The sequence below is a fragment of the Phyllostomus hastatus genome, unplaced genomic scaffold (assembly GCF_019186645.2).
Source record: "Phyllostomus hastatus isolate PE091 unplaced genomic scaffold, TTU_PhHast_1.1 phas_contig_1, whole genome shotgun sequence".
Taxonomy (NCBI): Eukaryota; Metazoa; Chordata; class Mammalia; order Chiroptera; family Phyllostomidae; genus Phyllostomus; species Phyllostomus hastatus.
The window spans coordinates 5,377,121-5,449,209 of NW_025333498.1; the positions used below are offsets into that span (position 1 = coordinate 5,377,121).

The 72,089-nt window shown below is 36.6% G+C and overlaps 1 protein-coding gene across 1 annotated transcript; it reads right to left on the bottom strand.

Moving 5' to 3' along the window:
* Positions 1–14,676: 14,676 nt before the first annotated feature.
* On the bottom strand, positions 14,677–42,470 carry WDR75 (WD repeat domain 75). Its single transcript, XM_045824350.1, has 21 exons — positions 42,339–42,470; positions 38,939–39,068; positions 36,437–36,502; positions 35,553–35,643; positions 33,665–33,789; positions 31,648–31,718; positions 30,052–30,171; positions 28,322–28,410; positions 25,976–26,134; positions 25,100–25,159; positions 24,897–25,012; positions 23,664–23,839; positions 22,332–22,489; positions 21,675–21,855; positions 20,804–20,898; positions 19,919–20,014; positions 18,904–19,073; positions 18,501–18,560; positions 15,815–15,961; positions 15,407–15,498; positions 14,677–14,997 (listed from the first exon to the last, which is right to left on the bottom strand). Exons 1-21 carry the CDS (start codon positions 42,422–42,424, stop codon positions 14,793–14,795), a joined length of 2,493 nt encoding a protein of 830 aa, XP_045680306.1. The 5' UTR covers positions 42,425–42,470; the 3' UTR covers positions 14,677–14,792.
* Between the last annotated feature and the right edge of the window lie 29,619 nt (positions 42,471–72,089).

The window sequence follows — 72,089 nt, forward strand, 5'->3', positions numbered from 1 at the left end:
TCTATTACTCCACTCCTCTTAAAAGAATCAAATTATTTACCTATTTACTTTGCAGTTTAACTTGTTAAATGAGGTTTCCATAGTCTTGACTCCATTTCTTGACTTCACATTTTCTCCTAACATGTTCCAATCAGGCTTCTCTCCCATCACTCCAAGGAGACTGTGTTTATCACAGAACCAGTGACCACCCCTGTGCAGAATTAATAGTTGATTCTCAGTCCTCTTCTTCATCTCTCAGCACTTGGATACTTCTATTGGATACTTTGGTATCACCCATCCTTCTTTTGTAGACCAAACAAATGTTTTGAACAGCCAGAATCCCCAACATAAAAAATATTTGCGCAATACAAATAATAACTTCAGAGACATATACACATAATTCTTATAGAACTGTGCTTGGGGAAGCTCCATTTGTTCGGTGCACTGAAGTATTTTGCTAAAGTGCTGCTTTGGGTATTTTTATTCAGAAAATCTATCCCCAGTAGGGTACAGCAATTTATTGGGTGAACACAAAAGAAAGAGAGGCTTGTGGCAACCATAACGTTTTAATGCCTTTAAAGTTGTATTAAGTGTACCCTCAGAAATGCTTTAGGTCACAGAGCATTTTGGCTTTCTCCAGTCTTGTCACATTATCTGGAGAGTTGACCAGGTGTGAATTTTACAACAAAAGATTCATATTGTTCTGCTAGATTGAGGATTTGCCCATACCCATCCCAAATTTGATCGTCCTAGTCTTTTAAGAGATGCTCACCTTTTATTCTGACCCGTGGAGGGTACACGGGGTTATAGGGGCGGGGAGAGGGTGGTCGTTCTCCGTCTAGGAGGATCCTGGAGAGCTAGGTGCTGCGCGGTGCTGAGGGGTGAGGCTAACTTTCCAAAGTACAAGCCTCACTCCACCTCTATATTCTCGTGTTATGTTCTCAAAAAATTTGCTCTGGAGTTGTTGGCACCCTGGGGTGCGGGGCAGCGGCATGCAGTTGCGGAATCAGGCGTGGGTTCTGTGTCGGGGCCGGAGTGTGTCCGCGCAGAGCGGCGCGTGTCGCCTAGGGGAGCCGGGCTACAGCGCTGCCAGGGCTGCGGCAAGGTCGCCACGCCTCAGGTGCCGCCAAGTGGCCGGGAACCAGATGCCCAAGTGGCTGGAACTGCAGCCCAACTTCTGGGTACTCAGCAGAGCTCTCGGACCAAGCCAGTTCCAGTGGTGCCTCGCGCACTCCCACAAGAAGGACATTAAGAATATGGACATTAAGAATAATGGTCACCATTATCACTAGAATGTACTAACTCATTAACAATTACAAAGTATTTTGTGATCAAATACGGATAAAGTCGTGGAATAACTGAAATCCAGTCTCTGAGATTTAAGGAAAAGGAAGCCACACTTACTGTTTTAGATTTTAATATTTTTCCTCTTAGTTTGTAATTTTGAACAACTTTTAAAATCCCACACCCACAACCCTAAGTTTCTCAAGTGTGAGGAACCCTTTTTAATGAAATATTTTACAGGTCTTTATGTGATTACATTTATAGCCAGTATCTTTCTTTGGGAAAATACATTAGAAAAAAGCTGTATTGATTCATTGATACTTGTATATTTAAATAAACTTGTATTTTATTAGTCATGAGTTGCTTGTGCTGGTGAAAAGGGGATCTCTAGCATCAGATTACCTGGTTTCTAATCCCCCTCCATCACTTTCTAGGTAACCCCTAGGTATTTCAGTTTCCTAATATTTGAAATGGGGAATACTAGTACTTATTTAATAGAGTTGGTTTGATGGTTCATTGATATATGACATCATAAGCCCTTAGAAGACGACATGCATTTTTAAAATAACACACATGCTTTCACTGAACTCATTTTTCAGTTGACAGGTAATTGTCAGTGGGCTGTATAGTGTAGAGTGAGAGGACAGAGGCTGTGTTGCTGGTCTCCATCCTCAGCACAGTACCTGGCAACTAGTGGATGCCTGAGTGAATGAAATCAGGCTGATCTGGGTTCCCGTCCTAGCCTTGCCCTTTATAGTAGCTACAATGTAAAGTGAAAATAAACTGCATAGGTTTGTGGTAAGGATACAGTGAGATAATGGATGTAAAGTCCTTATCATAGTGCTGGGTGTGTACTGCATCAGAGATGTTGCTATTAGCAGGAATTCAGACTATGAAACAGAATTCGAGATGTTGTGTAATCTATATCAACTATCCATCAGTGTTCTAGCTGGAAAATCCTATCCTGAAAGCAATTTGTAACCACTATTTCCTTACTTCCTCCTCTTCTTCCTGCTAACTAAACCAGAAAAAATAAGTTTCTGAAGCTTCTTTTGATGACTACAGTATGGAAGACACTATTGGATGGCTACCCAACAGCCATTCTTTCTCGCTTGCTGTCAGAGCCCCATTTGTTTGGAATGAGGAAACGGATTGGAGTTTTGTTCCCAATTCTTCATTATCTCTCTGTGATAGAATATACATCTACACCTTTTGGCATGTGACTTTGTAGCACTTTCCACTTGAGTAGGCAGAGATATATCCTGCCCATTTTGTGTTGAACTTGGCCAGGTAATTTGTTTGGCAAATGGAATGTTATTGGACATGACGTGAACAGAAACTTTAAATTTGTTTGTGTGATTTTATCTGGCTCCTTGTACACCTACCATTTGCAATGAGAAAAGTGTGCCATGGATAGTGAGTAGTGCCAGAATAAGGAAATGTATAGGTGAGACATGAACACACACAGAACCTAGATCCAAGCCCAACTGATGTCAGCCAAATGTGGCAGAGTCATAGGTGACCTATAGGCCCATAGCTGAGGAACAAATGCTTGCTTGTTCTTATAAACCACTAAGGTTGTTGTGGCGGAGGATATTGCTTGTTATGGAACATTATCTCAGTAATAGCTGACTAGTATAGGCAGCAGTTTGCCCAGCTCCAGAGGATGATTCAAAATTGATCTAAGACAACCTATTGTTCTTTTTCGTATACTTGATTTCTAGATTCTCCTGGAGCTAGGAGTGGCCATCTATATCTCATTCACATCTTTTTTTTTCCTGAACCATATACATTACCTGTGAATTTTAAATGGTCTGTATCATACTTCACACCTAAATACAAAGGTGGGCAAAAAAATCAGTTTACAATTGTTCATATAGTAAATAATACAATAGTTAATAAATAATAATACAAGAATAAATTGTTTCACATACCACTGTAACCCTACTTTTGCCAACCCCTGTATTTCATCATGTGTTTCCCAAGAACAAGAGTATGGCTACATGACTACAACTCACCACCTTTAGGAAATTTAAAATTGATATAATCCTGTATCTAAAATTTGTATACATTTAGTTTTCCCCAGGTATCCCAAAAATGTCCGTTAGAGCTTCCCCACCCTCCCCCTACCCCGCTCTAACCCAGGATCCAACCAAGGATCATACATTGCATTCAAATGTTAAGTCTTTTAGTCTCCTTCAATCTATAATGATGTCCTAGCTTCATTTTCTCTCAAGATTGCCATTTATAGTCCAGACCAGTTGTTTTGCATAATGTCCTTCAATTTGGACTTGTCTGTGTTCTCATGATTGGACTTAGGTTAAACTTTTTTTTTTTTTGCAGTACCATTTAAGTGCTACCACAGATAATAAGCTTTACACCAGAGAGCTACAAGCCTGCTGTGATTCTGCTTTTCACCTTGCATCTGTGTTTTGTAAAGAACAAATAGGATGATTACTCAGTGACCCAGGGTGCACTGAAAGCTGATTTAAGCCTCCATTATATAAATTAATTCACTCAGAATTCTACTTCACTCTGTGCTACATACAGCTCAGGAATCAGAGGGCTGGCACCTGCTACTGATAATCAGATCTTTTCATTCTAGAGCTTATACTTTGCATTTTGTTTTGTCTTAAAGGAACTGATTCAAAAAACAGACACAATATATTTGGCAATATAAATGTTTTAACCTCAATATAGAGTTGATTCTTGCTGGATTCATCCCCAAGTGTAATGGAAATAGTTTCCCTGTTCAGGGGGGGGACACATTTTATCTAGGGTGATTAAATTTTCCAGCTACCTTAAGCTTAACAGTTATACAAAAATTTATACATCTATGAGGGGCTTTATCATACATGATTGTATTTAATGTTCATAATAACCTTTGAGGTTGTAAGATGACTGGAGCCCAGAGAGGAGATTGGTCCTTATTCCAAGTGAGACTTGCAGTCCATTGCTTGTTGAGACTGATTTGCAACCATACATATGTCACCTGCCCATCTTCCTGAGAAGAGTGGTTGTTACAGAATTGGTTAATAGAACGATTAGGTTACCAGAGTGAGCAGGCTAATTAAGATCTGCAATCCACAATAACTTTTGTAGGAAGAGCGTCAGTCTTAAAACAAAAATCTCACTTTAATTCATTTTTAAAATTGCATGTTACCTAATAAATTAGGACATTCATTTGCTCATTCAGTTCTCAAACTGTCTCTAGAGCTTACTACATACAGGATGACAAGTTGGACATGATACCTATTAGGATATATGCATATTTGTATGTCCCTATATTCAGATGTTTCTAAAAAAGATTTCAGATAGCTTACAGAAATACATATGATTTAACAAAGAACAAAAGAAAAAGAAAAAGTAAGCAATTAAGGTGAGAAAAAAAGCCAACAATGAGATTCATATACAACACAATGTGTAAGCTGTGAGATTTTATTTCAAAGGTTGAAGATTCTTGAGTGTAAGCATGTTCCTGTGCCAGTGGAATGGAGAAAATGAAAATAAAAGAGAGAAGACTGGGAGGTAAGGTGGCTGGAGTGAGGTCCCAAGCAGACTAGAAAGAACAGGGTCAAAACCATGAAAGTAGGAGTGAGAATTAGTCCCTTGTGAAACTCAAAGGATGTGCTTGTATACAAGGATAAAACAGCAATGGGTTTTAGGAGTCATTGTGGAACACAAAGAAACCAAGCCTTCCTTCCTGGAAGGAAGTGGAGAGCAGCTTCAAATATCCAGTAAAACTGTGTATTCTGAGACTAAAAATCATATGCTCAATTTTTTTTTGGCTACCCAACTGCCTAACTAAAATTCATGGACCGTGCTGCCCCCCCCCCCCCGTATTGTATAATGTGTACCTCCTCAGTGGTTTCTGAGAGTACTTGGATCCTGGGAAGTAGACTTGATTACATATGGCAAGCTTGGTCCTTCATTTTCACCTTGACTTTGAATATAAATAAAATCTGTAAACCTTACATCTCTTATTTTCTTTTCTCCTCCTTCATTTCCACAAACATGAATGCCTCTTATGTGCCATACAGCCTACCTTCTCATTCCACTTTTTACTTTTTCTTACAGTTTCTGGGGAAGTTGCTGATGAGGAGTTCTGACTCGAATCTGCTCTCCTGGGTAAAGTCTGCAGAGATTCAAGCTAAGACATCTCAAGCCCAAGAAGGTGCAAGATCTACTCTCTTATTCAGAAATGGAATCTTTTAAGCTTCTGGTTTCTTCTTCTCTCCAGAGTCAAAGGAGGCTGCAGTTAACCAGCAAAGCCACACATATTGTTTTGAATATGGCCAGTATAAATAACTCTTGGAACATTTGAGAATCACAATTTGAGTCAAGAAAGTGCTTTAGAGGACTATCTAGTGAAACACAGTTTCACTTATTTTAAGGATGGAAAAAATTAAGGCCTAAAATAAACTTAATACAAGCACACAGCTACTAAAAGGGAGAGCTGGAGCTAGTGGTCTTCTGACCCCTAGACCAGGGGTCTTTTTGGCCAGAGTCATTGCTCGCCAAAGCTGGGCTAATGCACTCAAATTTCACAACGGCAGACAGACAATTCTGAGGGAACAATAAGTTTAAATTTGTCTTCCTAAGTGAGATAGGTTATAATAGCAGTATTTCCATTTAAAGTGCTTGTTTTCAGAGCACTTATATTCATCCTTCCATTAAGGTTGGTGACCACTGAGTAACAAGGATTATCAAAACTTGACATGACAATGGGAGGAACTGGTGTGCTTTCATGTCTGATTATTTCTTTTTGTGAACTATGTGCTCTGATCTCCTAAAGAGTTTCCAAGCTAGAGGTGTGTCATGCCTAGAGATGGGGAACTAAGATAAGCTAGAACTCTGCATATATATACACTTACACATACATACATACATACATACATACACAAGGTCTGTCCAGAAAGTATCCAGTCATGTACTATGAAAAATAGACATTTACTGAAAAAGATACAAGATACAAGAAAAATTGTACATAGGACACTGATATCTCAGTCTCCTTCCAAGTAGGCCCCTTGAGACCTCACACAATTCTCCCGGCCTCTCTTCCACTGTTCAAAACACTCTGCAAAATCCTATGTGGGAATTGTCATCAGTTGACCGATTATATTTTCCTGAATCTCATCAACAGTCTGAAATCTCTTCCCTTTCAAAAGTGATTTTAGGATTTCTAGACATAATGGAGACATAGGTAGATACACTTTGCCTCCTCACACAACCAAAAGAAGGATAAAAACAAATTTAAAAGTAAAAAATAACCAGAACTGCCAGAAATTGAACTGTATGGAAGTCTGACAGCCAAGGAGTTAAAGAAGAAACATTCATCCAGACTGGTATGTGGGGCAGAGACAGGCAGCCAGGGCAGAGAGGACTCATGGCAAGGCAGCAGCTGGCACACTGGGCAGTCCCACATTTGCATGTGGATAAACCAGGAGGAACAACTGGGGAGCAAGGCAGACCATGCAACCCAGGGTCCCAGTGTAAGGAAATAAAGCCTCGAAACCTCTGACTGAGAAAATCTGTGGGGTTTGCAGCAGTGGGAGAAACTCTCAGCCTCACAGGAGAGTTCATTGGAGAGACCCACAGAACAGGAGGGTCCTAGAACATACACAAACCCACATACCCAGAAATCAGCACCAGAAGGGCTCAGTTCACTTGTGGGTAGCCAGGGAAGTGACTGAAAGCTGGCCAAGAGCTGAGCAAGCAGCATTGTTCCCTCTTGGACGCCTCCCCCACATACAGTGCCACAATGCAGCAATGCAGATTGCCCCACCCTGGCGAATACCTATGGCTCCACCCCTTACTACATAACAGGTGCACTGAACAAAAACATATGGCCCAAATGAAAGAACATACCAAAGCTCCAGAAAAAATACCACTAAGTGATGAAGAGATAGCCAACCTATCACATGCAGAGTTCAAAATACTGGTAATCAGGATGCTCACAGAAATGATTCAGTATGGTCACAAAATAGAGGAAGAAGTGAAGGCTATGAAAAGTGAAATAAGGGAAAATGTATAGGACCCAACAGTGACAGGAAGGAAACTGGGACTCATATCAATGGTTTGGAGCAGAAGGAAGAGACAAACATTCAACCAGAACAGAATGAAGAATTAAGAATTCAAAAAATTTAGGAGAGGCTTAGGAATCTCTAGGACAACTTTATATATTCCAACATCTGAATCACAGGGTACTAGAAGGAGAAGAGGAACAGCAAGACATTGGAAAGTTATTTGAAAAAATAATAAAGGAGAACTTTCCTAATCTGGCAAAGAAAATAGACTTTCAGGAAGTCTAGGAAGCTCAGAGAATCCCAAAGAAGTTGGACTCAAGGAAGCACACACCAAGACACATCAGAATTACATTACTCAAGATTAAAGGTAAGGAGAGAATCTTAAAAAACAACAAGAGAGAAGGAGACAATTACCTACAAAGGATTTCCCAAAAGACTAGCAGCTGATTTCTCAAAAGAAATCTTGTAAGCAAGAAGGGGCTGGAAAGAAGTATTTGAAGTCATAAAAGGTAAAGACCTATATCTGAGATTACCCTATCTAGCAAAGCTTTCCTTTGGAATGGAAGGGCAGATATAGTGCTTCCCAGATAAGGTCAAATTCAAGGAGTTCTTCATCACCCAGTGCTTATTATATGAAATGTCAAAGGGACTTATCTAAGAAAAAGAAGATAAAAAATATGAGTGGTAAAATGACAACAAATTCAATACTGTCAACCAAACCTAAAACAAAAACAAACTAATCGAACAACTAGAACAGGAACAGAATCACAGAAATTGAGATCACATAGAGGGTTATCAGAGGGGAGGGGGATGGGAGAAAGTGGGGGTAAAGGGAAAAGGTACAGGGAATAAGAAGCATAATTGGTAGATACAAAATAAACAGGGGGAGGTTAAGAATAGTATGGGGAAAGGAGAAGCCAAAGAACTTCTATGTATGACCCATGGACACGAACTAAGGTAGTGGAATGCTAATGGGAGGTGGGTACAGGGCGGATGGGAATAAAGGGGAGAAAAAAATGGTATAACTGTGATAGCATAATCAATAAAATATATTTTAAAAATAAAGAAAAAACAAAGGTGATTTTAGTTTTTGGGAAAAACCAGAAGTTGCAGGGCACCAAATCTGGGCTGTACGGGGGATTGAGTCACCTGGGTGATCTGATGTTTCACCAAAAATTTTTGTACAAGATGTGAAGCATGAACAGGCACAATTGTCATGATGAAGCTTCTGATTCCAGTTGCCCATAAGTGTGGCCGATTTTTGTCATATTACATCTTTCAACTGACGAAGAACATCGAGGTAGTACTCCTTATTAACTGTTTGGCCTGGAGGGGTGTACTCATGATGGACAACACCTTCCCAGTCAAACACAGTTAACATGGTCTTGATCTTGCTATGACTTTGCGGTACCTTCTTTGGGTGTGGAGAACCAGGTGACTTTCATTGGGGTGACTGGGCCTTCATTTCCAGATCATAGCCATGGACCCAGCATTCATCTCCAGTTATGATCTTCTTGAGGAAATCTGGTTCATTGGTAGCAGTTTGAATCAAGTCATTAGCAACTGCTGCACAATGTTCCTTCTGCTCTGGTAGCAGAAGCTGCAGAATGAATTTTGCCACAACGTATTTCATGCCAAGATCCTGCATCAAAATCTCAGACATAGTAGTTTTTTGAATCCCCAGATCAGCTTCTAGTTCTCGCACTGTCAGTCACCCATCTTTGTGGACTGCAGCCTGTACATGTTCAATATTCTCAGGTGTTCTGATTGTTTGCAGACCTTCCAGACCATGAATCACTTTCAACAGATTCTCAACCATCTTTGAAGTGTTTGTGCCACACTTTCATTTGCACTGCACTCGTATTGTCCTGAAAGCCTTCTGAATCATCGGAATAGTTTCTGTAGAAAAATATTCAAGCTTAATGCAAAATTCAATGCAAATTTTTTGCTCTACTCACTCAGTCATTTTGAATGCAACAGCCACAGAGTACACATGCTTGTCTACCACCCTCACTGACTAGTACAGTGAAGTTGTCATTGTTCACACATGCTCATTCCAGTCCTCTCTCATTTGACTGACAGGTTACATTGATGTTGCGTGAACCATTTTCATTATGTTAACAATGACCTGACTATTTCCGAACAGACCTCGTTGTATACAGGTACCACAAATTTAGTACTTGCAAGACCAGATTCTTGGCACATGGGGTATGGGGTGTGAGTGGGGGTCTATCATGCACCACTCTGACGTCTAACTTCATTTTGTGGTCACGGAGTGTGAGAGCTGGAAGAGATCATTTTGTCCAATCTCGCAATTTAGATGAAGCAACTATATAATTCAGAGATTAAGTGGTTTGCTCATGGGTTTAGAAAAACAAAAGCAATTTGAGCAATTTACTCATTGACTATCTCTCTCCTATTGATTCTATTTTACTCATATCCCCCTCCACGGTATCCTAGTATCAAATTCCAGTTACTTCACTTCTACTTCTCTTTCATCTCGAAGGTAAATACTCTACCTGGGATGCTACATCCTTCCTGGGTCTTATCTTTACCAGTTCATTTAGGATTTTGTGGTGTTACAGAACCTTGTCTTTGATGTAAGAGAATTTTGCCATTTTCATGGCTATCAAAAAGCTTGACAAATAATAGAGGAAAACACAGTTTTCAGAAGTAGTAGTTCAGATAAAACAGCCTCACAGAAAAATCAGTGCCATCAGTCAGGACTTTATTAATTTAAAACAAATGGTTATGTTTAGCTTAATAGGTTTTTGTTAAAGGCTTCACCATAGTTGTAGTACTAAGATCTGAAATTATTTAATACTTAAGATACATTATCCACAACATTAAAAATATTCTACAACTTTTATACTGGGTGTTCATATAAGGAAAAAAATGAAGAAGAACATTATTGTAGCACATTAACATTGAATCTATTCTAATATACAGTCATTCAATTAGCCTGGACTTTTCATTAAATTTTTGCATATAATCAAGTGAATAATTTCATACAATATCTACATTTTATATACTTTACCTATTTTTGAAACATAATAGCACAAGGCAGACAATCAAAACCACTTCGATGGGGAGCGAGCACTTCTCTTACAAATAAGGGTGCTGAAACACAGCTTGAGGGACATTAGCTAAGTCACAGAACTCACTAGCTTTTGTCTGCAGCTGGCACCAGCCCTAAGTCAGAGTTGGCTATTATTTGTTGATCACAATTCCTCCCTAATTACCTTTGTAATACTAACCAGCTGTCTTAAGTGCCTGGGAGAACAATGTGCTATTCTAGAAAGAGCACAGGATTTGGGATTTGACAGAGGGGTTCGTGTCTTAGCCCGACTTCTTGAGAGCCCAAGGGTTGAGATGCTACTTACTTGCTCCCTCTGGAGCCAGTTTCCTAATTTGTGGAGTTAGGGCAAGTACCTGACACATGGAGTTGTCGTAGAGAAAGTGCGATGTGCGTGAGATGCACAGCATCTAGATGGTTAACCTGTGATCCATCCCCCTGTGAGGTTGAGACTGTGAAGCACAGGCCGTAATAGTGAGAGTAATGGGTTCAGGCCTTGACAGCTAAATTAGAAAAATGAGGGAGTATAGAAGGGGAATGATATTTATGTGTTTAATTACTATGATGGGACCAGTTTTCTGTGGAAAAAGAAGAGATAGCATTACAGATCTTCAGAACAGATATCCAGATTTTAAGGAATAGAGCGGCTATTTTCTCTTTATATAGTTGTCTTTGGGAAGTTTTTTGTATAATGGAGGAGGAATTAGAATAATTTTCCCCCACAAGGCTGTCATGTTTTAGTATGAGTGATCAACTCTTTAGAAAAAGTAATTAAATCCACACTTAGAGCAATTGTTCATATTATACAATAATCACTATTTTAAAAAGACGTGTTTCAACATTGAAAGATAATCATGAAATTCACTTGTAATTAAGTCAATATGTCCCATTCCCTGGTGGAATGGGGAGGCTGACAAAACCAAAATGAATGCTGGTACAATCCTTTTTGTTTTAACTGAAGTTTCTAAGTTAATCTAGCTTCTAGATTTGTACTTTCCAAAATGGCAGCTACTAGCCACATGTAGCTTCTGAGCACTGGAAATGTGGCTAATCCAAACTGAAATGTGACTTAAGGGTAAAATATACACACATTGGATTTTGAACACTTAGTACAGAAAAAATCTGTAATTAATATCATTAAATATCCCGAAAATTGATTATATGTTCATATGGTGTTTTTATATACGGGGTTTAATAAAATAAGTCATTGATAATTTGGGAGTTTAATAAAATAGATTATATGGCATTGTTTTCATCTGATTTTTTCTTTGTATTTTAATTACTAGAACATTAAAATTACACAAGGACTTGCACTGGATTTCTATTGGATAGTGCTATTCTAGATACAACTACTGACACACAGGAAATACAGATGGCAGAGGATCATGTCAAAAGCTGTCAAAGTAACCTGTGATGTCAGTGAGGAACTCTGTAGAACAAGCTTGGTTTCTTCCATAAACTGTGCACAGAAAGAAAAAAGAGAGAGAGACAGAAGAAAATGTAGATTAAATGAGACTTAAGAGAATTCTACTTCTGGAATGGCAGTATGAGTTCTGTGGGCATGATCCTCATAACAACCATAATTAGTAAAAAAAAAATTTTTTTAAACAACCAACCACTTTAAGTCTCCAGAAATTGTTTTAAGGGTATATATATGACAAATGAAGAAACATGTAATAAAAAAAGTCAGATAAATTTCAGCAAGAACAATGAGAATCTGTAGCACTCAAGCCACAAGTTGTCCTCTTCTCTCCACCCAGCATGAGAGAAGCTCCACTCTGAGCAGTTTTGGCCAACAAGACAGGCCTACCCCTCCCCTGCCCCTTAGCTCATGGAATAGGGAGTGTCAGCATTTCTCACTGCCCTGGCTCCGTGCTGAAGAGGTTAAATGCCAGGTGAGTGTAGCTGAGAGGCTGGGGTCTCTCTTTCTCCAAGCCCACATAGAATGAAGCCTCTTCTACTTCATGTTCAGTAGGCTGTGAATACTGGAATCTTGGTCACCCTTGCCTCATAGGGTAGAGGTTCCAGGCCAGGTGAAACAAGCAAAAGACCAGAGGCTATTGTCTCTGCCCAGTTTCTAAAGAGTGTCACTCCGTGAGAAGTGCCTGCCTCCAGAACCAGGTATTAGTTTCATTGTTCTTTTCTATTTTTTTTGTCTTTATTTACTTCCATTCTGATCTTTATTTCATTCCTTCTGCTCAATTTGGGCCTTTTTTCTAGCTCCTTAGATGTATGGTTAGATTGTAAGCCTGTATTGCTATGAATTTCCTTCTTAGAACTGCTTTTGCTGTGTCCTGTAGATTTTGGTCATTGTGTTATTTTCATTGTTGTTATCTTTTGATTTCATTAACTCATTGATTACCAGTATGTTGTTTAGCCACCATCTGTTGGTATTTTTCAGTTTTCTTCTTGCAATTGATTTCTAGTTTCTGTCATGATTGAAGAAGATGCTTGCTATGATTTCATTCTAAAAAATATTGAGACTTATTTTGTGGCTAATGCACTGAGCTGTTGTACAGGTGGGGGAGGGTGACCCTATGGAATGAGTGGCATGAAACAGGGCTCTGGTGCCAGCCAATGCTGCCTGTTGGGTGTATCAGTTGTGGAACTGTGTGGGTGGGGCTCTGGTGTGGCCTGAGGCTGGTTTTTCAGGTTTGGGGCCGCTTGGTAGGAGCTGCAATGCAGTGAGAGATTGCAGTTTGTGCTGGAGTTTGGGGCTGCTTGGCAGGAGGTAAATTTCAAGCCAAGATTGGATGACACTTGTACCAGGCTTAGCGCCACTTGGTGGGAGCTACAGTGCAAGCTCATTCTGGCTGCTTGTGCTGGTTGGTCTTGGGGCTGCTTGGCAGGAGCCACAGGCTGGCCTTCCCTGTGAGGTTATGGAAAGACTGCAGTACACTCTGAGGCTGGATGACACTTGTGTGTAGGATCTGGAGACAGTACAAGAGGCTCTGGCCAGGTGAGGCAGGACAAGCAGGTAGCCAGGTTAATAAAGAACAGACTTTATGCTTGCCTGTATCGGGCCAGCTAGGTGGGAGGAGAGCTCAAGAAACGAATAGTGATGCTTGCCAGTGCTTCTGTCCTGAGAGCTTCCCTGTTCCCTACCCCTTGTCTTCACCCTCAAGTTAGTCGATTTAATTCTTCCGTGTATGACCCAGGTGCTTTTGGAGCTGTTGCTCGTGAGCTGGATCAAGTGAGTTTATCTAAGAATCTCCCTTTGTTTTTCTTGAATGTAATCACTGCTGGTTTTTGAGACTGGATGTTATGAGGAATTTTTTTCCAGACATAGGTGCCCCAGGCTGGGACCCCTAACACTTTCCAGGGGTAGTTCAGCAGCCAAGCTATCCCTCCTGTTTATTAATAACCACACTGTGGGTGTGGGACCCGCCTGGAGCATGTCTGCTCTGCTCCTCCTACCTGTCTCAATGCAACTTCTTTATACCCTTAATTACAGGAATTATGTGCAGCTAGTCATTCAGGTGGTTCTCAGTGATGGCTGTTCTATAATTTAGTTGTAATGCTGATGTGTTTATGGGAGGTAAGTTCAGAATTTACCCACTCCACTTGTATATGTTAACCTTTTACTGTAATTTTTATAGAAGTGTTATCAGGGAACTGAAAAACTCCAAATGCTAAGGGTTAAAATGTAGCAATTTTAACACTTTTACATAATGTAGAGATGGAGTCTTTTCTATTAGCAATGGGATTTTGGTTAAATAGTAGTTGTTCTTGACTCAGTACAAGATAACTTGTTTTATTGTGCTTCACAGATATTGTGTTTTCTACAAATTGCAAGCAAAACCTTCCACCAGCAAAAAGATTACTACCTGCTTTACTGCAATACTCATTTTACTGTGGCGGTGGAACTGAACCGCAGTGTCTATGAGGTATGCCTGTACTTACAGATGTAACGCTGACAGAGTAATACCACGAATTCCTACCTTTCAAGTTTGTCACAAAATTTGTTTTTAAAAGTATAGTGAATAATACCTTATCTGAAAGGCTTAAGGCCAGATGATTTGAATTCAGACTTTTGACAACCCATATTACTATACAATTCTCTCAGTGGGGCCTGTGCAATGCCATATAATGAAATCACTTCTCTGAATCTCTCTAAAAAAATGAATACACTAAGGGAGATGGATCAGCACTATAAAAACATCCTGTCAGTTTGGATCATACTGGGCCCAAAAGCATTTTTTGTCACGCTTCATAAAACATCAACAAGAACAACAACAAAATGAGATGTCTGCTCTAATGAAGCCAGCAACTAGAAAGCATGATGCAAATACTACTTCATATCACCGGTTATTTAAAAAGTAAGGCCTTTCAACATTTATTTTAAAAACAGAAATAACATTAAAATAGATGTTTCCGGAGTATCAACATATAAAAAAAGTGCAAGAACCCTCCCTCATTTCCAAGGTTTAAAGAGCAGTTATCCAGCTGTAATCTACTTTCCTAAATTTTCTCAGTTCCTTCTCTTCCGATTTTGACAACTGATGTACAATGTCTTCTCCCAAATCTGTGTTATTTATATCCTCAACCTTTTCAGTGAAATCATTTTCTTCACCGGAACTGTGACTTTCTTTTTCTTCTTCCATATCTATATCATCAGGAATTTCTTCAGCACTTTAAGAGAAACAATAAAATATAAACTTAATATTAAATATATATTTCTAAATGTAACTTTCTAATTTAAGATCTATGTAGAAATATAATCATATAGACAAAGTAAATGAATAATCATGTTAGTGTATGCACTTTAAAAATTATGGGGCTATTATAAAAGAACAGGTGGATTTACAAAAAATGTAACTTTGAATTAAACACCAAATCCTTAAAATCTACAGACAGATTTCTCTTTTCTAACACTTATTTTCAATGTATTTTATTTACTTGACTTAATAACCCTATGTCCTTTAACTACATGTTAAGTCTAAAACAAAGACAAATACAGTGGAAGAATATTCTAAAAAAGGGTAACAAAAGCCATCCTGTTTCCCAAAACAGGATGAACATATTTTAAGAACTACATTACCTCTTAGCCTCCTTGGAGAGCAGCAGCGAGCTCACAAACATGGAGCACAGGAAAGAGGCAGACGGCAGCACGTGGGCTGGGGTGTGAAGAAGCTGGAGTAGAAACAGAAAAACAGGGTTTTATCTAAAAGGACTAAATGCCAAAAGCCAAACACAATAAGATTTCCCCACAAAAAAACCAAACCAAGAAAAATCTATTCCTACCTTTCCTACATTTATATAAACAACTTCCTCACCTAAAGTTTAATCTGAAATCCCCAAGTTTATGCTGTTTGGTTTGGGTATTAAGTTATACGGCATACAAATCATTCTTCAAAAGTTACTTGTTACAGATTGTATAAAAAGTCTAATTTATGGTACTTTAGTGCATTTAACCTGTTTCACATGGTTTGTGTTAGTAATTACTCACCTCACTAATGGCAGGTATGTTTTCTGTTAAGGGTAGCTGTACCAGCTCATTCTCCAAAGTTTCATTTGATTTTTCATCCTGCTGTTGCCTGTGCTTTCCCAGTATAAAATAAAATGGGGTTGTTGGAAGACTTTCTTCTGCTAGTAGCTGTAAGGATGTAAGACAAAGGGAGAGTGCTTCCATAAAGAGGAGGAACTGCTTTGACTCAGTAAGAAGTACTACAGAGTCATAACAGGTCAGGGAGGGAAGAACTTTAGAACTTTCTGGTATGTCTTTCATTTTATAGGTAAGCCCAATTTACTGTGAGAAACGCTAACAGTGGACACTTGGATGACAGAACAAAACACCCACTTATCACTGCTTTCCCCCCAGAGTCTACAAAGATGATAGCAAAGAGCTTTTCAAAAGGGCCCCGAGCCAATGTGAATGGGTGAAATCTAACATATCGGAAGCAGGAAAGCAGGTTGAAGGGTGGTAGGTAATGTAAGAGACCTGTGAAAGGAGGACTCTATGCTGGCTGCAGGGTAAACCAAGTACCCCGATATATGGGGCAGAACCCTGTAGATGCTCAGGAAGTGATGCTGAGATATACAGCGTATCTGGTAAAGGGATGAAAAACCCAAGGAGCCTGGCTGGAAGTCTGAGGGAGCACTCAGAATCAGGACTGGAGCATCTCTGAAGACTGAAACAAAGGTGTGTCTTTAAGACTGCACTGTACGATGGGCGTGCGGGCAGTGCATTCCCAGTTGAAGGCAGCTGTACCTCCCAGGGGGTCCTTCCCAGAACACTGGTGGCCAGGTTGACTGCCATCCTTCAGAAAGGAATTTACAAGAATTTTATCTGGGCAATGTGACCAGCTTAAGAGCAGAAGTGCTAAAAAATAAAGACATTGAAGATTCTCTCAAAATACCTCAGTAGAGGCCAGAGAATGTTTCACCTAAGGCAGAACTTCCAAAGGGCTGTTTTCCTCATGTTCACTTTCAAGTAAGAGCAGGCAGCTAAAGCTACAGATCATGAGATTCTGAGAAAACCTCCCAAAACATAATTCAAAATAGACTGGGGGCAAGCGAGAGAACAAACATCTGATGGAATGGACTATGTAAGAAAGAAAGAGGAAAAAAAAAAAAAACCCATTAGGTTATAAAAACGAGAAAATCTCCCAGTAAACAGAAAAATGAGAATATATGAGCACCCAGTTTAGAATCTGGTTCAACACTAAATAATATCATTCTGGAAAAAGAACAGAAAATGATGGCAAAGAAGTAATTTCTTTTTTCTTAGTTCTCTGATTAGAACCCTTGAAGAGATTCCACATTTCCTGGGAAAAGCCAGACTCTTTTCATTAAGACTGACTTTCACCCCCTATTTAAAATGGCAAGCAGCACCCTATTTGTCCTACTTCTATTCCTCTCCTCTTAATTCTTACCACTTAAACACGACATACTAACTGATTTTTATACTTTGTATTTACTGTCTATACCTTTTGTTAAACTGTAAACACCATGGATCTACAGATCTGCTCACTGAAGTATCTCTAACATCTGAACATAATGGATGCTCAACAAAAAGATGCTGAATGAATTCAATGAGCAAAGGATCAAGAATAAGAATGGTACTGGGCTTCTAGTAACACTGGAAACTTGAGCACAGGAAGAAAACACTTTCAAAGTTCTAAGAGAAAATGGTTTTCAACCTAGGACTCTGTACTCAACCAACCAATCAAGTGGGAGAAAATGAAAACATTTCCAAATATGGAAGGTCTCTACCTCCCACCCCTCAAGAAAATGTGCTTCACCAAGGCAAGGGAATGACTGAAGAAAGAGGAAAACTATGGGTTCTATTACAGTAGAGGTGGAACGAAGCTCCTGAATGAGGATGAATGCAGATCTCAAGATGATTTTTGTGCATCAGATGCATAGAGCAATCAGTCCAGAAGACTCTTTTTAAAAATACTTCTTCAAGACTTAAAAGAGTACCTAATGTGTCTGAAAACACTAAGAAAACTTGCACAACTAGAATAGTGTGGGGTGAATTAGGTGAGAAATAGAAAACTAAGTAAACAAAGGAAGAATTCTAACTCTAGAGGAAAAAAACTGGTCACAAAGGAAAAAAAAAAAACCCAAACACTTATTACTACATAGCTTGCCTATCAATTGTATTTACTTGGTTAAAATGATGAATATTGACCAGACTAATTTTAAGATTTATCTACACTGCGGAACTGGGAGAAAGGAAGGGTGGGTATGTATGTGCATGATATGTGTGCTGTGTTTGTGTGGGGAGTGGTCGTGTGAAAAAGAGCTGTAACTTCAACAGATCAGAGCCAACAGATAATACCTAAGTCTGAAAAATCCAGAATTAGCAATATATAGATTTTTTTCATATACATGGAGCTAATGTGGGTAACAGAAACAGGAAAGCAGCTTAATGTTGAAAAGGTTTTTCCTGAAAAGTGTTGTATAACCACTTGACTCTTTAAATCACAAGCATATAATACTGATATTACAAACCAGAACTGTACTTTACAAAAACAATGTAACTTTAAGAGAGGCAAGTAGTTTATAAGTATGGCTTTTAATTCCATTTTAGGGCCAGGTAAAATACTTTTTCTCCTGAGTTCCAAAAGATAACCTCGTCACATCTGGAGGAAGGCAATGCACTCTGTGCCATGAGTGGCTTAACATACCTGTTTGCTTGTTGGCGTGAGTTTCTCTTCCGGAGACTTTGTGCTGAATGTCAATAAACTCTGAAAAAAGAGATCGATTAATGATGCAAAAGATAAGCTGTAGAGTACAAACTTCAGATGTTAAAGTTAGAAAACGAGGTCAGCTTTTTGTTTTGCTCTATAAACACCTACTTAAAGAGCCTTAAAGGTGTGGGTAATTAAAGCGGTGCTCAGACACACACACTGGCGTGTGTGCCAGTGCTGCTGCTGGCATGGAGCATGTCAGACAATTTCTTCTGAGAAGTGACCCCTCAATAAAACTACTGCAGCTTCCATAGGTTATTACTCTCAAATATCAAGGCAACTGACACTTATACATACAATACAAAGTGACGGCCTTGTTTGAGGAAGGACAGTAAGTTACCTGTGATTTTGTTAGGAAGTAAAACTGTGATCTGTTCAGCCACTGGTAAGCTTCTGAGGTGAATGATTCAGGGACATCTCGTGGAACAAACACTCCCCACTGGACTTCCTCTCTACAGATATTCTTTTGAATATACAAAGGCCTTGGCTCACTAGGTTTAAATACAAACACTACAGGGAAAAACAAATAGACAACAACATGTTGCATGCAAAGGTTAGTTCTAACTTCAGATTAGCAAACCACACTAACCCTGGGACTTACCCCATTGAGTAAATAACCCAGGTCATGATTATTTTAAGCTTTGGTTCACCAAGTTATCTACTGGGCACCTACTATGTGCCAAGCAGGTTAGGAACAAGGGCCATGAAGATAAAAAGAGAAAGGAATCCTAGGCTGTAGAGACCAGAGCATAATGGTGTCCGCAGAAGACAGACACCAAAATATCAAAGCATTGTCTTATGCACTAGAACAGAAATATGCAGCAAGCACTTCAAGAACACAGAGGAATGATTAAAGCTTTATAGAGAAATGTGGAATACTTCAAAGAAGTTAAACTCTTGGATTTTGATGACTAAGCAGGAACTGGCATGTTGAAAAATGAGGAACGTGCTGAAACTCTCCTGCAACTAGGCATGAATGCCTAAACAACAAAGTGCTGATTTAAGAACTCAAGAAAAAAGGGCAGTGCCTCAGCTGAAATGGCTTTAAACATCTGATTTGAAGGTAAATTTTAAAAAAATATTTTATTTATCTACCTTCAGAGAGGAAAGGGAGGGAGAAAGAGACAGAGAGAGAGAAACATCAATGTGTGGTTGCTGGGGGCCGTGGCCTGCAACCCAGGCATGTACCCTGACTGGGAATTGAACTTGCGACACTTTGGTCTGCAGCCCACGCTCAATCCACCGAGCTATGCCAGCCAGGGCTTGAAGGTAAATTTGACTCAAATTATATAATGTATTAAAAAAGAAAATTTAGGTAACAGATCTCTTACTATCCAAATATGATCAGTACTTACAGTCTGAACCCACTGAAGACTTGGAGACTGCAGCAACATTCTCTGAGTTGGGATCAGGTTCCATAACTCTAATATTTAATTTTGCACTCCACTCCACTGGGGAAGAAAGAAACAATGATTCACTTCTAAGACATTTACCAAAAGCTTTTCAAAGCTTGTTATTTAAAGTAGGTAATCTTAATCTTCATTGGAACAATGAATACTATTGTCCTTAGGAAAAGGGATTTTACACTTCCAAATACATATGCAGACACTGAAATTATCTATGGAAGGCTGTAGTAAAGAGAGGACAGGAAGCAGAAGAACAATGTACTCCTACACACTATGAAATGGTTATCATTTCATGCAACTACTGTCAGGTGCTTTTCTGCTACTAGACATGGGCAACATATTGGCAACTGTCACTGTAAAGAATATAAAGAAATGTTATCACACGCATTCATTACTAAGCAACCACTATGCCTCTCAAACACACATTCGAATGAGTAAAATGGCACTAAGTCCACATCTATTAGGAGGGTTGTGGTGGGCTGTGTTTAAATTTAAAACTGTCAGGGATACTGCAGGTTGATGTGCATTATGAATTAGCAGACACAGCCCTCAAGTTTGTTAGGAGGATGGAGAATATGGAGGACAGTAGAAAGTCGTACACCCTGAAGACACTGGAAAAAGGTGAGATAATGAATTCTACTTACTGACCTAAGACTGCTTGTAAATAATGCAAGTCTACTACAGGCCTAGCACTCCAAATTTTAGTGGTATACCATTTAAAAAATCATATATTCTCTGGGTAGAAACATGAAGATATAATCCAGAAGTTCTAAAATGCCAAACTTTAATTCCAACTTGCTTTGCCAAGTCACTTTATGGTAAAAAACATCTTACATGCACAACTGAGCAGATTCCAACAGCAAAGAATTCCATTTTCAGTAGCACCAAGAAGATACTTTGAACAAGTCAGTCTCCCAAAGCAAAGGTGCCTAGATGAAAACACCACAGGGTAGTTAACGGGCCAGTTCTATCACACTTCCTGCACAGTACTGACTTCATGCAAAGTAGATTTTTAGACAGGAAGGAACATGTGTTTTTGTTCATAGTTATCTTGCAGAAAAAGTAACTTAAGTAGTACAAAAGAAAAGGCTTATTTAGATATATTGTTTCTTTAGAAAAACAGGTTTGATGACAAGTTATTTTCCTAATAAGCTGTGTGGTATAATAGTTAAGACAAAAGTGTATGCAAAATGTACAGTCATTTAACAAAAAACCCCTTTTTATGCTCATGTACCTAAAGAGGACAGTTTGCAGTATGAATTCTGAAGGAAGTTTTACAAAGTAAATTCAGAATCAGACATGCTGGGAATTAGGAACAATTCTGTTAGCTGTCTGCCCTTCTGCCCTCAAATGCTGTCAAGTGGAGTAAAATGGAAGATACTGCTGAGATAAGCACTGTTTGGATCCAGAGGCTTACGTACATACAGCTTCTGTTATCATGCAGCACAACGATGAAAAGGATTAGTACAAAGAAAAGGAATCTGTAGGCCAGGAATTAAATGTTAATCCTGATTTTAGAAATAGATAAAATTTGCACATGGTTCATATGCAAAAATTTTTTAGCTTTCCACACTCCAGTTAGCTGCTGGCCTGACTGACCCAAGGCTAACTTTGGAGAAAGCATAAATTATTACTAAAGTTTATATAGAAACACTTGTTTAAATTAAAAAAATAGTATATCATATTCCCCAAATTATTGACCTACCTTATATTCCCAGCTCGTTGACAAAATGTACATTTAAGTTCCCATGTCTCTGAATCCCATATTGTAACAATTTCCTCAAAACTAACTGCCAGTAAAGAGCCATCTTCAGAGAAACAACAGTTAGTTGCTTGGTATTTGTGATAACTACCCACAAAGTCACAGGTCCAGCCAACAGCTTTTTCTGTGGAAATGCAGACCATAGAGTTCAGAAATGGTATAAATGCTAGATAACATTTTAGGGAAGTTATAAGCAATAAAGAGAGACACACAAACACAACAGAAAGCCCGCTCCCCAAAACTGTAGTTAGAAGTGCTACAACGCATTGACTGATTTGGAAATTATGCCCCTTCCCGGAGACCTTGAGCTCCCTCTAGTGGAACAGTGAAAAACTAAATGCAAAAGCCCCTTTTACTGTATCCTTACAAACTGGAATAGAATCATCAGTATATGAATAATTATGTCATTAAAAAAAGAGTATAGATCTGGAGAAAAGGCATGTAATAAAACAGTAACTTGCATTTTTTAAAATTAGGCAGTATCTTATAGAACTAAGCAAAGTAGAAAATGCCCTCCTGGGATGAATACAAATTCATGGGAGATAAATATACCACTTCTTAAAATTGTGTGCACTTTAGGCATACATATATTTAACTTACTGTATATATCAGAATCATCTGTTAATATCCACACTTTGAAGTGACCATCTTTACTAGCTGTAACCAAGGTAGGGTTTTCAGATTTTTCTGCATTGCAGAAACAGAGAGCAGTGATGTGGTCTTCATGTGGCATGTTAACCTTTGTATTAAGAATAAACCTAGTAGGAAGGAAACCACCAATTTACTCTTACACCAGGACATGATATACTGTCGTATAACAAGTTCTTGCATATTGTACCTTTTACAACAGTGTCTTTTAGAACAGACAACAGATATATTATCACCTAGAATGACAAACAATTGAGTGCTCTCTCTTAACAGCTACATGTAGACTGCAGTCCTAACACAGATCTGTCTTTGTGTAACTTATACAACAGAGATGATTATGTATAATGTCAACTTAATGGTACAAAATGAGTATAAAATACGGGTCATCAAAAAATAATACTTAAAAGCCTACTGTACTGAACTCTACAGGAACACAGATGCCTCACTAGCTACTTTTGAAAATAAGCACAGCATAGAATGACTATGAAAGACCCTACTTGTGGCAAGAAAATACAGAAAGCAAACTACCTAATCAAACTTCCCTGGTCAATATTTAATGTTTATAATCACCCCAACTACTTTTCAAAGCTTGTTTCCGGCCATGGCTGTGAATGAAAGATAAAACTATGCTAGCACTGTGTTCTTTGAAGAACATCAGGGCAAAATAATGTTGTGGTTTTTAAAAGTTCAGGTTACAAAAGGGGTGACTACAATCACTTCATCCCTCTGGGCCTGTTCCTCACCTGTGAACACATGGACAACAGGTTTATCTTACAGTGTTCTTGTGAAGATTAGTAACACAGTGGGCACAAAAGGCCCAAGTCTAGTTCTTGGCACAAAGCAAGGACTTGATAAATAGCTATTACAGCTACGGTATGAGAAACTGGTGGACTCCTGATCTGATCAAAACATACATACTACACTATATCCCGCTCGTCTACCACTGCCACTTTTCCAAAGAAGGGGGCATAATTTTTGGAGTATAATGTTAAGAACTAAGACATTTAGATTCTAATCCTAGACTTGCCTGGAGTTAGGTATTATGTCCTTGGAGATCCCACTTTCCCTTGTTTCCTCATTTATGCAATATGATGACATTGTAAGTTGGAGGACACCTGTGCTTTCTCAGAGCCAAAAGCTTAAAGGCTTTGGAATACCCCCTTTGTTTAATCTAAATCTAAAACTTACCACAATAAAACATCTAAAGATTAAGATCTCAAACCATGAAACAGAAAGGAAAATATTTTCTATTTTGAAATGATATAGCCATATAAGTAGCATTACCCTTGTGTTTTCTTACTATATGTCCACAGTTTCATCTGCAATTCAAGTTCAGTTTTCTTTTCTTGACGTTGTTCCACTGTTGCAAGCCAGTTACCATGACAGCCAAATGCAGCCTTTGTTAGCTCAATTTGGATCAGTCCATAATCATTGATATATTCTTGCTGCACAATATCTAACTGATGGGTTAAAAAATCCAAAAGGCTTATTAATATAAATACATAAATGTTAAAGCATTCAAGAAATGGTAGTTAACTATCTGATACATAACTTCTAGAACCTATAGTAACTGACTTTTAGATAAACAGAGAAATAAACTAATAGTTAGTTATAGTCATCAAATTTGTCAATAAAAATGGAGTGCACTATACAGTACCAGTTCAGTGGTGACAATTCTTCAATGTCCTCAAATATTAGTGATGACCCACTTATATGATACAATAGAACCTTTAGCTATAATAACACTTTTTACTTATTTCTAAGAATAGATAGCTTTACATAAAATCTCAAGGCTAGATTTCATATTACTGGAAACATGAGGAAAAATTAAATTGGTAATTGTTAAGAGAAGAAAAAAAGAAATAATGTAAGTAGGCCAGCATTTTATTTATGCTTGTTTCTTTTATTGCATCTTCTTGCCTATTCACTAAACATGTGTTAAATGCCTACCATTTCCAGGCACTGCAGTACAAATGTACAAAGATAAGGAAGTTTCCTTTCTCTGAGGGGTTTAAAGGTGGGGAAGAGAATGAGATCAGGTGTTACAGCTCCTATGACAGGAACCCGTAAAGGGTACAGAGAGGGCAAAGGAAAAAGCGTGAAGTCTGGGTTGCATTTATCAGGATTAAGGGAAGCTATCCTCTTTAATTACATTGAAAATGTTATCTTCGGTATGCACATATAACTGTTTCACCGCAAAGCAGAGGCATATTTGATTGTCAAGCTACATACTCTCATGTCCTGCCTTTGTGACTCAAAGGCACAGATATGTGTGACGGTTAATTAGAGTGTAGTCTGAAACAAAATAGACAGAGAGACTGCATGAGATTGTCAGCCGGCTCACATGTAGGCGCTGTTGGCAACCGTGATGAAGAAAACAACTGACTGGACTGACTGTGCTGAAGTAAACACAGGCACAAGACATGCATTAGCAGCTACTAAATAAGTTATAGGCCTTGGTGGTGCTGTAAAAGGTTTTCACTGGTTTTAAGGCTAGCTAATGGATCAAAATCTTACATTGTATAACTGCTTATCACTCTGGAGAGAATAAAACTGCAAGTGGCCAGGCTTTCCATTCAACACTAAAGCTTTAGTTCTTGGATCAATCATCAAACCAGTCAAGATACTGCTGTCTGTAAAAAAGTAACAAACAACAGCTGAAATCAGACAAATAATCACTTTTAAAATGTGCACAATCCCAAATCCACTGCGTTCAATACCTTTCACTAGGCCCTGAATTACTGCGGATGCCTCGAGGTTTCGGTGAATGACAATGATCTCTGTGGGTAAAAAAAATACCTATTTAGAAAATCAATAATTAGAAAAAATTAATTTATATTATTCTGCAATATATCAGAATACAAAACAATTGACTGTGTTCAATTTAGTTAGAGTGTTACTAGAAAAATCAGGAATATACTTTGTAACCGACTTAGCTGGTGGGGAGCTTTGTTGGAGACTGAATTTTTTCGGTTGTGCCTATGGATACCTTTTAAGGGTTAACTCAGAAACTTAAATATCCTGAAAGAGACTGATAATTTACTTTGAAATGAGTCACTGCACTAATGGATTGCTCACAGTTATGTTCTGTTTGAAGGAAGGAGGCAATAAGCTAGGGGATCTACATACAGGCTGAAGAGTAACAGGACAAGCAAAAGTTCTGGAGGATTACAAGACGGCCTCCATTTCTCTCAGAATCTACAGAACTCCCACACCGATACAATGGCTATTTCAAAGGAGAATCTCAGTGTTCTTTCAAAAATGCCACTGTGTCTATGAAAGCACAAACGCCTACTTCAAAACCCTTCCCTTATTCAACATCATTTCACATGAAAACGTTCTGAAATATAAGTGGTAAGACAAAACTCAAATACACTTGGCCCTACACTTTCATAACAGTTCTGAAAATACTACATTCTGGTGGCAGCTTGGGGCAGTCTAAGGGGCAATACTAAGAGGAGGAATAGAAGAAAAAGTGCTTATTAAATCCGATGCTACTTTGAATTTGAGGTCTTTTATTTTCCATTTCTTATAGATGCTAAGTAACTGAGGCATTACACCAATTGTATTTCCTCCCAGTAACAAATCAGGCTCACTGTTATCGGAGTGAGAAGTACAGAATAAATCGCCGGCTGGGGAGACTGAGATGTGTTCGATAGTGGCCCCTAAACGGGGAAGGAACTCCTTGTTCTTCTCGGCTGCATCTCGCCACTCCACGAGCACAGATTCACGGCCACCACTCAACAGGCTGGTGCCTTCTCATCCAGCCGCAGAAAGGAGTGTTTCAGGAGAAAAAAAAAAAAAAAAATAGAAAAATAATCAGCATTTAAAATTTTCTGACCATGTTAGACAAATGAACTATTTTAAAAAATATGCAAAGAAGTATGTTCATATCTTTTAAGCATCTCCAGACAAAAGATTTAAAAAAATGATCACTTTATTCAAGGATTTTCCTTTCCAATAATAGCTGATTAGTTTGCTGGTAATCAACTCTTCCTCCGATAACAAGGAAAACCCAATGAAACAAACATACTCTAGGCCCATATGGCTTTGCAGCTGAGTTTTTCCAAATATTTAAGGAACAAATAAACCCACTTTTACTCTTCCAGTCAAGAAAAAGGGAACACTTTCCAATTTGTTTTATAAGGCCAGCATATCCTACAGCGAAACAGGTACCTTATAAAAAAATTCCAAGCCCATTTCATGACAGATGAAAATTCCCCAACAGTACAATTAGGAAGCTGAATCCAACTAAATAATGTGAGGAATGTGAAATTGTATTAGTATCTGATGGGACTTTTGTATTTTCATTAAGGATACATATCATTTTAAGGGATAAAATACTGAAAACTTCTCCCCAGTGGTTGGGAACACTATTACCACTTTAGTCAACATTATCCAAGGTCCTAAGAAAGGCTTAAGGATTAGAAAAAAGTAACAATCACTTAAGTGTTCACACATAGCATGACTGGGTTCAAAGCATAGTCGAGACAGTTTATACTTTTTCTATCTGCCTTAACTTAAAAGGTTCTCAAAACCACCATAATTTATAGTCTTTTTATACAGAGAGCTAATTTCTTTCTTCTTCTATTAACTCTCTTATACCTATAGAAGGTCAATACTGACATCTCACTGACAACCATGTACTATATGCAACCACTACTTCTCATTTATAAATACTCACACAACTTAAATGATAAACCCAAGAATTCAACGGTCTAACAGCCAAGATTATCTGTAGGAGCTCCTATACCAAAGCCTTGGCTTAGGGTAGAAGCATTTCGTATTCCTTCTTTTCCTTTCTTTAAGTGCCAAATAATCTGTTTATTTCCTCTTCTCCAACACCACCTAAAAAGGTCAGTCCTGAATGTCTCAGGGAAGACCGCCACAGAAAGCTGTGACTGACAACTGGTATGAGAGGAGATGGAAAAGAGTAACCTATGCAGGCCACGCACACACTCACATGTACTTCTGGAGTGGTGGCAGGAGGGTGGGGAAGGTAAGAGCAGCCCTCATCTTTAATTTTACAGTTAATATCCTTTCCATTCTCTTTTTATTCTAAGTTCTCACACATCACAACTGTACTCCTGATGCACTATTCTAGGTGTTAGGTTGGGCCCTACCTCCATAGCAGTCACTGCTCCCCAAAGCAAAAGCACAGATAGGCTGAAGATACCTCCCTACTTCCTGAAGGTCCAGAGTTAAACCCAAGTAACCCTGTAAGAATCTAGGGCACATGGAGAAGACTTATCCTGGTATTCTCTAGGAAGACTTGCAAAAAGAAAAATCACTTTGTCTAGATACATAATCTACTGTAGTATCTAGCTCTCTTTTTATTCTATTTTTTTTTATTGTTGTTCTATTACAGTTCTTTTTAGAGGACCAATAAAAAAATGCTGACCTAACTTTCACCACATAGATGCAAGGATGCTAAAAGTAACCAAAGACACAGCACACTTCTCCAAACTTGTTAAATTTCATCCTATTTTCAAGGAGGTCTTTTTACTGCTCTCGTGCAGCTTAAATGGAACAAACGTTTGAGTTAATTTAAAATAGTGAATGTGAATGAGGCAATCTAACAGTTTAAACAAGCCCTTGAATTAGACCTATGTCCAAATCCAACTACTAGCCACGTGACCTTAGGCAAGTTAGTTCTCAAGTACAAATTTTTCCTTTCATCTGTGAAATGAGGATGATGATGACCTGTTTCATAGGGTCAAGGATGAGACTTTACCACAGCTGTACACTCTGATACTCCGAAAGGCTTTGAAAGTTGAAGTATATGGTATTGCGTCATGCAATTCCCAAAACACAGGGGTGACATACAGGTATTTACAAGTCATTTGGCTCATGCAATTCTAGACATTTCAAATTAAAAATAAGCTAAGATACTTGATTCACATGCTTCAAAAGTCCATTTTAATTATTAAACTTATACTTACCTGTCACTGAAAAAGCCAGATCCATAACCATATCATGGTGCCAATGTAGACATGTGTATGTGTATTTCTTATCATCATCAAAATTTCTCCTGTTAGAGCAAACCAAAAATTTTAATTTCATCAAAGGCAGAAGTCAGAAAAATAATGGCATGCCAAGTATAATGAACATACGAGGGGGGTTCCTCCCCGAAAACTGGAATTATCTTTTGGAGGGTGGACCCTTGTAGTCCAGTGTTCCTCTGCTAGGTGAGTGTTCTAGGAACCCATTTGTTTAAGTGTATCAGCTGGTGTGAGAGGCTGCATTCGGTTTCAGTGAATTGTTTTTTGAAGACAGTTTCAATGCGTTTGCCCATTTCATGAAGACTGATTTATGAGCGTACCTGCCCACACCACACAGAGCGTTCAGCAGTTTTTGACCTTTTAAAAATGGCATGACCTCTGTGCCCACCCTCCCAATTCACCTAATCTCACTCTGAGCAACTTTTTTTTTACCCCCTGGATGAAAAAGTCCTCAAAGGGAAACATTTTGCCGATGTGGAAGAAGTGAAACAGAAAATGGCAGGAGCACTAAAAGGCATCAAAACCGACAAGTTCAAAAACCGTGTTGAATAGTGGAAAGTAACATCTCAGTAGGTGTATTTCATCAAATGGTGAGTTCTTTGAAGGTGACTGAAGTTTAAACATGTTAAGAATACATACATAATTTTGTATAAACAAATTCCAGTTTTTTTGGATCTGCCCTCATATATACCCCAAATAATAAATCGTAATAGCAAGCTTATGGGTCTTAATGTGCAAAGAGTACATTTTCTATTTCTAACTGAAGTCACTTCTATTGGGTTGGCCAAAAAGTCCACTTAGTTTTTTCTGTAAAATAAGACACGTTTTTCATTTTCACTGATAACTTTTTTGATTTGGATATTTTGAGTATGTTGGCTATCTCCCATGTAGTACACCGCTGATTATTCTCAATTAATGTCTTGATTTGATCGTTTTCTATTTCAACTGGTCTACCTGACCATGGAGCACTGTCCAGCGAGAAATCTCCAGCATAAACTTCACAAACTATTTTTGACACATTTGATCAATCACAGCACCTCCTCCATATACTGCATAAATCTTTTTTTTTTTTTTTTGGCATTTCAATTGCATTTTTCCCCTTTCCTGAATTAATAAAGCATTATATGCCAAAAATGTTGCATAGGTTCTTCCATCTTCAGTATTAAGATAGTGACGCAAAAACTCACCCATTTCGATGTTTTTTTTTTTAATGATGTTGATATGACAGCTGTCACAATACAATCAAACAAAACTGTTTCAAATGAAGTTAAAGGCAGCTAAGTGCTACTATAGCCATCTCACCGAAAAAAACCAAAGGAACTTTTTGGCCAACCTGATATAAACAACAGGCCACCTTTGTGTCCTGTTATGTAGATATTACCTATTGTTACTCTTTCCTTTTTACTTAAATGCTGACAAGAAAAGTTCTTGTCAATAAAACAACTATAGGCAAAATAGAAATTTTCACTCCCCCTGAAATAGTAAGCCTATGCAATGAAGAACACTGTAATACAAGAAAGGGAGGATGTTAGTTAGTAAGGCCTAATCTCTATCACCAGCAGTGGCTTTTCAGTGCTATCCTTCATCCTGGACCCAGAGACAGCTCCCTGTTCTGCAGCACTAATATAACACAGTACAGAAAGCACCATGCTCTTCCTGAGTTAACTGACCAAAGACGGATTTTGCCATCCTTGTGACCAGTTGCTATGCAATCTTCCTTTGGGTGACATGCCACGCATGTGAAATTGTTCTTCGAGTGTTTCCTATTTCTTGATGATGACAAGGTAAACCTAAAAGAAAATTAAATTTTCTTGATTATTAAAGACTTGGTAAGTGGTGACGTAGTTAAGTAAAAGGAATTTCTTACCCTTAATGAAAACAGGAGACCTCTCAGAATTCACTGAATATAAATGCATAATTTGGAAAATTGTGATCAAGAATAAGTTTTGTTTTATAAACATTTATTAATACACAATGTATACTTCATGTGACTAACACTGTACCATTATAACTTGTTTAGCGAGGCCACTGACATTGAAATAAAGAAAAGATGGTCCTTTTAGTGGCTTTTTGCCTGGACAAAGTTTGTTCAATTTCTTGAAGTTTTAGCATCAGATATGCACAGGCCTAAGAAATTATACCTGAGGTAAGTGACTAATATGTCTAAAGAGGACGGGATCCTCATTATACTGCAAAGAAAATCAAATGCTAATACTGACATGGTAAAAGGGAAGAGGGTACAGTGTCATCTGAAGGGTGACTCATGCTTAGCATTAGTCTGTTAAAGTATGTTGTCTTATTTGTCTTTACAACTCCATTAAGATATTATCCCTACTTAAAATGTTAATATGAGGTACAGTGAAATTCATATGGATAATTATGACTCACTTTAAACCCAGGTATCCCAAAGCTGCTATTCATTCCTATATCTATAATATGGCAGTGAGGATTGTCTGCAGAAGCCTTTTCAAACCAAATCCAATTCTGATACAAATATGCACACCGGACTCTTGGTGTACAAGGATTTTTGGCTAGAAAAGCTCCCAAGGTTTTTGAGACTAATGATCTCTCAAACCCGTCTACCGTGGGTTAAAAACTGGAATCCAAAAAACAATATAAATGAACAAACAAAACAAAAACAAACTTATATAGAGAAACAACCTGATGGTTGCCAGGTGGATGGGTGGGGGTGAGAAGGCTGGGTGACAGGGCTGAAGGGATCAGAAGGAACAACTGGTAGCTATAAAACAGTCACGAGGATGTGAATACAACACAGGGACTAATCGATGATACTGTAGTAACTATGCACGGCATCAGGTGGGCACTAGACTTTGTAAGTTATATAAATGTCTAACCACTTTGCTGAACACCTGACATTAATATATGTCAACTGTAATTGAAAAATAAAATTTAAGAAGTGGCAAACTAGTAACATCTGTCTTACGGGGCCATGTGACAGATCAAATAAAAAATGTATGTCAAGGCCTACCATAACCCATAAAGTTAAATATAAAATATAGTATTGTAATTATAGTTGTATTTATTAAATATTACTAGGTATCAGGCCCCAAAACCAAACTAAACCAAAACCCCCCCACAAAACCAACCCAACACCCCCCAGAATTTTCCACACCCTCAAAAGTACCTCTATATCTTATGATTTCACAATCATTTGTAACATGAAACTTGTAACAGCTTTGGATCATAGGTGTGAGAACAATATAAAGAAACTCAGGTAAATAAAGCTTTCAAAAAGGAATTCTTACCTTGAGGTTTTTTTCTTTTTGAAAAAATACACAGACAAGTAAAAGTCCCGTACTGCAGCTACATATTCTCCCTGGTATTTCAAAATAGATAACAACCACAAACAGTCAACCCTCTTTAAGAAGAAATATTCCTGTCACAAAAGTTAATATAGTAAAAATAGTATTTTGTAGATTATGTTAATATAAAACAATGTATTATAGTTTAGCTATGGATAGAATAATCAAACTTTAAAAATAATCACAGAAAATTAAAAGAACAACTTAGGTCCTAAATCCTAAAACTAGGCTATGTAGCTTCAGATGTAAAAGACAAGTACCATGATTTCACTTATACGTGAACTCTAATGAACAAAATAAAGAAACTAGAAACAGACTCATGGATACAAAGAACAGACTGACAGCTGTCAGAGGGGATGGGGTTGGGAGTTGAATGAAAAAGGTGAAGGGATTAAGCAAAGAAAACCCCTCAGAGACAAAGACAAGAGTATGATGGGTGGGTGGGTGGCGGGGGGTAGCACAGAGTAATGAGGGGATACATGGTGAAGGCAGGAGACTTGATTTGGGGTGGTGAACACACTATATACAAATGATATATTCAAGACCTGACACCTGAAACCTATATACTTTCATTAACCAATGTCACCCCAGTAAATTCAATAAAAATTAAAACAGATGATTTAGTTTTTTCCCATTAAGGTATAATTTACATACAATAAAACACAATTTTTCACATATGGCTATATCCATGAAACCATCACTACAATCAAGATTTAGAAGTTTCTTCACCTCTGGAATGTTCCCTGTTCCTCTTTCCAGTTACTGCTCAGTAACCCAACCCTTGCCAGCAACCAGAGATTTCTACAACCATTCACTTCTCTGCCTGTTCTAGAATGCCACACAAACAGAATGGTACAATAAATAGTTTGTCTGAGCTCTTTAACTCAACATCACTTTTCTGAGATTTACCCACAGTCTTACGTGTGTCATTAGTTCCTTTTTATTGTGAAGCAGCATTCCACTGAGTGAATATATTGTATGTGTTGTCTTCCTGATGAACATTTGGTTATTTCCCTTTTGGGGCTATTAATACTAATCATTTTTACACACGCCATTTTGTGGTCCTGTTGTCATTTCTCTACCAAGGAGTGGGACTGCTGGGTCACTGTAAAGGTGTCTGTTTATCTTTGCTCCATATCATGTCAACACTCAGTGGTGTCATTATTTTAATTTTAGCTATTCTAATGAACATGAAATGGTATCTCACTGTGATTTTAACTTGTACTTTATAATGTTAGAGTCTTCTCCACTCTAAGAAATGAACTCTTTTCAGAACAAAGCCAAAATAATGCTATAAAATGTAAGACTAAAGAAACATGCCATTGCAATAACATCACTAGGGCCTTTTGGTGGTACCTGATTTTAATAAAGTGATTATTTACAGGTGACGGCTAAATAAATCGTAGTATGAACACCACAGTCATCATTTCTGGTGAACATTTAAGCACCACTAATGCTTCAATGTTAAGTAAAAAAAAAAAAAAGGATAGATACTAATTCCATTTGGGAAAAGTTGTACGTATGTTTAGGCAAAAGTTCAGAAAAAGACTTGTCGTACATTATCATTGATGAGATTTAATTTCATTATATTTTCCAAATTTTCCCCAATGGGCATATTATTGTCAGGGAGCTCATATTTTCTAAAGACACATAGTCTAAAATGAAAGATTCAAGTGGCTTTTATGTGGGACACACTAAGAAATCAATGCAAGTGCCAAAAACACTGATTGTATTTTGGAGAGAGTTCACAAGAGCAGTAAAACAGACTACAAAATTAGGATAGTCTTAAAAATCATTACCATGAACACATGCTAAAGCAAAGAAACAGACCTTTCAGTTACTAACAAAAATACTGTAACTCAAGGGAGTATTAAATCTCTATAACAAAAAATGTTCAGAGGAAAGACTGCAGGAAAGAGATTTTATGTACAAAACACAAAATGAACAAAATGAATTTTACCTCATTTCCAAAGGCAATGCACTTGGGTGACTGGTTTATGTAATCCAAAACAAGGGAGAGCTCCTCAGCTTCTATTTCCTGCCTTGTTGATTTGGGCAGTTTCACTGAAACCAGCTGAAATGCATCTAGCCAAAGGAAGCTATATTAATGTAAAGTCCTCTGGACAAAGTGAAGATGTGCATTCATTTCATATGAAATCAGTACTCTAGAATCCATTTGATGCCAAGATAATAATTCTACGCCACCTTGAACTAAATGTACCTTAAAGCTAGGCTCTTCCTTTGAATATACAAATTTTAAATGAAAGTCTAGTTCCACAACTCATATGCATACAAGCTCCATATATGTAGAAATAGAAAATAATTTGTTCTATTGGTACATTCTATGTTCCAAAGTACTAAGATGAACTCTAAAGTGGAGATGGAATGCTATGATTGGTGAACTTAACAGCCACAAGCAACACACTATCTGAGTTTTTAGAAATGTTGTGGGCTTGTCACACATTCATAGAATAACCTCCTTTTCTGTAATGTTGACATGCTCCTTTTTACATCCCCTTTAAAAAAATTTCTCCCTGCTGGGCAATAGCTGTATCCTCCTATACTTCATAATCAATGTGAAATTCAGCAACACACTGATCTAACCACTTTCCTGTTCCCCAGCCCTATTCTATGCTCTGAACTCTGATTCTTCTAGCCTTCTCAAACTTGACATGCCCCAACCTTGAACTCTTGATTTCTCCTTTCTAAAATTCATCTTCCCTTATAGTGCCCACTGCAGGAAACCACTTACCTAGTTGCTTAGACTAACTAAATCCTGAATCATCTTTGAGTTCTCTCATATCCCACATTAAACCCTGTTTGGCTATATCTTCAAAAGATACCCAGAATACAATCATATCTCACCACCTCTGCCACTATTGCCTAACCTAAAGCCATGATCATGTTTCACATTTTAAGTGTTTGAAGAAATGACAGTTCTCCCTACTTCTATTTTTTGTTCTCCTTTAGTATTATCAATGCAGAAGCCAGTGACTTTATCACTGCTAGGTCAGAGCATGTCCTTCTGCTCAAAACCCTTCAATGGCTTTTTGTCTGCTCAGAGTAATAGCCAGTCCTTCCAGTGACCTACAAGGCTCTATATTACCCCTTCTCCCTTGGCTCACTCCAATCCAGCCTCCCTGCTATTCCTCAAACATGCCAGGAATACCCTTTCAATTGAGAAATCGTGGGCCGAGTATGAAGAGTGGTTACCAAATAGGAGTGATAAGCAGAATCGCCTGGGGAGATACTAAATCTCAGACCTAGTGCATCAATTAACTCACAGAGACTAGGAATCTGAATTTTTAGTAAGTATGTGGATAGACATTAAGAATCCATGTATTTATATACAGAACAGAACCTAAATATTGAAGAGTGTTATTTTTAAAGTAGCCATTTGGGAAGGCAACTTAATTATTTAGAATGCTGCCATTTCCAGAACATTTTTTGGAATATCCTTTAGAGATGGTTTAAAGGCTACATAAGAAAAACTGAACTTACTATTTATTTGTTCCTTAATGTGAAATTTTGATAAAGTACATGATATATAACTATTTGTGAATTTGTTCTAGCCATCCCCCGTCACCAAAAACACCCCAAACAAGCCAGCCGTCCCCCACCATACATACAGAATCATGGAAAGAACTCACTTAGCTAATGAGCTGTGAGCCAACCTAGCTGCTGGCCCAGCAACCATCTCAAAGCTGCTTTGTACTTTGAATTCTGAGTACAGCATTATTTCATGAAGGACAACACAGGGTGCAGTGGCGTTCCGGAATGTGAGAAACTATAAAATGTAAAGAGCCACTCAATGCTATACAAAACAAAATAAATTAATTACACTATACCTGTTTTTTCTTTTTTTATTATAACAAAGACGGAATCCTCAGCATGGGCATGAGCAAAGAAGGCATGAAGTTTATGTCCAACTATGAAAGTCTGAAAGATGGAAAGCACCAAATTGTTAATTGTCTGTCTTCCTCATATACCTACCCCCTTATCCCAAAACATAAGTTCCATAAAGGGCAGGATTTTTATCCATTTGCTCACTGGTGTACTCCTAGTTATCAGAAGGGTACCTAGCATATGGAAGATACTATGTATTTGTTAAGTTAAATAACCTTTTAAGTTAATACATATAGATCCAGCTGTTTCTTTTTAATAGCTGTATAGTATTCTATTGAATAAATATCACATTTTAACTGATATCGAAGTTATAATCAATTTTTTTTCACACTATAAATAATGCTTTAAGAACTATACCTATATGACATTATTTCATCAAGAGCTTAAAGGTGAGACTTCTTAAAAGCACTTATCCTTGCTCTCCTTGGAGCAAGGACATTCACCTGCAGTTTTATTCTTACTGATTGTGTTCAAAAGTATGTTTCTCCATCAGTAGATTTTTTTTCAATTGCAATTAAAAAATGCTGGGCCATCTAATTTACATTTCTTTAGTTACTGATTAATGAGGTTAAGTATCTCCTCATGTTTATTGGTAAAGTTTCTTCCAGTTTTATTGCTCATTTTTTGTTACAAGTTTAAAATCTTTAAATTTGTCTTTTATGGTATGTGAATTTCCTAACTTGTTTAGGAGTGCTCTCAGGATTAGGCCCGTATAGAAGGGAGCAATATTATCTGTCATTAAAAAAAAATTATGTTGCCATGTCTGTCACTAAAATATGTTGCCAATCCTTTTTACATACTAAAAATGGAAGATTAAGCCACGTACCTTTATCAAAATGCCATCAATATAGTCCCACAGTTTAATCGTGCCATCAAAGGAACAAGAATACAGCTAAAAGGGTAAAAATAGTACAAAACTGATAAAAAAATAGAACTTACTATGATATCAAATGAATTAAGTGCTGATACAGAAGGTATTTTGTTCACTAACTCATTATTCACCTTAGTGAGATTGAGTCATTTATTTATATTGTTTTTGCAAAATTTGTATTGTCTATGACAATCTTATCACAGTTCCTTAGAGAAAGCAGATCCATTGATTTAGAGTTTAAATTAAAGCCCTGGCCTGGTAGCTTGGTTGGTTGGAACATCATCCCAATATGCCAAGGTTGAGGATTCAATCCCTAGTCAGGGCACATAACCGATGTTTCTCTCTCCCTCTTTCCTTTCTTTTCTCTAAAAACCAGTAAATTAAAAAAGAATTAAAGATTAAAACGAGGGGGAAAAAGCCAACCCTCCTGTCTTCAAGATGGAGATGGTAAGGTATTGATATGAAAAGCACTAAGAGTTTGTTGCTATTTTCCTTTTTTATGAAGCAGAACTGCTTTTACCTTACATGGGCATTAAAGGAGTGCTTCTCAAATGGTCTCAAAATGTCTGGTTCTGTTCTTTTTTTTTTTTAATTTCCAACTCATCAAGGACCAATACTTTTGTAAAATACAATAGAAGTTATTATGTACTTGGATGCTCTAAAGTTTTGGGACACTCAATTTCTCTACTCGTCCCATTACAGACTGGTCAAGAGCCATCTGTGGCACTGGTCTGTGAACTATACTTTGGTAGCACCAGAAGGCCTTAGTAACACATTTTTATCCCAGTGGGCACTGCATTTTTTTGTTACTGGTATTGTGAAAACACTTTGCTATGTTTATAAAGAATTTTATTTTTTTTTGAATGAAAGTGACAATTAAGGTTTCTACCAATGAGAACAGGAAATTATGGAAATAAAAAATGGAGAAAATATTATCTATTCAAGTAAATGATTTATACTGAGTTAAAAACATCACAATTCATACATATAACCTGAGAATCATAAACATGGATTAGTAAAATATAAGGCAAATACATAATCACTGTCAAAACAAATACTGTGACTCCAAAGTCCACAAAATCTCTGGTACCCACCCCCTCACCTCAAACAAGCCTGTTGTTAAAGCTGTCCTCTAATTTTATTAAATTTTCAGTTCCATGAAATAGCTCTTTTATGCAATGTGTATATAGTTTTTCATTTTGCTATGAAGATTAGTTATACAGACTTCACAAATTCCAATAGAGAGGGAAGGGAGAGGGGGAGAGAGAGAGAGAGAGAGAGAGAGAGAGAGAGAGAGAGAGAGAGAGAGGGAGAAACATCAATGTGCAGTTGCTGGGGGTTATGGCCTGCAACCCAGGAATGTACCCTGGCTGGGAATTGAACCTGGGACACTTTAGTTCCCAGCCCACGCTCAATCCACTGAGCTACACCAGCCAGGGCTCAAATTCCAATTTTAATGAAAGGGTATTTCTGCTACAAAAACAAACAAACATTCAAATGCTATATATAACCATAAACTGTTTTCTTAGACTCTCAGAGGACAGAAAGGATAAAATGTGCTTGAACCCTGCAGAAAAGCTACTTAACTGATCTTCAAGATGAAAGAGTAGCTCATTTAGTTTTGAAAAGATCAATGTTACTTTATGTCCCCCTTCCCCTGTGATAATGCAGTAAATGACAAAGCAAATACATTTTTAAATCAAGCAATAACTTCCAAATTGGCTGTGACTAACCTAGAAAAGTAGAACTTGATCAAAAACTACAGCAAGAGCAAAGTACTTTTGAGAAAACTCTTTAGTGTCTTTGCTGGAAGTTATAAACAGAGTTAAAATGACCATTTCTTATTCTTGAATTCTGAAAAGCAAGAGCTGATTTGTGGAGGGAGTGGGAGATCCAAGCATATCCCAAAATTAACTGGTTGATCCATGGACTAAAGAAGCCCTTCTTTTTGTCCAGATGTTGGCCTTAAGATTAGGTGACACCTGCATTAACACTAAGAAACCTCATCTTTAAAGGAACAGATCTACAAAATCAGTATCTCCTGGTCAACATTTAAAAAAAAATGTGTTCCATAAACAAGAGTTCAGACGTCACAGAAGTTTGAGGAAAAACAAACACTATATGCCCTTTTTAGATATTCACAATGCATACACAGAAAGAGAAGACTTACAATAAAAACATCCGGAAACTCATACAACCAAAAACCCCTTCAGTCAAATAACAGCTATTATCATTCTGTGTAACAACTGATTTACAGATTACACCACAGACAATGTAGTTGTGGGCTGTGACCCTAGTTTAATAATTAAAAGGAAGTGAAAAATATGCTGATTCAGAAAATCAACATAGTTCTTTCCCTAATCATTACCTGGAAGGCTTCCCAGTCAAATTCAATTCAAATTTTTCTGGCAACAATAAAGCCAATATTAAAATATGCAATTATAAATCACTTAACACCTGTAGATGGTTGTTGGGGTTGAGCTGGATTCCTGTCACCAGATTTCTATGTCCTTGCAATATGTGTACACATTCTTCTGTAGCTGTGCTGTAAACTTTAACAAAGTCTCCAGAGACACAGAAGATATACCTGGAAATAAGAGAGAAAAATAAGCTTCACCTATTTATAGATAGTAAAATCTCTTATTATCCATGAAAAATACAACATGCAACAAAGGTTTCTTCCAAAATAATAGTTTAAAAAATGTGCATTTAAATTTGTGTGCTGTTTAAGTCTATGGGGACATCTAAGACTGATCAGTTCATTAACTTGGAAAAGTCTATCAATGAGGACACGGATTTACCTATCACAGGTTCCATGGGCAGAGGCTCTATGGAACCACCCAGTAAAAACAGCTGACTTAACCAAGCTGTCTGCTCACTAAAGAATGCAGACACTCAACTATGCATTCACTTACTATCAGTGCTTACTTTTTGGTGGTTCTGCTAACAGCAGCATATTCCCTTGTCCCCCAATTTTCCATTGTCCACTGGGGACACCAGCTTACAAACACTAACTCAAAGGTTCTCTCTCATCAGTGAGATCTATTATACAGCAAAGTACAAGACATTATGACGGTTCTTTTCTTGTTAAAATGCTAGTTTTGCTATTGTCTTTCTGGATGTGTGGCTTTCTTTCATGTAACAGAGGCTACTAAATTATTAAGAGTGAAAAAGTTGGGATAATACTTGTTTGACTGTTTTCCTGATATAACCATAGGACAAAGCTCAGAAATGAAAATCTTCTAGTATCTATCAAAGAAAAAAAATGTCTGCTTTGTGCCAATCATATTTAACACTGTACATGTCAGACACTGTTTTACCATATGCTATAGAAGGTACAAATCACAGAACCCTTAGGCTGGATCTCTCCTCTGTGATCCCAAGGTATCCTGTGCATGACTCGATCCTGGTATTTTCATATTGTGTTGAAATTACTTGTTTACATATCTATCTCCCTTAGTTGCTTACAGGATCTTACAGGCCAGAGGTATTACTTTGATTCCCAATGCTCAATCCAGTTTGTTGAACAGTACTGTCCTGAACCTCAAAGATTTTTATTAATTAACTTGATAAAATGAACCAATAAACAGTTATTATAAAATAAGAGTAAATATTCTGATGTTGAATGGCATAACTACAATTTTTCAGTTCTAAGACACTTGATTTTTCACATGTTCATCTCTCTGAAATCAGGTTGCATTTTGTAAGTGCTGTAGCCAGGAGTCAGTCACAACATGGTTGTGTGCAACTGTCGAATAAGATCAAGAAAATATGAGAACCAAAACATCTGGGATACTTGGTCTCCCCACTGGCTACAGCCTCCTCTCCATTTCCCTGAGTACCTTAGTTCAGTCTTAGCTTCTCCAGCCTGGACCTCTCTTAAGGACTTTCTACCGTCTGTAGGTGTGGCCCTTCAATTCATCTTTCTTACCTGTTATGACCATGTCACTTACTCACTGCCCTAGGGATGTGATACAAACTCCTAAGGCCTTTGGTGGTTTGATCCTGGTCTGACTGGATCTACTTTTTCATTTAACAGTGTGCCAAGTGGTTCACAACTCCAACCACCTTCTCCCCTCCCAAGACATATTCCATTAGTATCAACAAATAAGTCCTTTAGACAGCACTTCCTGGAGATGGTAGTAGAGACTGTTTGCCAAGAAAACGCGCCGTAATTGATTCTGATATGATTTTCCAAAGGAAGGGAATTTCCTCTCCATGATCCTCACTAGAGAATAATGGCTTTAAGTATGTGAATGCAAGCCCCCAAATGAAACACTCCATGCCTTTGAATATTCTGCTACGTACCTACAACACCCTGTTCCTTCTGACTATTCCTTAAGATTCAGCTCAGGGGTTCCACTACAATCCTTCCCTTGTCTTCTCATTCCAGATCAGCACCAGTCCCAATGTGCTTCTACTGGATGCCAGGCTTAGCTCTATTGCAACATTCCCCATGTAGCATTATGAAAGACTTCCCCTAACAGACATTCCTGAAGGGAGGAATTATGTGCTCACTTATAAATAACAGAAGTATGGCAAGGTACAAAAGATGCATTTTTAAGAAGTCAAACACAAATGGGTCTGAATGACAGCTTTACCATGTACTGGCTGAATGATATTGGAGAGTTTACTTAATTTCTCTAAACCTCACCATTACTCACTGTATAATGCAAAAAACACTTTTTCCGTAGTGTTATTATGAGAATTAAATGAAACAATGCATGCAAATGCAAGCTTAGCCCACAGAGCAAACACTTAATGTTTCTGTAAAATAAGGATAATACCCTAAACCTTGCAGACAGAAATGTGTGCAAAGCACCCATCACAGTGCCTATCACACAGGACTTAATCATCTTTGATGATGAAGCAGAGAAGTAAGAAGTTAGGGATGTTCTTAAGCAGGAATCTGGATTTAAATGAAGCCCTGAAGGGCTGGGAAAGAAAAAGAACAGCAATGTAAGGAAAAGCAGGGAAATAATTAACATGGTGAGAGAGAGAGAGAGAGAGAACACATACCTATGAAATAAGCAACATGTGCACAAAGTGTAGTATCAGGAAACACCACTGGATAAGCTGAGTTGAGCTAACTGACCCTGAAAGCCAGATAGAAGAGCTATAGTTAAGACAACGGAAGACTGTTACAGGGCTCTGAGCTAAGACTAGAAATAAGGCCTAGGTAATGTTATCACAGTAACACTCTAGAAAAATTATTACAGCAGCAGTATCCAGAATGATCTTCAAGTTAAATCTATTTTGAGTAAGGAACACAGCTTTGTGATAATTTACGAATTAAAAAGGCAAGAATAAGAAACTTGCAAAAGTCACACAATGGAAAAACAGGTTTTGAACCCAGGTCAGGACCGGGACTTTGTATGCTTTTATTCCGAAGACTCTAATACCACTTTTCACGCAAAGCTCCAAAAGGTTGCCAAAATGTCTTTTAGGGTGGGGTGGGGGGGTAGGTAAGTGTGGAGAAAGAGAAATCATTAATAGTTCTGTAATTCCGAGTCACGGTTCCGTTCCCCTTTTCAGTGCCGGGACCCTTTGTAACCGCCCAACGCAAAGCCAATTCTGAAATATGGGCCCGCCCCCCTGGGCCCCTCAATCGACTTGCGCAGGTGAAACGTTTAAGAAGAGGGAATCGCGTCCCAGTCTGCATAGACACGGAACTAAAGGGTTTCACACTCCTGTCTGCACACAGGCACCAGCTCCCGCCCGCGTGCCCCCCGGGGTCTCCCGCACGCGCGCCCCATAGTGGAGACCAGGTTTGCCTAGACATCTGACAGTTCCTACCCCGCCCCCCGGCACTCGCTCACGCCCCTCCGCCCGCACACAGAGCGCAGGGGCCCCGTACTTTGAATCCGCAGAGAACACCGCTCTTCTGAAATTCAACTCGCTGCCGCCGCAACGAACCACGCGGACACTCTCCTCCTCCACCATCTTCACGCAGATGCCGGAACTCGTGATAATAGCCCCGCCCCGGACTTCCTTTTTGGGGCCAGGTGATAGGACGAAAGTCCAGGAGAGCCAGGCAGGGCTCCTCTAGGTCTGCGTCTCTATGGTAGATGCCAGCGCTTGTGCTGCCATTTTTTGTTTGGGCAACGTCAAATTAGAATTCAAGTATAAGCGACGTGTAGAGACAATGAATTTATATTGGTACCTCGAAACTCTTATTTAGAACAGAGAAATTTCCTTCCCGCCTCGTCAGCCTGACTCTGAAGCTTTTTCCGTTGGAAGGGAAAGGTGGGCAATAACGAATCACGTGACCTCCAGTTCTACTTCTCCTCCTCATTTCTTCCCTCCCGTTCACAACGAGGCGGGCGCTAAGAAATGACGCCAACATCTCGCGCCTATTTGTTTCTTGGAGGCGCAGTTGAGTTCGGGGTTTGAACTCAACTATTTCTGTTTTTTGGACAGTTGTTTGTTTCTCCCTTTATCCGTCATTTGTTCCTTTCCTTTGAGCACAGTATACTTTCCTATTCGAATATACCTGCCACTCTTCGTGTGTTGAAATTTACCACATCCCTTCAGTTCTTCTGGAGACCAGTGGTTTATTGGGAGACCTTATGTGTGAGACAATGCAAGGTTCCCTATCTTGTTACTTTGCATGGAAGAGAGACAGTAAAAAAGGTTAACAAAATAATCACAGATTGTGTGATGAAAAAAAAATGAAACAGTAAACAGTAATAGGAGGGACAATAGTTTTCTCTGAGGAGGTTACTTTTAAACTGATGAATATGTTTTAAAGTTGTGTGGGTAAAAATTTTTCAAAATAGCTCAACATTCATGCAGATTTGAGGTAAAAGAAATCTATACAGAAATTAGAATGGCTCCAGTCCAGTCTATTCTACAGCCCATGAATATTCCTCCACCATTAAAAGTTCGGTTTGTATGCTTCCTGATACTTTTTTAGGTATAGAAAAACACTCTTCAAAGCACTACAGATGTTTTTCTCTCGAATGTGAAATCTTATATATACACACACACACTGAAATCTTTTTAATGACTGCATAGTATTTCATAGAGTAAATAGACCATACTCAAATAATTTTCTCAAATGTGGCCATTCATTTCCATTTTTAAAAAAGTGGCAAGTAGTGCTATAGGACACATAAGTTTGCTACAGTATTGCTGGAGGAGAGATTCCTAGAATAGGTATTGTGGGGCTGAAGGATATCTGCATTTTTTATTTTATAATACAAAAAAGGGGAATGTTTAGTTTTTTAATCTAAAGTTTGGGAAAAATCCATAAGAAGAGGGAGTATTATAAGAGAATATGATTTCTTAACAAATCAAGAGGGAAGAGGTCTATGAAATGATGTAAGACAAACAAAATTGCTTATAAATAGTGCTTCAAGGAGTAACAGTTGAAAGGTAGCAAGGGGGGAGTGCATTGTTTAAAATGTAAATTGTAACGTGGAGCGTCACTTTGTCAATTAAGTGTGATGACTTTGCTTCTTAAGTCTATTATCTCCTTTTATATACTGGCATTTGATATCATGAATCAGTTTTTGTTGATTGGCCCTCAAACACTAAAATACAAGCAAAATTTTCTAAAGTGTTTGGAGGATTGGAAATAATATTGAAGATAATGGAAGGTGGCTAGACACTTTCTACATGTGTTAAAGTATCAGATACTTTCCTAGGCTTTTGATAGAGAAGAGCAAGGAATGTTTGGCTTGCTTGTTGAGAAGGGCAGCTGAGCATCTTCGACAGGTTCCATATTTTCTCTAGCTTACTGCTTTACTTTTTGAGTCTTAACCAGAATCATTAGCTTTAAAAGTTCCTTGATGGCGATATCGACTTTTTCTGGCACACACTTAAAGTCTTCTAGCTTCTACCCTTACCTAGTTCCAAAACCACTTCCATATTTTTAAGTATTTGTTAGTACAGCAGCATCCCGTTCTTGGTAGCAAAATCTTTGTTAATAGGGATCTCCAGAAAAACAGAACCAACAGGATTAATTAATTAATTAAAAGGATTAGGCACACTCAATTATGGAGGCTGAAAAGACCCACAGTCTGTAATATGCAAGTTGGACACTCTGGAAAGCAGATGCAGTATAAATTCAGCCTGAGGGCCTGAGAACCATAGGAGCTGATGGTGGAAATCCAGTCTAAGTGCAGAAGAAGACCAAAGTGCCAACTCAGCAGTCAAGTAGAGAGGGAATGAATTCTCCGTTTCTCCCCCTTCTGTTCTATTCAGGTCCTGAATGATGCCCACCCACATTGGGGAGGGCAGTCTGTTTTACTGAGAGTCCACAGATTAAAATGTGAATCTCATCCAGAAATACCCTTATTGACAAACCTAGAAGGAATCTTGATCCAAATATCTTGGCACTCCATGACCCATTTGAACTGATACATAAAGTTAACCATCATGCCAGGCAACCACTCTGTATTTCTATAGTTTTGCCTTATCTAGAAAGCCATATAAAACACAGATATAGTAAAGTCACATATAGTAAAATTACATATATAGTATGTGACCTTTTGAGTCTAGCTTCTTTCATTTAGCATAATGCATTTTAAATTCATGTTGTTGTGTAGATCAATGGTTTCCTCCTTTTTTTCTTTTTTAATTGCTGAGTGCTATTCTGTTGTATGGGTAATCCACTGTTCATTTATTCATTCTTTTGTTGAGACATGTTTGTTTTTTCCTCTCAGTTTTGGAAATTATGACTGTTACTGCTCTAGACATTTGTAGGTTTTTGTGTGAGCATAAGTTTTATTTCTTTGGGATTGCTGGGTCAAATGATATGTTTAAATTTTAAAAAAACCACCAGACTATTTTCCCAGAGTTCTCTACCATTTTGCATTGTAATCTGTAATGTAAGAAAGTTTTAGTTGCTTCACATCCTTGTTGGTATTTGGTGTTGTAAGCATTTATATTTTAGCCAATGTGACAAGTTTGTAGTGAGACTTCATTATTTTAATTTTCATTTAGTGATTGATAATGTTGGTCATCTTTTCATATGTTTATCCCCCCACCTACCCCAAACAACCCAATAGAAAAATAGACAAAGAATATTAGTGGAAGAGCAAAGCCAAATAGCCTACAAACATGTTTTCAAAAGACATAACCAAGAACAAGATACAGAAAGTTTGAAAATATGGGCAGGAAAAAATATGATAGAAAAATGATATAAATGAAATGTAGAATTAGCAATATATATCTGTATAATTTAGAGAAAAGTCCTTTAAAGGATCAAAAAATACATTTATATTTTAAAAGATACAATCCATTAAGAAGATATGAATCCTGAACATTTTATAATTTACCAGCATAGCTTCAAACTACATAAAAAAAGACTGATAGAAATTACAGGTGAAATTGGCAATCACAAACAAACTGATCAAGTGGTCAGAGAATAAAGATATAGAATGTGTCAATAACACCATTAGCCAGATGGATCTAATTTACATACATCGCCAACAGACACATACTTTCCTCCGCAAACAACCACCATAATATACACAAAACAGACCATCATTTAGATCATAAAGACTATTTAAATAAATTCCCAAAGTATGGGACAACATGCAGGCCATATTTATTGACTACAGTTCAACAGGATTAGAAATTTAAAGCAAAATAATTGCCAAGAGGACAAGGAAGAAAACAAAACCAAATTATCCCTTTGGAAATAAAACATTTTCCCTAAATGACTGAAGTTAAAAAATAATCAAAATAGAGCATAGCACTAATAAAATAAATGATGAAAACACTAACTTAAAACTGCAAAGAAAGCAATTTCAGAGGAAAATTTGCATCTTTAAATGGCATTTATTAAAGCACTAAATGATGGAAAGTTAATTACTAAGTTTTATCTTAAGAGGCCAGTACAGGAGTAATAAGATAAATATACTTTAGAGTTCTCTCTACTGTATTCCACTGATGCCTCTATTTAATGGAAGAATATTATTCCTTTTTTTTGGTTGATACCTAAGTTTTAATCATAATATTTGAATAGATCCTCATATTGCTTTTTTATCATACAAAGGAAACCTTGCCTATTAATTTTACTTATATACAAAATATACAAATTAAAGAAAATATTTTAATAACTAATGTTGCTGTGTCTTATTGCCAAGGAGCCTGTATGAAACATTTTTTCGGCATCATTAGGTCCCAGGAATCAGCTTGAGAGTTGGAGGAGATTAAAGGCAAACCATTGCTACTTTGCATGGTAATACAAAGAGCTACTTTTTAGGGAGCAGAAACATCTGTGTATGTTATGTTAAATTAAGAGACTGTTTTCATTAACAAGATGAATTGTCTTTGTATTTCTCTGAGAATTACCGTGTTTCCTTAGGAGGGCTGTGTGTAAGCCCTCATGATTTTGCACATGCAAAGACTGAGGAACTGTTATTTGAACCTCACTCTGGAGAGCCTTAATTCTTCATGATGCACTGTAAATTCATTTTTATGAACAAATCAGTACAGCATCCAATTATATGTGACCCACAATAAGCTTTCTATCTTTCTTAAAATTTTTACATCACCATTTAAAGCAAATAGACTCAATGCTGGATTTACTTTTACCTGGACATCCAATGTCCCACTTTGCTGTTGTCCCGGCCTGTCATTCCTTTGCCTGATGCCACCCCTCCCCCAACACACTCTTCATTACACTCTACTGTGAAAGGGGCCTGTGAGCCTCAATTTCTTCGTCTTTCTTTGTTAGAATTCTTCTCCTTCCATACAATTGACACCCATCCTCTCAGAACAGAAAATCTCAGTAAGATACTAGGAAGAAGTTTGCACATCTCCTTAGGTTCAGTCATCATCCTTTTTAATATTTATTTGCTTATTTTTACCTCGAGATTTGGCAGTCATTTGCTGGTTGATTTTAATTTCAGGGCTGTTACCTTAAATTACTTACTCAGGGTGAGGAAGTGGAAGATCTAAGCTGCCAGACCATTCTCAGTTTGGGAAATAAATTATTTCATACAAACTCATAGACATTTATGTGTCAGAGGGATTATATCTAAAATGGGGTAAAAATGCAGGGTACGTTGGATCAATGGCTCCCCATGACCTGTAGGCTAAAATCCAGGCTTCTTGACCTGACAATAAAGGACTGCCACAGATTGTCTTGATTTACCTTTCTAATCTACTTTTTCTCACTTCTATGAACCTCACTGTGGGTATGGTCTCCCTAACATTCCATGACAATTTTAGATACATATTTTTATTTAATGTTACTTGTATCTAAAATGCCCTCTTGTTTTTATTCTAGATAGCTAAATCCTTTCCCAGAGCCTTAAAACTTCTCAACTCTCTTACATGAACATTCTCATATATCTTCCAGCTTTTCCGATTTGTCTTTGTTTTATGTTAACAGATGTATGCTCTTTGTAGGCAAGATGACATATTTTTCTTCTGGTGATCATCATGCAATGAATGCTTCCTGCATATCATGGGAAAATACCATATATTCCTAGAGTCTTTAATAGTATTTGCATACCAGAGATTGGAGTTTATGATGGTGACTTCAAAACTAAGTATGAATTTTAGCATTCAAAAACTTAAACTACAACTGCAAAAATACTGGCATACCACAGGGTGGCAGCAAAGGTACATCATTATTTTTGCAGGTTTTGTATACACTTCAATCTGCCAGAAATTGTAATTATCCTGTTAGCGCATTGAAAAAATATTTTAAATGTATAAATAATAAGCTTAGTGGAATGTTATGGAATGTGAATTTTTTAATAAAAGGAAATTCAAAAAGATCTTTGGAATTTTGATTGTTTTTATTTACAAAGAAAGCCTCTCTTTAAATTCTAGAACTCCTCTATATTGTTTCGGAATCAGATTCCTCTTCCCTCCATTTTATCCCTCTCTACTCGGAAAGTTTCACCAGCATTTGGAGCTGATCTTTGACATTGGGGTTTTGAGACTGGGGTCACTGGTGACTCACAGGCTGTGTAGAATGTGGACCTATACAAATTCCAGCTGTTGATGGTACACGTAGTTCTTTTGCAGACAGGCTTCTTAGGCATGTTGCCGAAGTTTAATTTCCATGTGTAAAGTCATACTTAAAGTATGTAAACTGAAACAGATGTTAGTACTCTGAGAATGCATTTGGTGCACGAAAGAACAGTTCCTTAGCCTCTGCTTCCACCCCCACTTTATTTTGAAAGCCCTTTTGAATAGAAAAAGGCCTCTGGAGAATCAGAGACTCTAGTGTCTTTGACCCCTAAATTAGTATGTAGCAATTCATTCCTGGGAAACAGTTGCCCTAAATAAATGTTAAATTCTGCCTTAAACTTCCTTATTAACTGTATGATTTTCTTTCCTTCCCTATAAGCTTTGTTCTTTAATTAGGAAGGTATTCACTTGAATAATGCACATTTTTAAAAACCAAACACTATCTTACTTATATTATTTAAATAGTAACTTTGAACTTTCATTTATATAAAGATTAGCAGTCAAGGCCAATGTTCGTGCTACACCTATGCACCTTCTCACTGCTGTGGTGGCAGATGTTAAGCACTATATTTGAAAGTCTTCCAATTTCTGAATTATGTTGGTTGTAGTTTATAAATGGAGTACAAATTATCATTTGTGCTTCTAATAATTTTCCAAAGAAAAAAAGGTAGAGTTATTAGAAACAACATCTAATTACTTTCTTTGTATCTTCTTCCTCTGTCCTTTTCTCTTTTCAAAGATACTTGTTAAAGGCTTACCTCGAGTACTATGCTAGGCTCAAAAAAGGGAATTTTTTTGACAGATGCAGGTCTTAAGGAATGGTCAATATAACTTAGAAAAGAAGCACATATTAAAAAAACTCTGACAGCACAGAAGAGCTAGCCCCAAACTGTGGAGAAGTTAAGAAAGCTTTAAAGAGATGACATTGGAGCTAGGCATCGATGATGGAGGGGAGTTTCTCTAGGCAATGGGTGGGGCAGATTTTCTAGGCAGCAGAGTGGAATGAGCACTGGGTTTGTGGGACATGCATAACTCTGGTAGGCGTTCTTAATAGATACATGATGGGTGGGGGATTGGGTGATGAGAACAGAAAGAAGGGCCAGATTTAGTTATGTCTGAAGGTTTGGAGATACAAATGCAAAATCTTTCTTTAAACATTTGTGATTATAGTTTAAAGTTTTGATGCATGTTTTGATGTATGATAAAGTTTTAATTTATGTTACTTCAAGGTGAAATATATGACCTTTTTTCTGCATGGTAAAAATTAAGATAGATATCTTAATTAAGATATCGCAATAGCTGATGTTCTTAAAGTTAGTGAGTTACTGTCTACATGTATCAGTAAAATGCATCAATTGACTAAAATTTATGCAACTCCATGTATATTAACATAATTTTGGCTTTGTTATATAAGTATAAAAAGTCTCCTTGAATTTGTCTTTATATTTAATTGTTCAAGTCCATAGATATTTAGCTTGTACATTAAGAAACAGAGCTTTTAGCCCTGGCTGGGTAGCTCAGTTGGTTAGAGCATCGTTCCAATACACCAAAGTTGTGAGTTTGATCTCTGGTCAGGGCACATATAAGGAACAACCAATGAATGCATAAATACATGGAACAACAAAATAATGTTTCTCTCTTTTCCTCTCCTTTCCTCTCTCTCTAAGAATCAAAAATTAAGAAAAAGGAGCGGAGCTTTAGTGAAAAATGTATATTGTGCATTTGTATAATTGTAGTATAGGTGTATAATATAATGTATTGTATTTATAATTTGACCTTTATTAATTGCCAACTTGGCTAAATGATAGGTCTAATATATTTTAAATGCAACAGAAATGCTTTAATTGTCAATATAGTATTTTCCTCAAAAAGTAAAACCAAATTTAAAGTGTTTCTGGAGAAACTTATGTTTAAAAAATAAATTTCATGTTACCTTTTCTAGCTTTTAGAATCACTGATGGAAGTTTTTCAGTAGCTATTTTTTAAGATACATAATACTGTTTTACTCTTTTATAAAAATAGCTTAAATCTTCTACTTCTGGTTTTAATATTTCCTTTATTCTCAAATCATACATCTTTTGATCTTGGCATTACAGTCTTAGTTATGTCGAAATAAGTGAAGGTATTTGTTGGGACATATGTGGATGTCTTTAAAAATATTATTGGAAATTTGGCCTGAGAATATTTTATGTATCTTATTTTTTCTATTGGATCAGAAGAAAACATACTTCTAAATTAAGAGGGAAACATTCATATTGCTGTCTTCCATTTAATTCCTCATATTGAACTCCCTCTTTATTTTTTTAGCCTGAATTATAATTCTAAAACAAATGAATTCTAAATGCTCTACTTTCCATTTTAAAGTTTCCATCAAACTGTGGTCATGGAGTAGTCAGAATAGAAAGAATAGAAAACTATTATGACATTCTTTAGGTTTTTTAGTCTGCTTGAGTGATTTCATAAATAAACAGTAAAGCTTCAGTAATTTCATTTATGAAAGCCACTTGAAAAAATAATTGACTAATACTATTGTCAGAAATAAATTCAATCTTATAAAGCGGTGTTACAAAGACTGTCTTTTTATTTTTTTACATTAAAATAATTCTACTTTTAGGATGAAGTGAATAGTTTTTAAAGAATTAATTGGTGGTTTTATAGTGAATCTTGCAATTACTTAAGGATTCCTCGCCTCCCAATTAGAAGTAGGATCTGTCTCTCTAGGACTTCTCAGAGACAGTATTAAGGAGAAACTAAAGATAATTCCCTTGTTTTATTAACCTCTTACACCACAGGTGGCAAACACAGGCCTGTGGGCTGAATCCGGCCCTCCACCTTGTTTTATGTGGTCTGGCACCTTGTTTCTACCCTGTGGCAGCTCTGAGCTCCTTGCCCCTAGTTAAGGAGTAGTTAGTTACATTTATACAGTCCTAAAATTACATTCAGGCATTTGAAGGCAACTGTGAGGCTGATGTGGCCCCCCAGTGAAAATGAGTTTGACACCCCTGTCTTACACAATAATGTGTAACAATGCTGACTGAGCAATTATCTGATTTACTAGGCAGTGATTTTCAACAGGTGTGCTGCAATAATTTTCAAAACATGCAATACCTGACTATTTAGTCAGGGACGCTGACCTCTTTTCCCTTAGATTGTAAAATAAAAAATGACAATAGCCAATATAATAATAGTTGTCTGGTGTGCAGGTGTGAATGAATCAAAATATCTTTTTTTCCAGGTCAGCAAAAAATATATTTTTTGGTATGCTGCAGAATTTTAGTAGTTTATGTGTGCCATGAGATGAAAAAGGCTGATAATCACTATACTAGGACATATGTCCTACCATTTTGAGTGGATTTATAAAAATCAATAAAATGTAAGGGTGTTTCTATAATTCTGTGAGTAGAGTCTATCCCATGTCATTTTGTGAGTGTAATTTTATGTTGGAACAAAAAAGGAAATAACAGTGACTTTCAGAGGTAAATATATCACTAAACAAGAATAAATACAATGAGGTGAAAATTTTACACAACCTCAAATACGGGAATGGATTCATGCTGGTTTTCAGGTAAGCAACTGTCACCATAAAATTAAACTTGCAAAGCACTGAGATCATGGACACCCTCAGTTCACTTTCCTTTGATTCTGTCCAGACTGGGCTTCTATGGCCAAAGCCAAGAGCATCATTTGAATGAGTAATTCATTAATTATAGTAAAACACCTGATAGATGGACTGATATTCCTGGATAATTCAGGATGATGTAGGTAAGTGATTTGTCAGTACCTACATGGAATGCCTTTCATCACAGCATACCACTGTGGTTTAGGCCTACATCCGGTCAGTGAAGTAGTGGGGTGGTGATTGTATCTTGTGTGGCTTCTGTCCAGTGTTTAGAAAGATGGTTTAAAGTAAGAAGATAAAATAGTATATTTGAATCATGGTATTTTAATTTTTATTATAATCCAATATATTTTTAAAAACCTTCATATTTATTTTTGAGATATAATTGACATATAACACTGTGTAAGTTTAATACATACAATGTATTGATTTGATACATTTATATTATATTTGAATTTAAAGAATGATTATTAAAGGTCACTGTGGTCACCGAGGTTTATTCTTTGAGTTGCCTTCCTTTTTTATGATTTATATCCTCTGTAATAAGAATTGATAGTCATAGACCTGTAATAAGAATTGATAGTCATAGAATTTTTTAAAAAACAGCTTTATTGAGGTATAATTTAAAAATAAAAATTCTATACCTTTAAAGTACACAACCTGATATTTTGATTGTCATTCGTGTTTTAAGAGTGTAAATGTAATTTGCCAATTCCAGTTACACAGGAATGTTACCTATGCACTTTCAACATCGCACCAATGAGAGGCAAGAAGGAAAACTGTGCATGTGTCCAGACACTACACTCTATAGTACAATGACTGCGATATTACTATCTGTAGATGTAATTAACTTGCCTTTAACCTCAGCTTCAGCTATAGCCTCTCATTTCAGATAACTTAGCATTATTTTTACCCAGATTTATCTTCACTTACTTTTGTCCCTCACTTAGAAACAACAATGGCTTTTTGACTTGAAATGGGTCCCTTGTGCTAAATAATTGGCTAAATAAATAAAATTGTAAACAATTTTTTCTACCCCTCCCCAAGTTAGAGTGGATTACATCTTGGTATTTAAATCAAGCACAGGAATCTGGATCAAGGGGGGCCAGGTGAACAGTCAGTCAATCCAGTTGGAGTTGAACAGCCTTAGGTAATGCACTCCACTTTCACTGTCAAAATTATTGCATTCATCCTTAGTGGAGGGTCTTGTAACCTTAATATGTTTCTTCCAGAAAATGAAAATCAAAGGAACCCTCATTTCTCGACTATATGCCAACTGTGAGAGATGTCTTAAAGCAAGGAAAATGGAGCCTCGGGTTTTCAGTCTAACAGGGCTAGCAAAGAAGTGCTGTCCTGCTCTGGTATTCCTGCAAGTTAATTTATTTGTTGCTTTAGAAAGAAATTTCGTTTCCATTAAAACTATGTTCTGGGTAGGTGATTCATAAACAGAGGACCTGGAAATGGAATCAGTCCCTTGAGCCTATTTACATTCTTAATCATACACAGCTGGTGTGTTAATGGAGGACTGGATTTTTCAAAGGCAGAAAGAGTCTTATCTTTTGTGATTAAGATGTTAGTGTGGTCACCTTAAAACAATGCCAAGTAACACACTTGCTTAGAAAGCTGGGTTTTGAACGAGGTGGATATCCCTTTCAATGTGTGGTGAACCCCTTTTTAGTTATTTTGAACTCAGCTTTTAGCACATTTTAAAAACTTTTCCTGTGATGCAAAACAGCTGTAGCTATGTTTTGAGTGATATAAACATTTCCCTCCTCCTTACACTTTCCAGGCTGAAGGCAAAGGGTTTAAAAACTTTGCTGTTTCTTCTTATCATGCACTTCCTACAGCTGTTTACCTTTTTAACTAAATAACACTGTATAAGAAAACTTTTACAGAGATGGAGTTTGAAGTTATTTGAAACTAATGACCTAAAAATGGTTGCAAACACAATCGTGTTTTAGAAATTTAGTATAAAACCTTAAAACACCTTCTTAACAAATTTCACTGCATTTTCTCCTTGGGAAGACCGTGGCCAGCACAGACAGTACAAATTAATATACATTCAATAGCTATCTGGGTTTAAATGGGCAAGTCAATTACAATTCTTTTCTCTTTGAGCTTATACGAAGTGATCCTTTCAATGTCTTCAACCCCTATCAATTATAATTCCCTCTTTCTCGATTTTGTGATGACTTGTCTATGGGTTCTTTGTCTGAACAACGTTATGATTTTGTGTCATCACTGGTGAATTTCCCACATCTTAGAAACTGTAGTAACAGATTAATAGCTGTTTATTGGCATCTTGTATTTGAATAATATCATGCACAAATGGCTTTTCATGTATAAGTAATCCAACCTAAACCAATTTTTTTTTCTTAATAAGTTTTGTTTATTTAGTTTTAAAGAGAGGGGAAGGGAGGGAGAGAGGGAGAGAAATATCAATGTATGGTTGCCTCTCAAGTGCCCCCCACTGAGGACCTGGCCAGCAACCGAGGCATGTGCCCTGACTGGGAATCGAACTGGCAGCCCTTTGGTTTGCAGCCCATGCTCAATCTACTGAGCCAAACCAGCCAGGGTCAGCCTAAACCAATTTTCAGTCTTCCTAGTCACGTGGCTGGAAGGCAGAGCTGGGTCAAATGTGTTAAGTTAGAGAAGTTTTTCCAGGTAGAAATTTTCTTGTAAGATCTCAGGGAGTGCTTTTCCTGCTGGAGCTTAGCTGAGGGGAAGAACTTCATTTTAGACCAAAGATAAGTACAAGGATAAGATTTTAATTCATGGCAGGAAATATAGACTAAAACTATTTTTTTTACATTTTAACAATAAAAGCTTTTTGATGATGGTCTCGGAAATTTCTGAACATAGTCAAATTTGAGTAGTGTCTGAGTTGTTATTATCTCAGAGGTGGAATTTACCACCTCTTCGTTTTACTTGGGAAATATGTTGTTACACCAAAATATAATACAGTAGAAGAAATATATCTTTAAAAGCATTAATTCCATGTTTTTAAAAGTATAGCATAAAAGTCAAAGTGAGATTGAAATTAAAATTCATAATTTCCAACATATTTTTGATAATGATTTTTTTCTGTTACTTTGAACTTATTTTATTTAGTTGTTCCTTTGTTAGAAGAGTTAATATTAGCATTTGGAAATGTGAAAATCAGTTATTTTGTGCTTTGATTTTAGCTGAAATATGCTAGTTACATATTTTCCTTTAATCAGTATGTAGTGGTTGCAAGTATTCTAAGAACTAAGCTACTCGGATTCATTGATTTGAAAAGAAATTAAGAATTTCAAATGATGCAATAGATTATTTTATTTGTCCAAAAATTTCCTAAAGGTTCACAAATGTTGACTAAGTTTTGACAATAGTTTTAAAAGTTGTCAGAAGAACCCTGGGGCAACAGAGCTTTTTGACTGAAATGTGCTATACATCTATATTGGGTTCATGCTTATAGATACCCATCTAGTCTTACATGCATTTTGCACTAAGAGCATAAAATAAATTCTGTGCAAGAGTTTTTGTGTTTTGATTTTGCATTGCATTATGTTGTATGCCTCTGCTTTCTATTTGTAGCCTAGTTCTTTTGGGTCTATTTACTGCATACCTCCCCAGTGTCCAATGTGTAGCATATAATACAGAACACAATAATCTTAAGAAGTTCTATGACACTAAACTTGTTAAAAGGAAATTTAATTGCAAATGGATATCCTGTGTCATTGTGTGCTTTTTTAGTGTTTCTTTTTATTTATTTTCTTTCAATTAGTTCTAATATCTTCCCACTAGTAATACTTATATTGATTATAATGGCTTATACTTACAGAGAATCTCCTATATGCCTAAAAAGTATTTTTATTGGATTATCTGATTTATTTTTCACAGCTACCCTATAAACTACATATAGGTATTATCATTTTTTAAAGCCATCACATGAGGACATTTTTTTCATTGCTTTGAGAGGGAGTGAGAGAGGCAGAAGTAGAGACAGAGACATCGATTGGTTGCCTTTTTGTCATGCCCCATCTGGGGATGGAACCCACAATGGGGGTATGTGTCCTAACTAGGAATCAGACCCTCAACCACTTGGTCTATGGGATGACACTCCAACCAACTGAGCCACATGGGCCACGGCCAGTTTTTGTCATCTATAGATGAGAAAACTGAGTCACACAGATATTAGATAATCCATCCCATATCATGTAACTAGCAAATGGCTGAACCAGTATTTGTATACAAACTGTCTCCAGAACCCATGCTCAGCCTCTTTTAGCAGGAAAAAATTGGATGAATGTAAATATTTGAAAATGGAATTAGTGTGAACTACCTAAATCTTCTTGTGCATGAAACATAAACAAGAAAAGCAAGTATAATTGTCTTTAAATAAATTAAAATATTTTGTAAAAAATAGAATGCCCAAGTTCCACATTTGTTTTAGAATTTCTTTTGAATAGAAAAGGCAGTACAAGCTCACAAATGAAATGAAAAATCAGACATTTAACAAAATAAAAGTGTAAAAAATGACACACTATTCACTATGAACACTAATATGTCTCTTTAGATACTATATATAAATATATACTTATTGAAATATTTTTTCTAACAATTTATTACTTCTAAACACCTGACAGACTTATACATGTACTTGGATAAAAGGAAAATAAAATTAATTTACTGTTAAGATTTCTCTGGAGTGCCTTGCATCACTGTGGTTCTATTCTGCATGAGGTCAATGGAATAGTAGATGGTGATTGTATGTTAAGTGGCAGGTAATTAGACAGATTTCTATTTCTACTATACCTCTATTGACTAATTAGTTGTTTCAGCTTTACACTATTATAGTGAAAAGCAGGAATAATTTAGTAAAAATTATATATGTAAATATATGTAAAGTATATATAATTATATATAATAAAATTTATATAGTTTTAGGGATTAGGATTTTCAACACACAGTTTTTTTGAGAGGGACACTAACATTTAGTCCATAGTATAACCATTTTAAGAGTATTCATTTTTTAAAAGGGAACATTTGTATGAAGAATCTTAAAGGAATATTCCCCCCCCCAAAATCTCCCTGATATTCCTACTGCAACAAGATTAATATTAACATTATCCAGGAACAACTTAACTCTTCTGCTAGAGGTATAAACCTTAAAAGAAAACACAGTGATGACTAGTAAGCAATTATAAAAGATTGGTTGCTATGGGAACTTGTGATTGGAAGATGTGCTCAAGGGAAGGTCTGCTTTAATTTCTGACTAATACAGTTAAACACAAAACAATGGCCTACTAAGGATGGGAAGCATTAAAAATTTGGCTGAGAAGGAGTGAAACTTTAAAGTAGACAGATTGCTTTTTAAGGCATTAATGGCAGGCAGGCAGCTGGGAGCTAGTGTTGTGGTGAAGGCCCTGTATGCCGTGAAAAGTCAGGCATTAATAGGTCTTGCCATATGTCTTGCTACTGTAACTGAGAAATGTTGAGGGAATTTTGGCATAAAGTAAAGGCACACGTTCATTTCTTTTGCCATTTTAGGGGTTACGAATGGAGGGTTAAGAACTAGTTATTGAAAGCTCCAGTTATCACTTCATGACTAATATTTTTTCTTGATTAGAAAACAGTTTGTTTGCACTGCTGCTGTCCACAGGAATCCAACTTTAAATCTCCTTGCTGTAAATAGCATTTCTCAAACCCATCCCAGCAACCACCAGACAATATACTGTTAAAGCAGTATCTGTATTTGGGTGGAAGTGAGAGTCTCATGAAACTGAAGTAGAGATGTTAGACTGTAGAAAGAGGTCTCTGTAGCTCTCGCCAGTATTTAAGCTAATAAAAACATTAAAAAGTGAGTTAATGAGTATGTATATAAACTTTTAAAACGTGAACATTTCCAGCTACTATAAAATGTGACATGGTCTAATCCTATTTAGTTATGAATTTTCTTTCATTTTACAGTTAATTTTAAGAAAACGTTGGACTAAAGAATATATATACATGTTGCCATACCCAAGACTAGAAAATCATAGTTCCTTTATACATATGGAATAAAGTCATAACTGGAGCCAACTTCTTTTTATGTGTTTCTGTAAAATGTATATGAAGACTTCAAAAAAGTGTCAAAAACCGAAAGAGTATGAATTTCAGGGGCACATATATGATGCTAAATTGGCATAGCTAATTAGAAGCAAGTTGGCAAAGGAATTATTTAAATCTATTTGTTCTTAAACTTTTTCATTTGTGGGTAGAGTTCTATGCAGTAAAATAAGAGTAATGTAAGGACAATGTAGATATAACTAGTATACAGACTTTTTCTTTCACAGACAGATGTGACATCTCTTACATTAATTCCCCTTGCCTGGTGACAGTACTCTCAGGGTAGGTATTTTAGCTGCCCAGGTGATAAAATGATTTATCATTACACTAAATCCAAAGAGAGATTACTAAACCAGCCTTCCAAGTGGAGTTAGAGAGTAGCATGTTAAATCGTTGCTTGCATCTGGGGCCATGTGGTGAGTGTGAGTTACTGTGCCAGTGATTTCTTACCTTGTTATACTGCATTCCTTCTTTCACTCTGCTGCAAGGCTGGGTCCAAGCTGTTTGCAGTCTGGGAGCGATGGGATGGAGGGAAGCCACTCCTGGTGATCAGGTGGGATGATTTGCTTCTTTAGATCAGGGGATGTGGAAGCACATTTGTTCTTTAAAGTTGGAGGATGAAGGGGGGCACATCTTGCTAGAGGTGAAAATGTAAACTCTGATTTTGTTTTAAGAGTTAAGAAAAAGGGACAGGTAATCATTTGAAATGATTGTGAATGTTTGGGACAACCAGGAACACAGGAGGATAATGGCTCCCCTAGTATAATAGATAAGGTCAAAGTCAGTGTGCCATTTTTGAGAAAGTGTTCCCTGAATGTTGTACTTGTCCTCCTAGTTCTGGTTTGAATCCACACTCTACCGAAGGCTGTGGCGATACCGGTGGTTAGGACTGCACTGGCAGCTTTTCACGTCCCTCAATTTTTCCTTCCAGGTTTATATGGAAGTTTGAGTGGCTGAATTAAGCTCAATATCCAAACATTTCATATATTTGATAACTTGATACATAAAAGTAAAAATATTCAAATGTATTCTAATATTAAATTTCCTTAAATTATTTTACTTTTAAAGTAGTGGGGATAAAGGAATATCATGTGTTAATATGGCAAAGAAATATATTAATAAAGGATAAACTAATATGTCAGATAAACATTGATACCTTATATAAACTAGTTACCACTTCAATATGATGTCAAACTAGTAATATTGAGATGCACAAGTAATATAAGGAAAACATATTCATTTAAATGGGAAGAACTAGTGGCCAATTAGCAATAGCATCAACAACAACCAATTAAACAATTTTATCATGTAGAGTGAGATAACATGATATAAATCATTTTTAAAGCAAGTTTTAATATTTTTCTTTTTATATTTCAGAAATAAGAGAAAAGACTTAATGAGTAGTTTGTAAGAAGGCCTTTTAAATCCATCTCCTCAGTAGGAATAACCCTGTTCCTTTCACTAGTGGGAGAAATCTGGTGGATGGTCTCTGAGAAAACTTAATGTATCAGATAATTAGTTTCTCTTCTTAAAAGGGAATCTAGAGTAAATCGCACTTAGCACATTGCCTCTTCTGAGATGCTAAGGTTGCTATTTGTTCATATACCACCTTGTTCACCCTGGTTCTATTCTTTGTGATCCCTATCAATCAGCATTTGTCTAAGGAACTAGCAAACTCATTTCCTTTATTTAATAGGAGTATTGGATTCTCCTTTTAAATTTGTGTCAGTGGGACCATACTCACCAGCCAGAGGTGTCCTCCATAATTCTCAGTGCTCTGCAGCCCAGGAACCTGTAAATCTCTAACATCAAACTGAGTTTCCCATATAGCATGTGTGTCGGATGTTGTGCATGGATGACAGGAGTAGGGTGTCCGAGCATCCTGTCTCCATTTCAGGTCTATACCTCAATGCCATCTTAAAAGATCCAGCCAAATTTAACTCTTAGGCAGGGGTGTCCAACCTGTGGCCTGCGGGCCACATGCAATCCAGGATGGCTGTGAATGTGGCCCAACACAAAATCTTAAATTTACTTAAAACATTATGAGATTTTTGTGTGTGTGTGATTATGTGTCCCAGTGTATTTAATGTGTGGCCCAAGACAACTCTTCTTCTTTCCGAGTGGCCCAAAGACTCCAAAAGTTTGGGCACCCCCCTATTAGAGCATTTGTTACTTTTCAAAGTAGTGCTGTTGCTTTGGATACATTTAAAAAATAAGTACTTTTTAAAAACCTTTGAAAATAGCAGCCACCAATTTCCATGACTAATGACTTACTTTTTAAGCCAACTTTAATAAATGCACATTTAAACTGAACAAAACTTGACCAAAAGGAAAACTTTATTATTTTAAGAAAGTAGCATCTCACTCCAAGATGACAGTTTCAGAACATGAAAATAGTTCAATTTTAATGAATTTCAAAAATAAGTAAATTGTTATAAATTTGCTAAATAAATCAGAGAAATGGCTTCTAAGTACTGACTACCAATTCTTACCTTTGATCTTTTATTTTTTTGTATTCAGTTAGACTGTAAAGCGAAGGCTGCCTTTGGGAACTGATGGTTAAGATCACTAACCTTGGGATGGATAGGGGTGAGCATAGCCTATGCTACATTTTCTTGTGACTTTTGAGAGCAGGGCAATAACTATGTTTGGATAGTTCCTTCCTTCCTTCCTTCCTTCCTTCCTTCCTTCCTTCCTTCCTTCCTTCCTTCCTTCCTTCCTTCCTTCCTTCCTTCCTTCCCTTCTCTTTCTTTTTAAATTACGGTTTACATTCAGTGTTATTTTGTATTAGTTTCAGGTGCATAGCATAGTAACTGGACAATCACATACCAGTACCTGACAAAGTGTTCACTTTGGTATTTCCAATACTGAACTGGCACCATACATAGTTATTACAATATTATTGACTATATTTTCTATGCTGTACTTTACATCTCCATGACTATTTTATAACTACCATCTGTACTTCTTATTTCTATTATGTTTTCACCCAGTCCCTCGACCCCCATCCCCTCTGGCAATCACCAGTCTGTTGGAATAGCTTCTTATCCCAAGTTTTAATGCTTGGCTTGTCTCTGTCTATATAGCCTTTATCTCATAACCTTATTTCCCTCCTTTCTGCATCCCAACTGTATGGCCCTGCCTTGCTAGGCAATAGCAGCTGGATTTGATTTGATTTACACTAATTCTAAGTTGCCTTCTATTCTATTTTTCTGGGGCCTTTCTTTCATTAGGATGTGTGGGCAATCATGTTTATAGTTATTTACTCTTAGACTCTGAAAAAATGTTGCTAAAATTTGGTAGTTTCAATCACTTTGGCTTTATTTATTAAAAACAAATATATTATTTATTAGACCTGTTTTTGTCCTTACCAACACCTTTGGTGACTCTCAAATCATATCACATAGGTGGTATGTGGTACCACCAATCTGCTGTGGCTATTCGTGTCTTGGCTTGATGGAGCAAACCATCTTGGCGTACATTCTTGTGGTTTGTGCCGATGAGCTCCATGGCCTGGTGTTGCTAAGGTGGTGAGTCTGTACTTAAACACAGAGTCATCCTCTGGGCATTCATTTTACAACATTACACTCTATTTAGGCAGTGTTTTGGCCTTGGCTTGCCAGATTTTGGGCAGGCCTTAGAGATCGCGGAAGCCCATAAGAACTTGCTTCTGTTCCAAGACTCAGTCATCTTGCTCATCAGAATGACAGACTAGTGTGCCTCCACTGACTAATGTGTTTTCACAACTCAAAAGTACTTCACAATATTTCCAGGTTTTAGGAAATTTAATGAGAGACAAAATGTGTTGATGGAATCTAGCTTCTTGATGCAATAATATCTTTCTTCCAGACTTCAGATATACTTAGAATTATTACAAACTCATTAATGCTGGCAGGTCATTAGAAGTTAACATTTCCCATTGCGGTGATCTTCAGTTTAGACTGGAATAGCATTTGTTTTCATTAATGACCCAATTAGTGACCTCAGTACGTATGTGGCTGAGGTGTGGGGATTAGGAGCTCTAGCTGATTGTATTTTCTTCTTCTGAGAATACAACAGGAATAAGCAATAATGAAATGGGTTCTATACAGATTTCAAACACATCATACAGATGGTTATAAGGCCAAATTGCTTTTTTCCAATTTAAAATTTAAGTGATTTTATCCCAAAGGTTGGACTGACACTATAGATTTGGGCATTTTAAATGTACCAGGTCAGATAAATTCTCTGAAGGAGACGGTAAAAATGATGTTGGAAAAATATTTCTGGAATTTTTGCCATTTTTTCACGATGATTTTATTAAAAAGTTGTTTTTTAAGTATGATGAAGACAATGTGTTTCCATATTTGTGTCTGTATTTTCTCTCTGCATATCATTTCCCAAAAGTAACTTTTTAAAAACTCCCCCAAATAATATAGGCCTATCATAGAACCATAGACTATTAGAACCATAAGGTATCTAATTTACAATATTAGATCACAGCTGTTTGATATAACTTGAGATAGGATGTTTGGAATTTTTCAGTGGTTCTTCCATTAGTCTTTCCTAGCATCCAAACTGCCTAAAGCACTGGGGATAATCTTATGCCCTGTTGATTAGCATTAGCACCTAAAACATAAAAGGTGCATAGAGAATGTCTGCAGAATGAGTGAATGAATGAATGAATGGAAGGGAGAAAATATGCTGGATAGACTTGAGTGCTATTCTCTGCTCAGCATTACTATTGCCTAGTGTTATGAAAGCAAAGGTAGCATAATTCCTTTAGTTGGTGAATGTAGTAGGCTCCTAGTTCTTAATTTTATTTTCTTCTTTTTTAAAGCCTATATGTCTGCAATTTAATTTTTACACAATGACAAATTTTTAAAAACACAAATCTACTCGGCTGTAAAAAAGAAAAATATTTTACCCTTTGTGGTAGTATGGATGGACCTGGAGAACATTATGCTAAGTGAAATAATCCAGTCAGAGAAATACAAATACCATATGATTTCATTCATATGTGGAACCTAATGAACAAACTGAACTAACAAGGAAAATGGAGGCAGGCTCATAGATGGAAAGCAGGGCGACATCTGGGGGGTAAGTTTAGGGGGTGGAGGGATTGAGCAAAAAGAAAAAAAGGTCTCATGAACATGGACAACAGTGTGGTGATTGTTTAGGGGAGGAGGTAAAGGGGACTAAATGGTAAAGGGAAAAAGTACAATAATAATTAAATAAAAAATAAAAATGTCATATAATGTCACCCATCTACTTTAAGACTTTCTAATGACATTTCATTGTAGTTGGTACAAAATCCAACCATTTATCATGGCCTGTAAGTACATGTTTAGTCTGATCCTTGCCTGCTTATAGAATCTCATCCCCCACAGCTCTTTTCCTCTCACACTGCACATGGTCACAATGGCCCTCTTTATGTTCATAGCTGGTTTTCACTTCAAGACCTTTGCACAGACTGTTCTTCTTGTCTGAAAGGCAGATCTTCACATAACTGCTTCTCCTCATCATTTATTCTTCTCAAAAGTCACCTTCTTAAAGATGCCTTCTTTGACCACCCTGCCCATTTCATGATGCTCCCTCCATCACTTCCTCCCAAGTCAGTCTCATCTGTATACAGAAGTGATTTATGATATCTCTCAGGAGAACCATCTTACTGCTGTGTCTTCATTGTCTAAAACAGCACAGGTTGAATGAGTAAATGCTCTAATTTTTGAATTGAGGTATAATTGATGCATAACATTATGTCATTTTATGAATACTTTTTTACTACATTTTTTAAACACTCTATATTCATATATATATGTCAGGAATGAACTTTAAAGATCGATTTTTTCCTTGCTGAGCTCCCTTGGGGCTTTATGCATATATATATAATTACCATGTTTTTAAAACATATAAAGAATTCGATGAAAAGGCAACTGAAGTAGCCTGGAGGCTTCATCTTCTCAGGTCTTATGCTGGGCAAACTATGGTAGATATAGTGTATTTGTGATGGAATAATTATATCAGTTTTTCATTACTGATAGTGATTCTAGAAATGGATAAAGAGAAGCAGAATTTAAAATGTATTAGAGGGTGATTAAATACCAGTACTAATCAACATGCAAAATACAAAGATGATAAGCATAAAAAATTCAAGTAATTGATAAGGAGAATCAAAGAATATAATAAAGTATAATATTTTATTGAAGTCTTAGGGGCAGCATTGCTTACACACGTTGCAGAAAAGCCAGGTTCATGCAGTCACCCTGTGGCCAGAAAAATAGAAAACAGCAATGAGGTCGCATTCTCCCTGCGGAGGACCAAAGGAGTGGGAGCCAAGTGCCAGTCTGGGCTGAGTTTAACCCTTCCCAAGGAAGGGCTGCCGTTTTCCCATTGTTCTGACCTCTCTCCTTGGGACTTTGTTAACATGCTTGTAGAAAGGGTCATGCAGAAGAAAACTTTCCTTTTTATTAAATTTCTGAGTTCCAGATGTCTAAGTAATTATTTTCAAATATCACATTTTTTTAATTAAATTGTGTTGTTTATTAACTACTTTGGCTCTATCTTGAGGTTAGATCTTGGACTGAATTAGGTATAGGATCTTTTCCGGAACTGTAAGACCTGTCATAATTGATAATTCTGTACTGGGCAAAGCTCGACTAACTTGAAAAATTAACATTCTCTGTAGAAATTTAAACATTAATAAATTATGTACAACTTACAGTATAAACAAATACCAGACATCATGTTAGTTGACAGAAGAAGCCATTGCTTCCATTTTGAAGATAAGAAAACAATCATAAAATTAATAAAATAGTTATAATCTATATATAGTTGTTCAATAAATGAAAATGGAAATTCCAAGCTATCTAGCAACATATAGTTATAAAGTAATGCTATTTGATAAAGTAGATTGGCATAGAAATAAAAAGGTTCATTCAATAACTTGATTTTATAGTTCATTTAAATTATCTCAGTAATTACATTTTACACTTCAATATATATCTGTAGGTCATTCTTAAATAAATATGGACCTTCTCATGCTGTTTCTTACTTTCATTGATGTGAGATTTGAATTTCCTCCAATTCATGTACTTCATATATGTGAATACAAATGTATATATTTATAAATATATTTGGGTACCCCTATACCTTGGTATATAATATTTTATTTACATTTTGTTCAGATTTTTAATCTCAGAGCGTATATTTGACAATTGAATCTTCTAAGTGGTCATATTTTCTTTTTTTAACAGATCTTATTTATTTATTTTTAGAGAGAGAGGAAGGGAGGAAGAAAGAGGGTGAGTGAAACATCAATGCGTGGTTGCCTCACGGTCCCTACTGGGGACATAGCCTGTAATGCAGGCATGGGCCCTGACTGGGAAATGAACCAGCAATGCTTTGGTTTGCAGTCCTGTGCTCAATCCACTGAGCTACACCAGCCAGGACTAAGTGGTTGTATTTCTTATTAACTTTATTTAAGATTAAGGTGCGTCTTCCCCTTTGCTTAGAGAGCATTTTTAAAGAGGCACATAGTGTGAAAAGACAGTTTGTGAACTATTATACATTGTTGATTTATGTCTGTATATGTTTATTCATTCATACCTTCTTTAGCTCACATCTCCCTTAACCTGAGTGGACAATTTTAATTTGGAGAATGCATGTTACAGTAAGTACTGAATATTCAACTTGATAACTTGCAAGTGGAAAAGACCTTACTGTAAATCATGACACAAAAACTTGTTTGAAAATTTCTTTAGGACTACAGCTTTACTTTGATTTTGTAACTTCCATATAATACAGAGGAAAAAGTGAATCTTTGATAATTTTTTGAATTATCAAATTAACAATGTGCTCATTAACAATACATGTTCTAGAAATAAGACTTCTCAATTATTCCATAAAATTGGTTCTCTAGGAGTTTTTCTGTAAATATGATAGGAAAATTCATTAAAGTTCATTTTGAAGCAATGGCTAATTTCTTTCTTAGAGTGATCTTAAAACTACAAAAGGGATAAAATTGGACCACAGAGACTTGAGTTATTGTAAAAATCTGAATCTTATGCCCAAAACATCTAAAGTTTGAGATTGCTGTTAGAAAAGAAAAGGATATGTGAGAAATAATGATTTAATTATTTCAATATCTAGTGAAATTTGAGCCTACTCCATGTTTTGTTATTCATGTACTGTGTCATGAATATGAATATATGAAAAATATTTCATATTATAGTTTCCTTATAGTAAAAATATTCTTTTTCAATTCATAACTGTGCTTTGTCCTTATAACTTCTTTTATGGCTGCTTTCTCAGATAGGGTTGCTTCCTATTACTTCATAGGGCATTTTCTTGAACAAAATGAAATCGATTTCAAGGATAAAGTCTTTTCACTTGTGTGCTCACAGCAAAAGTCAACACATTGTTCCATTGCTTTAAAAAAAGTTCAAAATAGGTATTTGGAAACCATACCCTGGCCTTAGTCACATAGGGGATTAATGGCATTTCCTGAGTTGGAGATGCATTTGCTTATAGGGTAGAGAAATTAGAGAACTGATTAATTTAAAATGTTTTTCATATTATTTCTCTTATTCCTTTCCTTTTCCTTTTTTTTTCTGTCAACAGCATTTTTTTCTGTGCACTTAGTATTTAAGTTTCTCATATTGAATTTGGTTTCACAGGATTCTGACACCCTCAGCATGTGTCCCTGCCATGTGTCTCCCAGATACTTTTCGTTATTGTCATTCACCAGGAATGTTATTGGAGACTTATTGTTTGTAGTTATCTAGAAAGCCTGGCCCAAAGAAATGTATAAAAGAATTTTACCCAGTAGGAACTTATAAGAGAGAAATATCAATTTGAAAGGAAGAATGTATGCTTATTTTGAAAAGTAGAAACTAGAGAGGTTCCTGCCTTTTGTGGATCCATAGAATGTGAAATTCTCTTTCCATATGTTTATCCCCTTTTAGTTGATGACTGCTTGGATAGCAGAGAATACTTAGTTATCTTTGTAACCCTTACACGTAAGCCAGTTTGTGGCATGTAAGATAACCAATAAATGTTGAACGGCACTGAATTGGAAAGAACCTTTTGTACTTACTGAGCAGTAACTATAACCAACATTGTAATGGTTGGGACTGAAAAGGCTATTGTAAAAATTAAAAGTCATAATTTCCCTGCTGAGAATTTAATGTCTGCTTTAACTTTAACAGAAAGAAAGTCATCCTCTGGGGGAGAAAGTGAGGTAATACAGAAATTAGGTTTGCCATGAAATGATTCAGAACAATCTAGGGCATTCTGAAGTTAGTGCCAAGTGTGGCGTATGAAAAGCTGTTTTTAAAAATATGTCAATTTTCCCAAAATGTGAAGTCACTGCATTTGGTACTAACTGATTGGCTTGCAAAACTCACCCTCTGGAACAGTCTTAACTTCAAATGTGAGGGGTGTGAATTCATGAAAGTATCCAAGAAATAGAGCTTATTTGTATAAATGTAATAAAAGTCTACAAACAGAAGATGAAGTAATGACTTAAGTCAACATGTCTTGTCCTTTGAAATGTAAATTTCAATATGCTTACTTTTGAGAAAATGCTTCAAAAAAGGGATAAATCCCATTTTATAAAGACTATTTTTGGAAAAATCTGTATTTTCTGTTTTTACTGATTATATGAGCAATACATGCTCTTGTGAAAACCTTAAATAAAACAGAAGGGTTTAAAATTCCAACGGAAAAATCCTCCTGCTAATGCACTTGCAGAAATATCATACTTTCTTATGTATAATTACAGAACTTTTTCATATAGTAACAAATAGTAAAAGGTAGACTTTTATCAATTTTCAGTGTTTTATATATATCAAGTATGCAAATTTGGAATGATATTAAATGGTTTGAAAAAACTTGACATACATGAGCTTGAAATATGTCCATGAGTTTTATACTATTTATAGTAATGCAGATTTTAGTTAATCCTGAAGTCAATTTTAAATATTTTACTGAATTGAAAGTAACTATTCTGAGTGGGTAAAATTAATATCATACTGACCGTCTTAGAATAGTCAAAATTGTCGTCTGATGAATGTATATTGAGCACTTAGTTCTGTTTGAGGTGTTATTCTATGTTTTCTACCAATTAATTTAATTCTCACACCACCTCTGTGGAGTAAGATTATGATTCTCCATTTTACAAGTTGAAAAACTGAGGTTCAGAAGATAAATAATTTGTCCAGTGACTAAACTCTAACAAAGAGAGGAGCCAGTGTCCATTATTAAAAGTACAAGTTTTATTCAATGTTGGAGTTTAAGTTGAGTGAGCATATAATTTAATTTTCTAAAAATGTAAATACTAGAACCTATTAGAATGTAAGTATCAAGAGGAAAGAAACATTTTCTCTCCCATCTTACTGTCCCTTGACTTTTGGGCCCAAAGTAATTCACTTAAAAAAAATAAATGGATGAATCATTTGTCATCCTGTCAGACTTAGCTTTTTTCCCAGGAACTACAGCTGGGCCACTTTCCCTTTCCACTAGTGCCTACATTCTAGTGAACACAGGTTTTCAGTAAGTAGTACAACCAATTGCAGATACTAAATAATTTCAGATACTAAGCAAATACTATGGAGAAAATAATGTATGGTTTAGGTATATTGATTTATGTGTTCGGCTGTGTGTGTTTGTGTAAGTAACTTGTTAATGATGTATGTTATGTCATATATTGTGTGTATGTTGTGTGTTGAACCATTATATATTTTGTGTTGTATGATACATGCATGTGCATTGAATATGGTTGTGTGTGTATATGTTGTGTGTGTCTTTTGTTTCAGATAAGATGATGGTCAGAGAAGACATTTCTGAAAATGCTTTGTTGAAATTACAGATCAAAAGTGTATGTTGTTTTCTATGTTGTTGTTAAGGTAGATTCGGTGTCTGATGAGCCCTTACTGGTTCATAGACAACTGTCTTCTTGCTATATCTTCATATGATGGAAGGAGCAAGAGAAAGCATTCTTGGGTCTCTATTAGAAAGGTACTAATACCATTCATAAGGGCTTCATGACCTAATCTCCACCCAAGGACTCCACCTCCTAAGACCATGACATTGGGGGTTAGGATTTCAGCATATGAATTTGGAGGGAACACAGACATTCAGGTCATAACGCTGCCTATCCCTAAAACTAGAAGAAAAACCATAGAGAGAGAGAAGGAGGGATGAAAGTACAGTTAGAGGTAGAGGGTGGAGAATTCATAATTTCTGTGATGGGAAGAATTTAAAATAATAGAAAATCATCTGATATATATTATGGCAAGATAATTGACTTACTGCATTAAATGAGCTAAAATATACAAAGTAAAGAAAGCAATGCCTGGTATATAGTATATGCTATGTATGTTAATTTTTATTTTTATTGCTGTTCTGATAAATTTATAGGTGGAGCTAATACAAGTTATTGACACATGTGGCTTATGTCTTTAATAAATGAATTAAGAATAGTTGGCTGCATACTATATGTAGTTGAGCTGTGTACTGAAATGTTAGTTCTCACCATGCAAGCAAAAAACAATAGAAAAATAACCCAAGTCAAACAAACATTGCTGAATAATACGGTCAAAGCAAACATCATATTTTGCCCATGGAACTGTTACAAATATATTTGGAATGTTTTGTTTTGGAATTGTGTAATTTCCTTAGAAATGACCAAGAGTTCATTTAATCACATTATCAGAGAACAGTGGTTCTTTATCAGTGCCAATGTCCTGTCATTATAACAAATGAAATTCATAGTTGATACATGATTAAAAAATAAACAACATAAAAATCAGGACGTATACATGTTTAAAATCCTTCAGAAAGAAGCTTGACTAATCAAAACAAATGTACCCATTTCCTCCAGTTAAAAGACAAAGATGACTGGATTGGAAAAAAAAATACAACAAAAATAAAATGAGCTATATGCTATATTTAAAATACACATGTAAGGCATAGGGACACAGAAGTTTGAAAGTAAAAGCATGGGAAAAATAACAAGCAAATCCCAACTAAAAGAAACCTGGCATAGTTGTCTTAATGTCCACCAATATATTTTAAGATTGTTCGAGGGTATTAATAATTATCAAAAGAATTTCACAGTTTTCAGAGTCAGATTAGCCTGGGCCAGTTCAAAACATACAGGCATAATTTTCTGAGCACCAGTGATACACATTTCTAACTTAAGTCTTTGGTAGATCACAGTAACTTTTTTCTTCCAGATGAACCTGGACTTTTAGTATGTTGTTTAAATTCTGGGCTTTAGTATGCTGTCTAGACAAAATAAATATTTAGTGTTATATTTTGTTGTTAGCAACAACAAAAACTTGTACTTGTGGTACAAAAATCACTTCTGTTTATTACTTTGTAGTAGTCGAATGACCTATATTCATTCGTGAGAAAGTAACTTTAGAAGGATAGAATTCCTCAAGTAATGGTACTTTCCTTTTTTCTTTGTGATCGACTGAATAGGCCAACTTAATTATGGTCATGGGACAACTAATTTCTAATGCCTCCACAAAAGAATGGTGGGGCAGGTTACAATTTCCCGTTACAATTTTCCACTGCTACAATCTGAAGAGCTTGATATTGGGAATATAAATCAGACAGATGGGTTTGATTACTAGCATCTGTGACAAAGCTAAATGGTTATAACTACAGATATTTTTTTTTCTTTTTCTTTTTCTTTTTCATATGGACTTCCAGTCCCTTTCCTTTTTTAAAAGATTTTATTTATTTTTTAATGCAGTAGTAAATTTTATTTATCTATCTATTTATTTATTTATTTATATTGTTGTTCAGTTATTGTTGTCCTGCCTTCCCCCCCCCATTGCTCTCCCCTGCCCCACCCCCTCCCCCAACTCCCATAGGCAATCCCCCTCTATTGTCCTTGCCCCTGAGTCCTCTCTTCAGGTTCCTTGACTTGCCCTTTTCCCCTTCTTTCCCTTGTTACCCATTTCCTCCCTCCCCTCTGGTCACTGTCAGTTTGTTATTTCCATGTCTCTTGGTCTCTTTTGCTCATTTGTTTGTTTTGCTGATTAGGTTCCACTTATAGGTGAGATCATTTGGTATTTGTCTTTCATTGCCTGGCTTATTTCACTTTCTTGAAAAGACTATTCTTTCCCCATTGAATTACTCTTGTTCTTTGTTAAAGGTTAGTTGAATATATGTGTGTGTGTTTATTTCTGGGCTCTCCATTCTGTTTCATTGATCTTTGTATTTATTCTTTCACCGATACCATACTCTCTTCATTACTATATCTTTGTTCAGTGCTTTGAACTTTGAATTGAAGAACTTTGTTTTTTAGCATTGTGTTGGCTATTCTGGGTCTTTTGACTTTCCATTCAAACTTTAGAATTAATTTGTCAATACCCATAAAATAGATTCCAGGTATTTTGATTGAGATTGTGTTGATTCTATAGATCAAACTGAGAAAAATCGACATCTTAACAATAATTAGTCTTCTACCTCATGAGCATGAAACATACAACCCATTTGTTCCTGCATTGTCTTTTTCCTTTAGAGTTCTTATCATATTATTCAGATTACATTTCCTATCTGATAATTCCAAAGTCTGTGTCACATCTGAGTGTGCTTCTGATACTTGCTTTGTGTCTTCAGCCTGTGTTTTTGTTCTGTTTTTTCCAGTTTCCTCATATTTATTTAGTTTTTAAATATATTTTATTGATTATGCTATTACAGTTGTCCTCTTTTTTCCCACCATGTACATGCCCTCACACCTGCATTTTCCCACCTTAGTTCATGTCCATGTGTCATACATATAAGGTCTTTGGCTTCTCCATTTCCCATACTATTCTTAACTTCCCCCTGCCTATTTTGTACTTACCATTTATGCTTCTTATTCCCTGTACCTTTTCCCCATTTCCCCCCATCCCTGCTGATAACCCTCCATGTGATCCCCATTCCTGTGAATCTGTTCCTATTTTAGTTGTTTGATTAGTT

Excerpts from the sequence above, each read along its gene's own strand:
- WDR75 (XM_045824350.1), bottom strand. The coding sequence starts at position 42,424 with ATGGTGGAGGAGGAGAGTGTCCGCGTGGTTCGTTGCGGCGGCAGCGAG. Across the intron at positions 15,499-15,814 it reads ACATACCTGCCATTAGTGAG|CTTCTTCACACCCCAGCCCA; the intron begins GTGAGTAATTAC and ends TTTCTACTCCAG. Across the intron at positions 14,998-15,406 it reads CTCTCCAAGGAGGCTAAGAG|TGCTGAAGAAATTCCTGATG; the intron begins GTAATGTAGTTC and ends TTTCTCTTAAAG.